A 72,089-nucleotide genomic window follows, 5' to 3' on the forward strand; every position below is an offset into this window, starting at 1 on the left:
ATGCCCAGCATCTTAGGATTGCATGAAGCTTCCAGAACACCCGAGAGCCGCCAGAGGGGGGCCACAGGCCCACCAAACAGTAGGCCGGCGCGGCCAAGGGGGGGCCCGCGCCCCCCTGTTGTGTCGTCGCCTCGTTGACCTTCTGACGCCGCCTCTGCGCCTATATAAAGGTCCCTGACCTAAAACATCGATACAGAGAACCACGATACGGAAAACCTTCCAGAGTTGCCGCCATCGCGAAGCCAAGATCTAGGGGACAGGAGTCTCTGTTCCGGCACGCCGCCGGGACGGGGAAGTGCCCCCGGAAGGCTCCTCCATCGACACCACCACCATCTTCACCAACGCTGCTGTCTCCCATGAGGAGGGAGTAGTTCTCCATCGAGGCTCGGGGCTGTACCGGTAGCTATGTGGTTCATCTCTCTCCTATGTGCTTCAATACAATAATCTCATGAGCTGCCTTACATGATTGAGATTCATATGATGATGCTTGTAATCTAGATGTCATTATGCTAGTCAAGTGGATTTTACTTATGTGATCTCCGGAGACTCCTTGTCCCACGTGTGTAAAGGTGACAGTGTGTGCACCGTGTGGGTCTCTTAGGCTATATTTCACAGAATACTTATTCACTGTTATGAATGGCATAGTGAAGTGCTTATTTATATCTCTTTATGATTGCAATGTGTTTTGTATCACAATTTATCTGTGTGCTACTCTAGTGATGTTATTAAAATAGTTTATTCCTCCTGCACGGTGTAATGGTGACAGTGTGTGCATCGTGTAGTACTTGGCGTAGGCTATGATTGTGATCTCTTGTAGATTATGAAGTTAACTATTGCTATGATAGTATTGATGTGATCTATTCCTCCTTTCGTAGTGTGAAGGTGACAGTGTGCATGCTATGTTAGTACTTGGTTTGGTTATGTTGATCTGTTATGCACTCTAAGGTTATTTAAATATGAACATTGAATATTGTGGAGCTTGTTAACTCCGGCATTGAGGGTTCGTGTAATCCTACACAGTTAGTGGTGTTCATCATCCAACAAGAGGGTGTAGAGTCTAGCATCTATTTATTTATTCTGTTATGTGATCAATGTTGAGAGTGTCCACTAGTGAAAGTATGATCCCTAGGCCTTGTTCTTAAATACTGCTATCGCTGCTTGTTTACTGTTTTAGTGCATTTATACTGCCTGCAATATTACCACCATCAACCACACGCCAGTCCTGGACAGCAAAGCACTTTTCTGGTGCCATTGCTACTGCTCATACTTATTCATACCACCTGTATTTCACTATCTCTTCGCCGAACTAGTGCACCTATTAGGTGTGTTGGGGACACAAGAGACTTCTTGCTTTGTGGTTACAGGGTTGCTTGAGAGGGATATCTTCGACCTCTTCCTCCCTGAGTTCGATAAACCTTGGGTGATCCACTTAAGGGAAACTTGCTGCTGTTCTACAAACCTCTGCTCTTGGAGGCCCAACACTGTCTACAAGAATAGAAGCACCCGTAGACATCAACCATCTCAACCTCCTCCCAAAGTCTCAAACAGATCTCCCATAGCTCCCCGGTCATATCGCCCTGCAGGTCATCTATCCAGTCATTCTCTGTCAAGGCCTCAGCTACCGTACGACGATTTTTACATCTGGTTGGCACCCTCGCAAACACTTCCGGTGCAATCTCCTCAGCTGTATATCCAGTTATCCATCTGTCCCTCCAGAAGAGAGTCTTAAGACCATCCCCCACTACAAACCTGGCTAGACTCTGGAACACTTCTGCTGCCTCTTTGTCATGTAGAACTGGTAGGCCATGCCACGGCCTATCTGGATCCGTACGCCGTAACCACTGCCAGCGGACTCTCAACGCTAGACCTTGCAGCCTGAGGTTTTTAATCCCCAAGCCTCCAAATTCTCCCGGTTTGCATATGCTTCTCCAGGCTACTAAACATTGCCCACCTTGCACCTCCTCTTTTCCTGCCCATAGGAAAGCCCGCATCCATTTGTTGACCTCCTCGAGTAACCATGCCGGCGCTTCTGCTACTATCAATTGGTGGACCGCCCTTGCCGCCACCACTGAGTTAATGAGAACCAGCCGTCCCTCTCTCTGTATGAGCCCTCTCTGCCACGCCGGCACACTCTTAACCACTTGGTCCAGGAGAGGTTGCCACTCTGCCTTGGTGAGAGGCCTCAAAGCGAGCTGGAGTCCCAGATACTTGATAGGAAACTTCGCCAACTCACATCCTAAGATCCTAGTTGTTATCTCCTCCTGCTCCTCCGAGCCTCTGATGATTGTGGCTGTGGTTTTCCTGAGATTCACTTGTAGCCCCGAGGCTTCTCCAAACGTGTTGAGAATATGTCTCACCGCCCACAGCTCCTGGAACTCCGGCTTAACAAAGAGCACCACATCGTCCGCATAAATTGAGATCCTCTGTAATGGCGCGATGGCTGCTAGGTTTCCAAAGAGGTTTGCCTGCACCGCCCTCTTCATAATTGCCGTTAGGGTCTCCATCGCTGCCACAAAAAGCATGGGAGATGTGGGATCTCCTTGTCTCAGCCCACGCCCATGGTAAATCCTGTCTCCTGGCACTCCATTTACCAGCACTTTGGTATTTGCGGTGTGCAATAGAAGTGCAATCCATTTAAGGAATCTCTCTCCAAACCCCATTCTCCTCAGCACCTCAAAGAGGAAACTCCATGAGATCGAGTCAAAGGCCCTTGCCAAATCTAGCTTTATAAGCACTCCCGTGCTTCGCCTCATGTTGATCTTCCTTGCAACTTGTCTCACCAGGACAAAGTTGTCATGTAGGCTCCTCTTTTTGATGAACGCCGATTGGTTCATACTCACTAACTCCCCTAATCTTGGCCTTAACCGATTGGCCACCATCTTGGAGAATAGCTTGGCGAAGCTGTGCACCAGGCTAATGGGTCTGAAATCTTTTGTCTCCTCCGCCTCTGGTCTCTTTGGTATTAACGTAATATATGCACGGTTTAGCCTTGCGAAACCTCTCCCATCTCCAACTCCCAGTTTCATCAGGCCCGCCAGGATATCCGGCTTAATGACCGGCCAGGCTCTCTGGTAGAAGGCTCCCGTAAACCCATCCGGGCCCGGCGCCTTATCTAGGGGCAACTCCCGGATTGTGTTCCAAACTTCCTCCTCAGAGAACATCACCTCTAGCTCCTGAATATCCACTGTCGGGATATCCAAAGCCTCAAGGTTCAAACTGTGTGCCCTATTTTGGATTCTCCCAATCAGATTCATGTAAGCCTCCGTGAACACCTCATTCTTCCTCTCCTGGTTTGTAACCAACTCCCCCTCAACTCGAACCGCTGATATGAAATTCTTGGTTCTTCTTCCGTTCGCCACTGCGTGAAAAAGCTTCGTGTTTGCATCTCCCTCCTGCAGCCACCTCACTCTCGACCTTTGCCTTGCTATAGTGCGCTCAAAGGAGGCAAGCCCTAGCACCACCTGCTTAAGCGTTCTCCTCAGCCAACTTTCTCCGCCGCGCTAAGGATCATGTTAAAATCTCCAAGGAGTAGCCATGGACCTGGGCATAAGCTCCTTCTCTCTCCTAACTCCTGAAGAAAGCTAATTTTGTCATCGCTAGATTGAGGCCCGTACACAGTGGTGATCCACCAACGGTTATCATCTCTAGGGATAACTTCTCCGGTTAGTGCATGTGTATCAAGGCTAATACTCCCGATGTCCACCACGGATTTGTTCCAAGCAAGCAAAATACCACCACGAGTCTCCACCGCCGGCAAGTATGCGAACCCGTCAAAAGACGGCCCCAAACATTGCATAACAACAAAATCATCGATTACATTAAGTCTCGTCTCCTGGAGACACACAATACTCACACTCACGCTCTCTAAGAACACTCGAACGGCATTCCTCTTAGCTAGATCGTTCAAGCCACGAACGTTCCAACATAAAATCTCGAAGATGTAATCCATAAAAACTACAAAGAAAAAACTCCCTCCTAAACACAAACGCTAGTGCGCAAGCACCTCTACTCTCCCCACCTCCTGCCGCTCGAAGCTGCTTGGCATCTCCTTGTCAAAGATCGCCGGCAGCACTTGGACATGTGCCTCCCTCACAGGTGAGTTGAAAAAGTCCTTGAACCTCCTCAAATCCTCATCACTCGCCGAAAGGTTTTCCGGGCATAGCCCCAAAGCTTTGAGGAGCGTGCTCTCCGCAACCGAAGCTTTCTTATCCTTTGTGTTTGCCAAAGCTGCCGAGGACCTCCTAGTCATCCTCTTTGGTGTGAACGGCTCTCCGGCATTTTGAGTCGATTGAGTAGCTAGGTAGCCCGACCTGCTCTCCGGCATTTTGCTCCTTTGCACGTGTCGCTAACGGCCCATGCATCCGGCCAGCCAGTACGTCAATCTTGTGTTCTTCCCTACATCCATCTTCTGTTGTACTACTTGTTAATCAAAGAAAACTTTCAGGCATGGAACAGATTAAGATATGGTCTTGCTTTTTTCCATGAGACAGATGAGATGCTTTGGTCAGTAGTCGGTATAAGCTCGATGATCTAGGACGGCTATCGGAGTGTTCACACTACCATAATACTTAACCCTAGATACTGTGATATACTACGTCTGCTATTGCCCAAGTTGGAACAATAAACTAAACACTAAGCGCGCAAGACCATTGCGTGCTAACAACTCTCTCAGGAAATCGTTAAAGATGATTAATTTAATGGAGCTCTTGATTAGTTATGTCATGGTAGGTTAGATATCTTTAGATTGAATTTTACCATCTTAGCATTGATCCCAAAGAGCAAGAGGCAACTTCAACGAGTTTTTCTTTCTTTTGAAATAGGACAAAAGCTTTGCTTCAATCTATTAATTAAAAAAGAGTTGACAATTAAGTAAAATACTCTATTGTCATTATTTGACTCGCCTTTTTCGCAAGGGCGATGACCCAAAGAAGGTTTTCATCCTATCCAAGACTAGTAAACAGGCACGTGCAATGCACGTCTTTGTTAAAATGAAGACAAAGACGGACTATAATATGAAACATCCAAAAAAATACAAGGCACATGGCTAATAATAAAGTGAAAGGATAATTCAGAACATGGTTATGCATACAACCACCACAGCCGCAATGATTGTTGGACAAGGTATGCTTTGATTGAAAAAAAAACGTTACAAGGATGCCCATATGCTATAAATTATAGTAGCTTGCCAAGCATAAATTTTGAACCTTCTCTCGAACAACCACTTCGTAGATGAAGGAACTTTGCAAAAAAAAATCTCCATGGGCTCAGATAAGTACATGGCCAAACTGTGTTCATTCAGCAAGCACTATTGTCTGTACATGATCTACCAGGAGTGGCACATATCCAGTTTATCAGAAGCAACAATTCATCATTTTATAAATAATAGCGATTTAATGCATGCATGACTCAGAGGGGCCTAGCATCTCTGAACTCTGCACTTGCTCTCGTGTTACGCAGCCTGTGTCTTTTACCTGTGTTCTTGTCGTACTTCCTAAGCAGATAATTATTCTGCGTGGATACCATAGTAGATAAGGTAACCGAGAACTCATGGAAGCATAAAGTGGCCATTTTATCATCATAACCTCACTGAAGCAATAAATGCACATCTGTATCATCTCCATACATCCGACATGAGAAGGAGGGAGCATCATATGTTTGGCAACATGCGTATACTGGTATTGCCGATCATCTATTGCCAAGAGCATGACCTATTTACATGGGGTCAAGTTATAAGTGATGAGTTGAATATCAGCAAAGTATATACACAGAATAAACACAAAGCACTATAAAACTGGGAGCAAAGATATTGGAGATCAAAACCACACAAATCTACATCTTTTATAAATGAATAATGCAAAATGCACATGCCCGCTCCCAAGAACCACCGCAACACAAGTACTGATTGATATAACAACGATTCATGCTTAATATTCAAGGTCATAGTGAAAAATCGCTTGCTCTTGGGGTGACATGATTAACCCACCAAAATTCTCTTGGCTCAACTGATTAAACATATTGTAACTTATTTCTCTACAAGTCTGATCAACATCGAACTAATATTCTCTGTCAAGTGAAACAATATTTCTCTACAACTCTGATCTCCCTTTCTGTACCTACTATATACAGAAATCTTGTTATACATAAAAATATAGGAATGTTTGCGATTTTTGGTTTATCAGTCTTATTCTACCCATTATGCAGGCTTACCGACATTGGTGTTCTAGAAACCCACTGGCTCTCATTTACCCAAGAAACTGACATAGCTAGAAGAGACTAACTCGGGAGAAAAGAAAACCATTCCTAAGAGACCATAGACACATACCACTGATTATGAACATAATCCTGCAAAGAAAAGGAAAAAAGAGAGTAGGGGATTAACAAACTTAGCTACGGATATGATATCATGAATTTGCATGTTATCTTACATAGTGACCAATCTGCAGTAAGTTGTCTTGCTCCTCCTGATACGAATCAAAAGAAAACTACAAACACAACACAACCTGCAGGCAAACAATCAAGAACCCTTTCACACTTGTAAGAAACAAAACCTTAGTGTCACAGATCTAGGAGATAACCATCATAATGAAGGGTGCAATAAAAACAGATAGAACAACCGTGTTTTCAATTCCTTCTGAATAGCAGCAAGCGTTATCCAGTACCATTGCCTGCAAGGAAAAGAATGCCCTCGTAAGCCATATGGTCAGATAAATACGTGTGGAAGAAATTTTTCTGCTAAGTCTCATAATATAAAACCTAAATGGCTTAGATGGCACAAAACCCCATCTGGAGCACTTCTACCAATGGCTAGCTATGCCCAAACTGGATTGGCTACCAAAAAGCCTGAACAGATATTCACTGAATTTCGTCAGCTTTCTGTACCAGTCTACATGTCACATTCCTGTGATTCATAAATCTTATTGAAAATGACAGAAAAAATTGCCCTGAACCAATTAAATCGAACAACTATTTCAAAAACATGGAGATGGAGTTTTAATGTAGATCAGCATGGATGTACATAACTAAACTCGACTATGTAGCAGAGAACCAGGAAGACGTCCAGATGAGGATGGGAGGTCGTTGGGTGCAGGTCACGGCGACGGGCAGGCTGACGTGCACCAGTGCGGCTTCAACGGGTAGGGCACTGGATGGAGCGGAGCCTCTGGAGTCTGGAAGCGGACGTTGACGCGAACAGAGACAAAACCGTGCAAAGAGTGGAGCTCTGGCTCGATCCGGGCGCGGCTAAATGGTCGGACTCCGCGGCGCCCTCCGTCAGGAGGCGAAATTTGTGGCTTCCGCCTGCTTCGCCGGAATAAATTCGAGGAGCGGTGCGCGTCGCCGGAATATATCCGAGGACTGCTGCGCGTAGGACTGCAAGTTCGGATCGTAATCTGTTGTGATATGTGGGTGGGCGGAGTAATTGACGGAATCGGTTGTTTAGGGGTCCGTAGAATTTGGAGCGGGCCTTGTGCCGCTAAACATGGGACTGCAGGCGGTGGGGAGATGAGATGGTACGGGAGAGATGGGTGGGGAGAACAAATCGTTATGGACTGTTTGATGAGAGTGTATGGACGGTTTAGATCTTATTTTCCAACACAACTTCGTGCCTTTATAAGTAGTAGAGATGATATTGGGAGGCCCGTGCTTATTGTGGAAGACTCTTCCATTTCTCTATTTCAAATTTTCCATGTTGTGAGCAAAGTGAGTAACGCCAATGCCTTTTGGTTTAGTGTCGAGTCATTCACCAACTTGAAATGGTATGCGCCCGCCATTGTTGGAAGTTGAGACTATGAAGTGCACCCCAATCTTTGTTGAAACCCCAAAGCCATATAGTGTAACCGCAATTGATAAGAATGTGTGTTATGATTCCCAGGCTCTCTATGTTGGTCGTCGGTGTGACAGATGTTGCTTCTGGCGCATGATCTTGCAGAATGCGGGTCTCTTCACCTCTGCGGGAGCGTCCCAGGTCTACTCTTCTCACAGTAGTCATGACGTCTTATCTCCGACGATGATGGGAGACCGGATTGTTTGGCGGAGCGGGTCATTTTTTTTGTTTTGTTTGTGGGGTTGGTGCCTTTGGCGGACTTTGTCTGGCCTTCGATAAGAATCATCATGGTCATGTTCTTGGTTCTTGAGTGGACTTGGTCCTATGTTGTGAGTGGGTGTGGCCCTATGGTGTTGGTGTATCATTTTCATCTGGCTTTTCGATACTTTGTTGGACACTTTCTTCTTAATTAATGGATAAATGCAAAAAAAATTGCTTTTATTTTTCTAAAAAAGTTAATATGATTTTCATGATATTTTGTTGTAATATACTGAAAAACCTTTTCACACTTCTGTGTTTATGCGTTGCAAAGTTGCAAAGGAACCGGGGAAGAGCTCTATCTTGATCTAGATAAAGGGACCTTTGCCTCCACGCAAAAGATTAGCCTAAGCAACATTACATGCCCATAGCACAACAAATCTTAGAGCATCTCTAGCAGATACCGGAAATAGGCATGGCCTACAAATACTAGCGGTTTTGGCAAGAAATAAGTTCTCTTAAGATGCTGCGTAGGAGCCTGACTCGCTAAAGTTTTGCGGGGAACCCTAAATCCCGTCCCTCGGCCGCTATATATGCCATTTTAGAGGGGAGAAATGTGGTACCCCGCATCGTGTTTCCCTGTCCACCAACGCCTGTCACGACCTATTCTGGTCACCAAAGTTAAATGATCGCCGGATTTGAGCTCCTCTCCTCCCGCTATACCTCCTCCCCCAGATGGAGCTGCCGAACTCCGCACGTGGATGGTGGATTTTTGCACCACGTGGACACTGCGCATCATTGGCGAGGCGGGTGCTGGAGACCTCGCCCGAAGGGTAGGTACGCATCTCGAAGAAATCGCGCCGCCGTGGAGCTCTGTCCTGGCGCAACCCCCAACTCACCCTCATGAGCGGGTATCATACCGCGCGCCAACAACCATGTGGTGGGGCCTCCGTGGGTGAGGCAGCCCGCGGTGTGTGGTCCACCGCTGGTGCCTCCAATTGCCCTCCTGGTGCCAGATCCAAGGATGTGGACAAAGATAAAGCTGCGCGGGAGTGCCGCCACCATGAAATTGCCCGCCGGAACTTGCTCGACACCATTGTCACCGACGTGTGGGACCGTGCAAAACGCTGGCACGTTGCCGCCAAGGAGGAGGAGCGGAACATGGTCAAGGTTCAAAAGTCCTCCATCTAGTCGAAGATCATAAGGAAGGCTTCATCATCGTCGAATATTCCTCCGACTCCGCGTGAAGAGTGGGCGAGCTAGAGAATAAGGCACCAGGGTGCCTACCGGTGTCAAAACAAAGAAAACACATAATTTTCAGGGTGCACAAATGGCAAAAAAAAATACCGTTTTGCAAAGAATTTTTTTCTACCCAGTATCCAGTGAAACTCTCTAGCTCTATGTAGATCTGCCAGTGCGCGTGAAGCTCCAGCGTCGCCCCCAAGTCCCGGTGAAGTACCTGGGCTAGCTAAAATTTAGGTTTAGGAACTACTCCCTTTAATCTCTTTTAGTTGACTCGAATTTAGTATAACTTCGTACTAAATTTGAGTCAATTAAAATAGACCGTGAGTGACTTTCGAAAATCAGACGTGAATTTATTGTTTTCTTAAGTTGCAGTTCTTGTTTTATGTCTTTATCGAAAAAAGCTCTTGTTTTATGTATCTACTCTGATTCGACGTTTTTCTAGCCGAAGAAACGTCTGCAAATGCGTTTTACGATTCGGGCGTTCGCGCTTATGTTGTAGAGATGTTATTTAGAGCATCTCCAGCCGCGTCCCCAAAAGGGTCCCCCAAAGCCATTTGGGGCGCGCCGGACAAAAAATGTGTTCCAGCCGCGTCCCCCAAAGCCCATTTTTGTCCGGCGCGCCTCGATACTGTTGAAAATATAAGCAAATATCCATATGAAATAATCCGTACAAGTAATTGATAAATCATGACTATGAAAATAACAAATAAACTAATCGTGTAAACTAGTAAGATAGATGAACAGATCACGTCTAAACAAGATAAACTGACCGCATCTACCACAGAAACTAGAAGAAGAAACTCTAACAGAAACTGAAAGAGAAACGACAAGATCACATACTTCGCAGCAGCGTCGTAGTCGCCCATGTTGAGGTTGTCGAAGAAGTCGCTGAGGTCCGGGAAGAAGTTGTCGGTGTGGAGGAACTCGTCGTCCGATGACGACGTCGTGATGCCAGTAGTCGCGCCTGAGCGCTCCCCAAAAACCTGATTGCCCCTCGCCCGTACAGGTTCACGAGAGGCAGGGTTCCGGAGGCCTACTGTCCCGGCAGTCGGTGCACGCCGACGGACGGGATGAGGAAGACGAAGGCGGCGGCGCAATGAACTGGAAACAGGTAGTCGCATATGCGTCTAATACAGACTAGGGTTGGCGTCCGCACTTATATAGTGCGGTTCGGGAAGGTCGTGGGACGCAGCCCACGTCCGAGTCGGCACAGCCACGATCCAGAAAAACCGGAAGGCAAAACGGCTGAGTAACGCGTCCGTTAATGACTCGAAATTGATTACACAATTAATTTCCCAAACAGCAAAAAGATAAGCTCGGCTCGGCGAGATTCCCGCAACCCGCGGTGCGTCGTGACGTGTCGTGACGAGGCGGGCGGCGCAGGAGGAGGAGTGCGCGAGGGCTCTCTCTCTTCTCACTCACTTACTAGGACTAGAACAGCCCACCTTATATACCACTCCAACTCTCTTCCAACTAGCAATGTGGGACTAAACTTCAGCTCCCACTAGTGCTGCCACTGATTTTTGCAATGGGCCATGTGAGTTTCAGAATTTAATAATGGGCCATGGACCAAAGGATAAATGCCCAAATTCCAGCAACCCCCCACAGACTTTCATTGGCACATCTCATCAGTAAGTTTCCAGAACATTGTTTTATATACCGGTATGTCGTGGGGACTGTTAAGTTGAACTTCCACTTAAAGCTTCATATTACACTAGATTGCAACTTGGATAGTGGACTATGCCTTGAACTACAAGTTTTCTGCGCACTAGCTTCATACAAAGCCTAGACCGATACTAGGCTGCCACGAGACTTCTTCGCGGTTTGGAGCTTATACGTCATACTCCAGGGCCTTTCATGAGTTTACTAGAGAGCACCCAACTCTCATAGATTGCGGCGTTTAACAATCAGACTCATATAGGTGTGTTCTTCAAAAGATGTTCTGCAGGACAACATCTCTGCTAAAATAAGCCACTTAGAACACATTAAGATAATTATCAACCTGCCATGCAGATTAGGAGAGTATTGCATCTTACGGAGTGGTAAAATTGCTATAGGGATATATACTCTCCTCTCAGCTGACCAACAGCTTGTCTCCCAGTTCTAATTCACGGGATCTCCGATCACATAGAGTGGGTTACCACCGTGGGTAGCTCATAGTGTGGGTCTCATACCCATCTCCCTCAATGCATTTTCTATCACATTTCGTGATAGTCCCTTTGTGAAGGGGTCTGCCAGGTTTCTAGACGTATGGATATAATCCAACTCTATAACTCCGGAGTTTCTCATTTTCCTGACAGTTTTCAGTCTCCTCTTCACATGCCTTGATGACTTCATATTATCCTTAGAACTGTTTACTTTGACGATCACAGTTTGATTATCACAGTTCATAGGAATAGCGGGTATTGGTTTCTCAACCACAGGTAAGTCCATCAAGAGCTCACGAAGCAACTCTGCTTCAACAGTGGCTGTGTCTAATGCTGTAAGTTCTGCTTCCATAGTTGACCTCGTAATGATGGTCTGCTTGCAAGACTTCCAGGAAACAGTGCCACCTCCAAGTGTAAACAAATAACCACTTGTGGCTTTAGTCTCATCAGCATCAGATATCCAATTTGCATCACTATAACCCTCAAGTACCCTTGGATACCCAGTAAAGTGAATGCCATAACTCGCAGTGCCTTTCAAATAGCGCAAAACTCTCTCAAAAGCATGCCAATGAACATCTCCAGGTCTAGACACAAAACGGCTGAGTTTACTTACAGCAAAGGAGATGTCAGGCCTCGTGGCGCTGGCTAAATACATGAGCGAGCCAATGATCTGCGAATATCGCAGTTGATCTCTAGCGACTCTTTTATTCTTACGAATTATCACACTAGGATCATAAGGCGTTGGAGAAGATTTGCAGTCGCTATACCCGAAGCGACTCAGGATCTTTTCCACATAGTGGGACTGAAGCAATGTAATCCCACCATCGTCATCCTTCAGCAGCTTGATGTTTAAGATCACATCAGCTACTCCCAAGTCCTTCATCTCAAAACAACGAGATAGGAACTCCTTGACCTCCTTAATCACAGTAAGGCTGGTCCCGAATATCAATATGTCATCGACATAGAGACAAAGAATAACTCCCTCGCCCCCACCATGGCGATAGTATACACACTTGTCAGCTTCGTTTACAACAAAGCCTTCAGCGGTTAAAGTTCTTTCAAACTTCTCATGCCACTGCTTAGGTGCTTGCTTAAGCCCATACAAAGACTTCAGTAATTTACACACCTTTCCTTCTTGACCATCTACTACAAATCCATCAGGCTGCTCCATATAAATTTCCTCTTCAAGCTCTCCATTTAGGAAAGCAGTCTTAACATCCATTTGATGAACGAGAAGACCATGTGAGGCAGCCAAGGAAAGTAGTACTCGACTAGTGGTCGGTCGAGCTACAGTGAGTATGTATCAAAGAAGTCTTCGCCTTCTTCTCGAGTATAACCCTTGGCCACAAGTCGTGCCTTGTACTTTTCAATAGTACCATCGGGCCTAAGCTTTTTCTTGAACACCCACTTGCATCCTACAGTTTGCACCCATAAGGACGATCGCAACCTCCCAAGTTCCATTAGCTAAGATGGAATCCATCTCGCTACGGACAGCTTCCTTCCAGTAGTCAGCATCCTGAGACGCATAGGCTTCTGAAATAGAAGTGGGAGTATCATCCACGAGGTACACAATGAAATCATGTCCAAAAGACTTTGCAGTCCTCTGTCTCTTGCTCCTTCTGGGAGCTTCATTGTCATCCTCCACAGGATTATCAAAGTGTTCTATAGCCATGATAGGTTCAGGAAATAATTCCTGAGTAGATGAACTGGGCATCTCCTGAATTGATGAGCTAGACGTTTCTTTCATAGGAAAGATGTCCTCAAAGAAAGTCGCATCATTTGACTCCATAATTATACCAACATGCATGTCGGATACCTCAGATTTTACTATCAAAAATCTGTAGCCAATGCTATGAAATGCATATCCCAGAAGAACACAGTCCACGGTTTTTGGTCCAAGCTTGCGCTTCTTGGGTATTGGCACATTTACTTTCGCCATACATCCCCAAGTTCATAGGTAAGAGAGTTTCAACCTTTTCCTTTCCCATTCCTCAAACGGGGTAATGGTTTTGTTCTTTGTGGGGACACAGTTTAGGACATGACATGCAGTCAATATCGCCTCCCCCCACCATGCCTTGGATAGACCCGATGTATCTAACATGGCGTTAACCAAATCAGTTAGAGTACGGTTCTTTCTTTCGGCCACCCCATTTGACTGAGGTGAGTAGGGAGGCGTCCTCTCATGGATAATACCATGTTCCGCACAAAAAGAATCAAACTCGTTGGAAAAATACTCTCCACCACGATCAGACCTTAGCCGCTTGATCTTTCGATCAAGTTGGTTTTCTGCTTCAGCTTTAAAGATTTTGAAGTAATTAAGAGCTTCATCTTTAGATTTCAGGAGGTACACGTAACAATATCGAGTGGAGTCATCAATTAAAGTCATGAAGTATCTTTTACCTCCTTTTGTCAATTCACCATTCATTTCACAAAGATCCGAATGTATAAGCTCCAGCGGTGCCAAGTCTCTTGCCTCCGCAGTCTTGCGAGACTTACGTGGTTGCTTAGCTTGCACGCATACTTGGCACTTGGATTTCTTGACAGTAGCAAATTTCGGAATTATATTCATATTCGCTAGCCGCGTCATGCACCCAAAATTAATATGACAAAGTCGTGAATGCCAAATATCGGACTCACTATCATTGCAAACATGATTAATAATTTGAGTACATAAGTCTGACAGAGATAAGCGGAACAAGCCTCCGCACACATAACCTTTTCCAACAAATTGTCCACACTTGGAAATTACAACTTTATTGGACTCAAAAACCAACTTAAAACCATCTCGACATAAAAGCGATCCGCTAACGAGATTCTTATTAATGGAGGGAACGTGCTGCACATTCTTCAGCTGGATGGTCTTTCCCGAAGTAAACTTCAGATCCACCGTACCAACACCATGAACAGAAGCACGTGAGCCGTTTCCCATCAGCACGGAGCAAGTCCTTGCGACCTGATAAGAAGAAAACATAGAGACATCAGAACATACATGTGTATTGGCTCCGGTGTCTATCCACCAATCAGGAGAATTACATACTGAAAGGACAGTAGGAGAAGTACCGTACCCAACGTCCTTCATCTCAGTATCAACACCAATAACAACATTTGCGGACTTGCCGCTGTTCCCACGCCGATCATGGCATTCTGGGCAATCAGGAGCCCAATGTCCAGGAGCGCCACAAACATGGCAGTTCCCTTTCTTTTTATAAGGAGTCTTCCTCTTGAAGTTGGTTGAGTTAGAGGCTTTGTTCTTCTCGTCAAACTTGCCTTTTCCATTGTTCTTATTCTTAGACTTGTGAGATTGGAAGTTTTTCTTCTGTACCACATTGGCACTAGAACCTCCCTCAAAACTACGAGCGCGCGTGTCCTTTGCTCTCGCCTTCTCTTCCACATGAAGCGAGCCAATGAGATCCGAAACGGAAAACTCTTGTCTCTTATGTTTCAGAGAAGTAGCAAAGTTCCTCCACGAAGGAGGAAGCTTGGCAATAATGCCACCGGCCACAAATTTGTCCGGTAAGGTACACTTAAACTGCTCAAGTTCTTTGGCAAGGGACTGAATCTCATGAGCCTGCTCAACCACGGAGCGCTCATCAGTCATCCTGTAGTCATAGTATTGCTCCATGACATACAGTTCAGTGCCAGCGTCCGAGACCCCAAATTTGGCCTCGAGCGCATCCCACGCATCTTTACCATGGTCGAAAGCCATGTACGGGTCAACAATGTTGTCCCCAAGAATGCTGAACAAGGCCGCCTTAAACATGGCGTCGACCTTCTCAAACTTTTCCTGCTCCTCTACAGAGAGAGGCCCCTCAGGTCTAGCATCTGTGGCGCTAAAACAGCCTAGGTTCGTAAACCATAGGACTGCCTTTGTGCGCCACCTCTTATAATGCATACCATCAAAGAGTGGAGGTCGAGTAGCGGCAACAACGCTGCTTGAATTGATTTGCCTAAGATCAGGTTTTTGGATTGTTGAAAATATAAGCAAATATCCATATGAAATAATCCGTACAAGTAATTGATAAATCATGACTATGAAAATAACAAATAAACTAATCGTGTAAACTAGTAAGATAGATGAACAGATCACGTCTAAACAAGATAAACTGACCGCATCTACCACAGAAACTAGAAGAAGAAACTCTAACAGAAACTGAAAGAGAAACGACAAGATCACATACTTCGCAGCAGCGTCGTTGTCGCCCATGTTGAGGTTGTCGAAGAAGTCGCTGAGGTCTGGGAAGAAGTTGTCGGTGTGGAGGAACTCGTCGTCTGATGACGACGTCGTGATGCCAGTAGTCGCGCCTGAGCGCTCCCCAAAAACCTGATTGCCCCTCACCCGCACAGGTTCACGAGAGGCAGGGTTCCGGAGGCCTACTGTCCCGGCAGTCGGTGCACGCCGACGGACGGGATGAGGAAGACGAAGGCGGCGGCGCAATGAACTGGAAACAGGTAGTCGCATATGCGTCTAATACAGACTAGGGTTGGCGTCCGCACTTATATAGTGCGGTTCGGGAAGGTCGTGGGACGCAGCCCACGTCCGAGTCAGCACAGCCACGATCCAGAAAAACCGGAAGGCAAAACGGCTGAGTAACGCGTCCGTTAATGACTCGAAATTGATTACACAATTAATTTCCCAAACAGCAAAAAGATAAGCTCGGCTCGGCGAGATTCCCGCAACCCGCGGCGCGTCGTGACATGTCGTGACGAGGCGTGGCGAGGCGAGGCGGGCGGCGGAGGAGGAGGAGTGCGCGAGGGCTCTCTCTCTTCTCACTCACTTACTAGGACTAGAACAGCCCACCTTATATACCACTCCAACTCTCTTCCAACTAGCAATGTGGGACTAAACTTCAGCTCCCACTAGTGCTGCCACTGATTTTTGGAATGGGCCATGTGAGTTTCAGAATTTAATAATGGGCCATGGACCAAAGGACAAATGCCCAAATTCCAGCAGATACAGTGTCCGGCGCCCCGAGCCCGTCCCCGTCCCACAGGGGACGCTCCGGGCACGCCGGACACAACGAAAAGCGAGGCGAACCGATGCGGGTCCGACGCGTCAGCGGCTCGGGAGGCTAAAACCCCGTCGCCTACCTTTGGTCAAGCGACGTTAATGGCGTCTCTGTTTTCCCAGGCGACGCAGGGACGTGTCTCATCGTGCATGGCCGCGTGGCCGTCCGCGCCGGCGTTATTGCGTGCAACCACCCGCTGTCGCCGCTGTTTTAAGACGCCCTGCAGTTCTCACCGCTCACAAACCTTCTCGTCGCCACCGCCTCCCCCCTCCCAGATCTTCTCCTCGCCGCTCCAAAAATGTCGAGCTCGTCCTCCCGCAAGATCACCGCGGCGAACGGCTTCAGCCGTGGCAGCCTCACAGTGCCGGAGGCGTGTGCGCTGTACCACACCCGGTATCCAGTCCCGCTGGACATGCGGCTGCCAAGCAGCGGCGGCTGGAAGATGGCCGTGAACGGCATGGGCGTCCCGCCGCCACCGAAGCCGGGCATGGATCAATGGAGGGACGCCATCAAGGCCCGGCGGGCTCACCTCACCGCCGAGGAGCGGTTGGATCCGACGTGGGCGGTCGACAACAACGACGCCTGGTGGACGCCGTATTTCAAAGCGAAGTACGACATCGAGATGTACAGCACTGACGGGCTCGTCGGCGGCCCCAACAGCTGGAACAAGGACGGCCGCGCCCTGTTCTGGGGCGTTCCGGGGCGCACCCTCGAGAACGTCATTCGCGGCATCCGCAACGGCGCTCCAAGGTTGGAGATGCCGTCGTCACCGCCGTCGTCTCCTCAATGGCAGCCGAGGAGGACGTACTCGTCCTCCTCGCACTCTTCTTCCTCAGGACCGGTGCGATCGACGCCGTCCTCGTCGTACCGGTCGGCGCCCTACACCGTCCCCAAACGGGAGGTGAAGGAGGAGCCGGCGACGCCCGTCAACACGAGGTGTGGCGGCAGCGGCAGCCGGCGGCAGCAAGGGAGGCGCGGCGGCGCCCTCCTCATCCCGAAGCCAGAGGTGAAGGAGGAGCCGGAGGAAACGTCGCAGGCGGCGCTGCTGGCGGAGTACGAACGGCAGCAGCGGCTCATCGCCAGCAGCGACGACCCCGAGGACTGCCCAGGGCTGCGGGCGGCGTTCTTGGCGTCCATGAACGACAAGGACGCCTGGATGGGCGACCTCGACGCAGCGATCGCCATGTCCATCCGCGACTCCGGCAAGCCGCTGGTGGACCTCACCGACGACGGCGAGGCAGGACCAAGCGGCTTGGTGAAGGACGAGCCCGTCGACGAGCGCGTCAAGCAGGAGGTCGTCACCGACGACATGTACAACTTCCACCAGTAGTACGACGCCTCCGGCCGCCGCAAGTACTTCTAGATTAGGTTTAGTTTAAATTTAGTCAAATTTCATTCGAATCTATGTAAGTTTGAATGAATCTAATCGAATCTCGTTAAGTTTAAAATTTCCGAAATTTTATTTAAGGGACGCGACTGGGGAGCGACGTCCCTCAAACGCGGCACGAACAAAAACACGTCCCCCAAACGCTCAATCCGGCGTGGTTTGGGAGACGCTTTAGGGGACGCGGCTGGAGATGCTCTTAGCACCTGAGCGTCGAGAGGATGCCCCGATGACCGGCAACAGCTGATTAGAGCATCCCCACTCGTTGGCGCTCCCCACGCCCAAATCCGGCGAAATTTTCGTCCGGATTGGAGGAAGATTTGGCCTGGGGAGCGCCGAAGTTCCAGCCGTCCCCCCGGCAGGAAACCTCCAACCTCGACCATTTGACATATTTCAAACAAATTTAACATAAAATTTAACAAGTTCGGCGACCAAGAGTACGAAAAATGCTGAAACAAATTCGGCGATAATCAGTACAATGTTTAACAAGTGCTGAAACAAATGAAGCACACAATTTCACAATTTTTCAAACAAATTAAGACAGACTAGTTGGCGTCGGCGTTGGCGTTGCCTCGGAGCCTCCATATGTGCTCCACCAGATCATCTTACAGCAGCTGATGCATTGTAGAGTCTCGAATCTCCTGGCGCATAGCAATGAAGGCGGCCCATGATGGAGGCACCTGGTGATTAGGCTGTGCAAGAGGACCCTCTCTCTCATATGGTGCTTCTTGCTCAGCCAGAGGAACCGGATGCTTTCGCTCATTTTCAATAATCATATTGTGTAGGCACACACAGCAGTTCATCACCTCCCACATCTGATCTTTGGACCAAGTCATAGCGGGGAACCGGACGACAGCAAATCTCTGCTGGAGGACACCAAATGCACGCTCGACGTCTTTTCGGCAAGTTTCTTGTTTCTTGACAAACTCGCAAAGTTTGGGGGTGCTAGGGTTGGAGATTGTCTTCACAAATGTTGCCCACTTTGGATAGATACCGTCTGCAAGGTAGTATCCTTTGTTGTAGTGCCGATAATTGATCACATAGTCCACCGGGGGAGCATGACCCTCAACAAGCTTGGAAAAGACCGGGGAGCAGTTTAGGACGTTGATGTCATTGTTGGATCCAGGTATACCAAAGAAAGAGTGCCAAATCCAGAGATCATGGGTAGCCACTGCTTCAAGTATCACAGTGCAGCCTTTTTTGTGACCCTTGTACATTCCCTGCCACGCAAACAGACAGTTCTTCCATTGCCAATGCATGCAGTCAATGCTTCCAAGCATCCCTGGAAAACCCCTAGCTTCATTTGTTGCAAGGATCCTCTGAGTGTCTTCGATAGTGGGTGATCTCAAGTAATAGTCCCCGAACACTGCTATGACGGCCCTGCAGAACCGGTAGAAACAATCAAGGGCGGTGGACTCCGCCATCCGAAGATAGTCATCTGCAGTATCACCGGGAGCTCCATACGCCCGCATCCTCATAGCCACTGTGCACTTCTGCAGTGACGAAAATCCAACCAAACCAGTGCAATCCGCCTTGCATCTGAAGTAGGGATCAAAGTCTCGGATGGCATACACAATTTGCAGAAATAGCTTTCTGCTCATCCTGAAACGACGCCGGAAAACACTCTCACCGTGCAATGGATTGTCGGCGAAGTAGTCGGCGTACAACATGCAGTAGCCTCCATTCGCTGTCTCGGCTTGCACTTCCGGGCGACCTGGTGCCGACCCACCACGTCGACCCGCTTGCCGTCCGGCGTACATGCTTGCCAAGCAACCGAGGATCATCATGTGCTCGTCGTCTTGGGCGGCTGCTGCCATCTCTTCTTGCATAAGCTCGACGAACATCTGCTCCTCCTCTTCGTCCGAGTCCATGGCCGGCGAGGCAAATGGACGAACACCTGACGGGCGTGGTCGAGGCAACCCGAGCCGCGAGCGACAAGGAGCAGGCCAAAGTCGGAAAACAGGCCGGCGGAAGAGCAGCCAGATAGGCCGTCGTCCAAAGACGGCGGAATATTGGCAGGTGGGGAAGGAGGGGCGGCGGAATCTGGGCAACAAGCCGGCGGGGTGGTGCCGGCGGCGAGAGAGATACGAGGGGTGGGGGAGATTTTGAGCGACGTGGCGGTGGGGTTCGTGCGTCGAGTCACCGACAGATCGGGCCCTTCCCCGCTTTTCACTCGTCCGGAGTCCCCGAGCGCGCACCGGGGGGCCGGGGATGGCGTGGGCTCGCCGGATGGATGAAGGGCCAAATCCGGACGAAAACGAGGAACCGGGGGCGCGACTGGACCGAATTTCACCGTTCGGATGGGAAAAACGTCGCTCGGGAGCCTTGTCGGGGGACGAGTGGAGATGCTCTTAGGACCACATGTGCAAAGCAGCCGCTTAACTTTTGATGGGGCCGTAGCTAGAGTGCGACTGGGTACGTACTTAAACAATTGCAGGTAGCGTTAGGTGCTAATCTGACGCACCATGCATCTCCACGGCCGGCCTCCATGATTCAGAGGGGACATCAGCACATGATGCGGCCAGACATGATTCAACGACGCTTTATTTTTATTATCTACCCATGATTGCATATAAATATATTCCTTTTGAGGGGCAACAGGAACAGATATACCGTGTCTCCGTTGGAAAGATTATAGTAAGATTTTGCTGTCACCATGTTACTCGTTTTCCACTCACCAACTGATCACTCTGAAATCTGAAAGTATCTCCAGTCGCGTCCCCCAAGATTTGAAGCGCCGGACATAAAATGTTTTCAGTCGCATCCTCTAAACCCGTTTTTTATCTGGCGCGGTCTGATACCGTGTCCGGCGCCCTGAGCTCATCCTCGTCCCATAGGGGATGCTTCGGGACGTCGGACACAACGAAAAGAGAGGCGAGGCATGGCGGGACCGACGCGTCAGCGGCTCGGAAGTCTAAAACCCCGTCGCCTACCTTTGGTCAAGCGACGTTAATGGCGTGCCAGTTTTCCCAGGCGACGCAGAGACGTGTCTCGTCGTGCATGGCCGCGTGGCCGTCCGCGCCGCCGTTACTGTGTGCAACCACCTACTGCCGCTTCGCCTACCGCCGTTGTACGTTAAGAGGCCCTGCGGTTCATCCCAATCTCTCGCCGCTCCCAAATATTCTCCTCGCCGACCCAGATCTTCTCCCCGCCGTTCCAAGCAATGTCGTCGTCATCCCGCAAGATCACCACGGCAAATGGCTTCGGCCGCGGCAGCCTCACCGTGAAGGAGGCGTGGGCGCTGTACCACGCAGGATATCCCGTCCCGCCGGACATGCGCCTGCCAAGCAGCGGCGGCTGGAAGATGGCCGTGAACGGCATAGGCGTCCCGCTGCCGCGGGCACGGAGCGCTGGAAGGACACCATCAGGGCCCGGCGGGCTGAACTCGACACCGAGGAGCAGGCCGATCCGACCTGGGCGGCCAAAAACAACGAAGCTTGGTGGGGCACCTACTTCCAGGCTAAGTACGACACGGAGATGCGCAGCACCACCGGCCTCGTCGGCGGGCCAAACAGCTGGAACAGGGACGAGCGCGCCTTGTTCTGCGGCGTTCCAGGGCGCATCCTGCAGAACGTCATCCACGACATCCACAACAGCGCTCGAATGTTGGAGGTGTCGTCCTCACCGCCACCGTCTCCCGCAGCGCAATGGCAGCCGAGGAGGACGTACTCGTCCTCCTCCAACTCTTCCTCCTCATGACCGGCCTGATCGATGTCATCCTCGTCGTACCGCTCCGCGCCCTACACCGTCCCCAATCGCGTGGTGAAGGAGGAGCCGGCGATGCCCGTCAATCCGAGGTGCGGCGGCAGCGGTAGCGGCATCGGCAGCCGGCGTCAGCAAGAGAGGCGCGGCGGCGCCCTCCTCATCCCGAAGCCGGAGGTGAAGGAGGAGCAGGACGACGAGGAAGCGGCGAAGGCGGCGCGACTGGCGGAGTACGAGCGGCAGCAGCGGCTCATCGCCAGCAGCGATGACCCTGAGGACTGCCCAGGGCTGTGAGCGGCGTACTTGGCGTCGCTGAACGACAAGGACGCCTGGAGGGGCGACCTCGACACGGCGATCGCCATGTCCATCCGCGTCACCGGCAAGCCGCTCGTGGACCTCACCGACGACGGCGAGGCAGGACCAAGCGGCCTGGTGAAGGACGAGCCCGACAAGCGCGTCAAGCAGGAGGTCGTCACCGACGATATGTACAACTTCCAACAGTACTACGGCGCCTCCGGCCACCGCAACTCCTTGTAGATTAGGTTTAGTTTAAATTTAGTCGAATCTCATTCGAATCTATGTAATATATGCCAAGTTTAGATGAATTTAATCGAATCACGCTCAAGTTTAAAATTTCTGAAATTTTGTTTGGAGGACGCGACTGGGGAGCGATGATGTCTACGGGTGCTTCTATTCTTGTAGACAGTGTTGGGCCTCCAAGAGCAGAGGTTTGTAGAACAGCAGCAAGTTTCCCTTAAGTGGATCACCCAAGGTTTATCGAACTCAGGGAGGAAGAGGTCAAAGATATCCCTCTCATGCAACCCTGCAACCACAAAGCAAAAAGTCTCTTGTGTCCCCAACACACCTAATAGGTGCACTAGTTCGGTGAAGAGATAGTGAAATACAAGTGGTATGAATGAATATGAGCAGTAGTACGGCGCCAGAAAAGTGCTTGCTGGCGTGCAGTTGATGGTAGTAATATTGCAGGAAGTAAAGATGCGATAAAACGATAAACAAGCAGCGATAGCGATATTTAGGAACAAGGCCTAGGGATCATACTTTCACTAGTGGACACTCTCAACATTGATCACATAACAGAATAAATAAATAGATGCTAGACTCTACACCCTCTTGTTGGATGATGAACACCACTAACTGTGTAGGATTACACGAACCCTCAATGCCGGAGTTAACAAGCTACACAATATTCAATGTTCATATTTAAATAACCTTAGAGTGCATAACAGATCAACATAACCAAACCAAGTACTAACATAGCATGCACACTGTCACCTTCACACTACGAAAGGAGGAATAGATCAGATCAATACTATCATAGCAATAGTTAACTTCATAATCTACAAGAGATCATAATCATAGCCTACGCCAAGTACTACACGATGCACACACTGTCACCATTACACCGTGCAGGAGGAATAAACTACTTTAATAACATCACTAGAGTAGCACACAGATAAATTGTGATACAAAACACATTGCAATCATAAAGAGATATAAATAAGCACTTCACTATGCCATTCATAACAGTGAATAAGTATTCTGTGAAATATAGCCTAAGAGACCCACACGGTGCACACACTGTCACCTTTACACACGTGGGACAAGGAGTCTCCGGAGATCACATAAGTAAAATCCACTTGACTAGCATAATGACATCTAGATTACAAGCATCATCATATGAATCTCAATCATGTAAGGCAGCTCATGAGATTATTGTATTGAAGTACATAGGAGAGAGATTAACCACATAGCTACCGGTACAGCCCCGAGCCTTGATGGAGAACTACTCCCTCCTCATGGGAGACATCAGCGTTGATGAAGATGGCGGTGGTGTCGATGGAGAAGCCTTCCGGGGGCACTTCCCCGTCCCGGCGGCGTGCCGGAACAGAGACTCCTGTCCCCCACATCTTGGCTTCGCGATGGCGGCGGCTCTGGATGGTTTCTCGTACCGTGGCTTTTCCGTCTCGTGTTTTAGGTTAGGGACCTTTATATAGGCGAAGAGGCGGCGTCAGAAGGTCAACGAGGCGACGACACAACAGGGGGGCGCGGGCCCCCCCTTGGCCGCGCCGGCCTACTGTTTGGTGGGCCTGTGGCCCCCCTCTGGCGGCTCTCGGGTGTTCTGGAAGCTTCATGCAATCCTAAGATGCTGGGCGTTGATTTCGTCCGATTCCGAGAATATTTCCTTACTAGGATTTCTGAAACCAAAAACAGCAGAAAACAGCAACTGGCCCTTCGGCATCTCGTCAATAGGTTAGTTCCGGAAAACGCATCAAAACGATATAAAGTGTGAACAAAACATGCAGGTATTGTCATAAAACAAGCATGGAACATAAGAAATTATAGATACGTTTGAGACGTATCAAGCATCCCCAAGCTTAGTTCCTACTCGCCCTCGAGTAGGTAAACGATAACAATGATAATTTCTTAAGTGACATGCTACCAACATAATCTTGATCAACATTATTGTAAAGCATATAAGATGAATGCAGCGATTCGAAGCAATGATGAAGACAATGAGTAAACAAATGAATCATATAGCAAAGACTTTTCATGAATAGTACTTTCAAGACAAGCATCAATAAGTCTTGCATAAGAGTTAACTCATAAGCAATAAATTCTTAGTAGAAAGCTTTGAAACAACACAAAGGAAGATATAAGTTTCAGCGGTTGCTTTCAACTTCAACATGTATATCTCATGGATAGTTGTCAACATAAACCAATATAACAAGTGCAATAGGTAAACATGTAAGAATCAATGCACACAGTTGACACAAGTGTTTGCTTCTAAGATAGAAGAAGTAGGTAAACTGACTCAACATAAAGTAAAAGATAGGCCCTTCGCAGAGGGAAGCAGGGATTAAATCATGTGCTAGAGCTTTTTAAGTTTTGAAATCATATAGAGAGTATAAAAGTAAAGTTTTGAGAGGTGTTTGTTGTTGTCAACGAATGGTAGTGGGCACTCTAACTACCTCATCAACCAGACTTTCAAGAGCGGCTCCCATGAAGGACGTTATCTCTACCAGCAAGGTAGATCATCCCTCTTCTCTTTTGTTTACACATGTATTTTAGTTTAGTTTTTATTTATTTATTTATGGATGACACTCCTCCCAACCTTTGCTTTCTCAAGCCATGGCTAACCGAATCCTCGGGTGCCTTCCAACATTGACATACCATGGAGGAGTGTCTATTTGCAAAATTAAGTTGCTTACTGATGAATCAGAGCAAAACATGTGAAGAGAATTATTAATGAAAGTTAATTAATTGGGGCTGGGAACCCCATTGCCAGCTCTTTTTGCAAAGTTATTGGATAAGCGGATGAGGCCACTAGTCCATTGTGAAAGTCTGTCAAAAGTAAATGACAAGATCGAAAGATAAAACACCACATACTTCCTCATGAGCTATAAAATATTGACACAAATAAGAGATAATAGCTTTTGAATTGTTTAAAGGTAGCACATGAAGTATTTGCTTGGAATGGCAGAGAAATACCGTGTGGTAGGTAGATATGGTGGACACAAATGGCATAGTTTTTGGCTCAAGGATTTGGATGCACGAGAAGAATTCCTCTCAATACAAGGCTAGGCTAGCAAGGTTGTTTGAAGCAAACTCAAGTATAAAACGGTGCAGCAAGACTCACATATGAACATATTGTAAGCATTATAATACTTTACATCGTCTTCCTTGTTGTTCAAACACCTCAACCAGAAAATATCTAGACTCTAGAGAACAATCATGCAAACCAAATTTTAACAAGCTCTATGTAGTTATTCATTAATGGGTACAAAGTACATGATGCAAGAGCTTAAACATGATCTATATGAGCACAACAATTGCCAAGTATCAAATTATTCAAGACATTATACCATTTACCACATGCAGCATTTTTTGTTTCCAACCAAATAGCAATGAACGAAGCAGTTTCAACCTTCGCCATGAACATTAAAAGCTAAGAACACATGTGTTCATATGAACCAGCGGAGCGTGTCTCTCTCCCACACAAGCATTTATTCAGAGAATGAAAATAACAAAACGAAAATAAAAGCACACAGACGCTCCAACTAAGTACATAAGATGTGACCGAATAAAAATATAGTTTCAAGAGAAGAAACCTGATAAGTTGTCGATGAAGAAGGGGATGCCTTGGGCATCCCCAAGCTTAGACGCTTGGGTCTTCTTGAAATATGCAGGGATGAACCACCGGGGTATCCCCAAGCTTAGACTTTTCACTCTTCTTGATCTTAGTATATCATCCTCCTCTCTTGACCCTTGAAAACTTCCTCCACACCAAACTCAAAACAAACTCATTAGAGGGTTAGTGCATAATCAAAAATTCACATGTTCAGAGGTGACACAATCATTCTTAACACTTTTGGATATTGCACAAAGCTACTGGAAGTCAATAGAACAAAGAAATCCATCAAACATAGCAAAAGAGGCAATGCGAAATAAAAGGCAGAATCTGTCAAAACAGAACAGTCCGTAAAGACGAATTTTAAAGTGGCACCAGACTTTCTCAGATGAAAATGCCCAAATTGAATGAAAGTTGCGTACATATCTGAGGATCACGCACGTAAATTGGCAGATTTTTCTGAGTTACCTACAGAGAATTCTGCCCAGATTCGTGACAGACAGAAATCTGTTTCTGCGCAGTAATCCAAATCTAGTATCAACCTTGCTATCAAAGACTTTACTTGGCACAACAATGCAATAAAATAAAGATAAGGAGAGGTTGCTACAGTAGTAACAACTTCCAAGACACAAATATAAAACAAAGCTACTGTAGCAAAATAAACACATGGGTTATCTCCCAAGAAGTGCTTTCTTTATAGCCATTAAGATGGGCTCAGTAATTTCAATGATGCACTCACAAGAAATAAGAGTTGAAGCAAAAGAGAGCATCAAAAAGCAAATTCAAAACACATTTATGTCTAACATGCTTCCTATGCATAGGAATCTTGTAAATAAACAAGTTCATGAAGAGCAAAGTAACAAGCATAGGAGGATAAAACCAGTGTAACTTCAAAAATTTCAGCATATAGAGAGGTGTTTTAGTAACATGAAAATTTCTACAACCATATTTTCCTCTCTCATAATAATTTTCAGAGGCATCATGAATAAACTTGACAATATAAGTATCACATAAAGCATTCTTATTCACATGCATAAAAGTATCATTACTCTCCACATAAGCATAATCAATTTTATTAGTTGTAGTGGGAGCAAATTCAACAAAGTAGCTATCATTATTATTCTCATCATCAAATATAGGAGGTATAGTATCATCATAATAAACTTTATCCTCCATAGTAGGCGGCACCAAAAGACCACTATTATTATAATCATCATAAATAGGAGGCATATCATAATCAACATAAACCTTCTCCTCAATACCCGGAGGGCTAAAGAGATCATTTTATCAAAATCGACCTCCCTAAGCTTAAATTCTTCCATAGCATTAGCAACAATGGTGTTCAAAGCATTCATACTAATAACATTCCCATTAGCATGTATAAGTTCCATGGGTTTTTAAATTTTCTCTTCAAACACATCATGTCCTAATTCAAGATAAAGTTCATAAAGATCTCTCATTTTGTTGTTGTCTTCCATTAAGCCTTACTAGTGTAAAACAAGAGACAAAAAGATGCAATTGCAGGATCTAAAGGAAATAGCTTCGAGCACACACACAACGGCAACAGAAAAGTACTTAGTTACCTGGGACTGGAGTATGAGTGCCTTTTACCTTTCCTCCCCGGCAACGGCGCCAGAAAATAGCTTGATGTCTACGGGTGCTTCTATTCTTGTAGACAGTGTTGGGCCTCCAAGAGCAGAGGTTTGTAGAACAGCAAGTTTCCCTTAAGTGGATCACCCAAGGTTTATCGAACTCAGGGAGGAAGAGGTCAAAGATATCCCTCTCATGCAACCCTGCAACCACAAAGCAAGAAGTCTCTTGTGTCCCCAACACACCTAATAGGTGCACTAGTTCGGCGAAGAGATAGTGAAATACAAGTGGTATGAATGAATATGAGCAGCAGTACGGCGCCAGAAAAGTGCTTGCTGGCGTGCAGTTGATGGTAGTAATATTGCAGGAAGTAAAGATGCAAAGAAACAAGAACAAGCAGCGATAGCGATATTTAGGAACAAGGCCTAGGGATCATACTTTCACTAGTGGACACTCTCAACATTGATCACATAACAGAATAAATAAATAGATGCTAGACTCTACACCCTCTTGTTGGATGATGAACACCACTAACTGTGTAGGATTACACGAACCCTCAATGCCGGAGTTAACAAGCTCCACAATATTCAATGTTCATATTTAAATAACCTTAGAGTGCATAACAGATCAACATAACCAAACCAAGTAATAACATAGCATGCACACTGTCACTTTCACACTACGAAAGGAGGAATAGATCACATCAATACTATCATAGCAATAGTTAACTTCATAATCTACAAGAGATCATAATCATAGCCTACGCCAAGTACTACACGATGCACACACTGTCACCATTACACCGTGCAGGAGGAATAAACTACTTTAATAACATCACTAGAGTAGCACACAGATAAATTGTGATACAAAACACATTGCAATCATAAAGAGATATAAATAAGCACTTCACTATGTCATTTATAATAGTGAATAAGTATTCTGTGAAATATAGCCTAAGAGACCCACACGGTGCACACACTGTCACCTTTACACACGTGGGACAAGGAGTCTCCGGAGATCACATAAGTAAAATCCACTTGACTAGCATAATGACATCTAGATTACAAGCATCATCATATGAATCTCAATCATGTAAGGCAGCTCATGAGATTATTGTATTGAAGTACATAGGAGAGAGATTAACCACATAGCTACCGGTACAGCCCCGAGCCTCGATGGAGAACTACTCCCTCCTCATGGGAGACAACAGCGTTGATGAAGATGGCGGTGGTGCCGATGGAGAAGCCTTCCGGGGGCACTTCCCCGTCCCGGCGGCGTGCCGGAACAGAGACTCCTGTCCCCCAGATCTTGGCTTCGCGATGACGGCGGCTCTGGATGGTTTCTCGTACTGTGGCTTTTCCGTCTCGTGTTTTAGGTTAGGGACCTTTATATAGGCGAAGAGGCGGCGTCAGAAGGTCAACGAGGCGACGACACAACAGGGGGGCGCGGGCCCCCCCTTGGCCGCGCCGCCATCGTTTGGTGGGCTGTGGCCCCCTCCCGGCGACTCTCGGGTGTTCCGGAAGCTTCATGCAATCCTAAGATCTTTGGGCGTTGATTTCGTCCGATTCGAGAATATTTCCTTACTAGGATTTACGAAACCAAAAACAGAACAAGAATCGGCACTTCGGCATCTCGTCAATAGGTTAGTTCCGGAAAACGCATCAAAACGATATAAAGTGTGAACAAAACATGCAGGTATTGTCATAAAACAAGCATAGAACATAAGAAATTATAGATACGTTTGAGACGTATCAAGCGACGTCCCCAAAACGCGGCACGAACAAAAAACGTTCCCCAAACGCTTAATCTGACGCTGTTTGGGGACGATTTGGGGACGCGACTGGAGATGCGCTGAACTAGTGCACTTCACTTCCAAGCTCCAAAGTCACAGCTAGTGATGAAATACTTTTGACACAAAATCATGGTCGGAAAATAGTATTTATGAGAATCATTAGGAAATCCAGTTTAGGATACGAAACAAAAACCTCGTGGTATTTAATGGCAGAAGAGGGGAGACCGGCCGGCCGGCCACATGCATGTATTTGTACTCTTCTATACTCCCAAGTGATTAGTATGCCTTTGACGGCTTTCGGCCGCCGGAGCCCACAGACAGCGACATGCGCACGTTGAGCCTCACACTCTGTGCCGCAGTGCATCATAGTTTTGTCAGGCTGACAGGTGGGCCCAGCGTCAATGCTGTCGGTACCACGTGCAAGGTATGGCGATTCTGAATATTTTATGCAAAATTTTGTAGTATTGGTGATTTTCTCTCATCTCTATTGGACCAGAAAAATGGATATTTTGTTGAGACAGATGTTGCATGGACGGATTAATTACATGGGGGAATGACCAACTCCACTGTGGTATGTCACATGTAATATTCACGGCCAAATTAATAATTTTCCATCAAGAATATAAGAGGGAGTGATGATTTAGGTACTTATGCTTTCTTTATTTTGGAATACATCTTTGATATATTTTGCAATGTTGAAAAATTTTAAACGGAAAAATTTATCTCTTATACGAAATACAGTAGAAAAGTCTCGGTCGAACAAACCGGGGTTGTGCTTATCTTATATTTTTGAAAGGTATACTTGTATTTTTTTTATATATTCCACACAAGAGTATTTTTATGATAGTTTCAGCACAGAAAACAAGAGGTAGGGAATAAAGACTTTGCAAGTTGCACGGTTAATTACTCCCTAGAAATGCATGAAACAAACGGTACTGCGCTTGGGTGGAAGAGGCCAAGCAGGGGTGCCGAAGCCTGAAAGCGAGCTGTAGTAAGATAGGAGACGACCCAACGAAGAAGAAGATCAAAAGCCGGGAGAGGTCCAAGATTCCCACTGGACCTTGGTTCCCTTCTCTTTTTCTTGGCTCATTGGAGAAGGTCCTGGCACATCTGGGTTCGTGGCGGCTGGTGCAGAAAGGTGGGGTTTTTGGGACTCTCGCATCAATCATTTGGTTTTGTTTTCTTGGGTGCCTGGATTTTCTGCCTTGCCATTGGCTTATGGGCCAAAAATGCCAAGGTTGTTCGCTGCTCTTCCTTTTTTGTTTCGGTTTGTTGGTTCGTGGTTCATGGTTTTTCTTGTTCATCTTTAGTTCTTCAGATGTTTCGATTGCCGTGCCAGAAGCTGTGTGAATGCTGAAAATTTTCTTCTCCCCTTTGCAGTATCATCAGGTGGTGTGTCCGTGGCCCAAGGCTGTTGATTGGTGGCTACACCCTTCGATTACGAACTCTGTGTGGCTGCAGCACTTGGAGATCTCCGCCGCTAAATCCCAGCGATTGCCACGGTTTTTGTTTTGTCCAAGGCAACCTTCCTATAAATCAAAGAAAGGGGGACTTGGATTTTCGCGATAAAAAATCTCAAGAACACGGTGTTACAAATTGGGGGATTTCTCCAGTCCCGTCTAGTTGATTCTTGGTCTTGGACATGGAGAGGCAAGTCAGTTTCCGTCTGGGCGCGCTGGAGAAGCTGAAGAGCTTCCGGGGGATGGACAATTTCCGAGGGAAGAACAAGGACAGCCCCGGCAAGCGCGGCGACACGGCGCTCCACCTCGCCGCGAGGGCCGGCAGCGTCCCCCATGTCCAGAAGATCCTCGCCGAGTTCGACCGGGAGCTGGTCGGGGAACTGGCGGCGCGGCCGAACCTGGACGGGGAGACGGCGCTGTACGTGGCCGCCGAGAGGGGGCACACCGAGGTGGTGCGCGAGATCCTCAAGGTCTCCGATGTGCAGACGGCGGGGATCAAGGCCAGCAACAGCTTCGACGCTTTCCATATTGCGGCGAAGCAGGGCCATCTGGGTAAGCTGTTTCTCCTTCTCACTGTTATATTGTTCTGAAATTCATTTCAATCCAAGTCCATGAAATGATTCTTAGTGATTAGAATTGAGTGAGTAAATATTGTCGGGTAGAAAAAATATCTGTTCTTATCTGATTGAGTTAGTGGCATACTAGTGCTCATTACAACAACAATGATTTTTATTCATGTTATTCTCATCTGGAACAAGTGCTACCATCTGTTGTTCTGGGGCTATCTTTCTCTCATTAATGGCTGGAAAGAATGCGTGCCTGGTGTACCTGTTTTGATTTAGAATCTAATCTTGACTATTTCATGTGGAGTAGATGTCAACTGACAAATTGGGTATCTTATTAGCAGTAGCAGTCATGATTTTCGAATGGTTCGGAAATTCTAGGTTATTCTGAAAGAAGTTATGTTGTGATGCATATAAAATAGTTGTAGCTCTGTCGTGCACACTTGATATTATACAACCATTAGTTAGGTCTTACCTCACTCTGGTTTATTCTACTGATCTGTTGTGGAGATTGAACTACATTCATAAGCCATAGCTGACTATCTGTAATGACTTGCGTGATATATGATTCAAGGTAAATTTATGGCTTATTCTCTTCCTCCATTTCTTGATTTTGCAGATGTTTTGAAGGAGCTGTTGCAGGCCTTTCCTGCCCTAGCTATGACTACAAATTCTGTAAACGCTACAGCTTTGGAAACTGCTGCCATTCAGGGTCACATTGATATTGTCAACCTCCTACTGGAAACTGATGCCAGCCTTGCCAAAATTGCGAGAAATAATGGGAAAACAGTTTTGCATTCAGCAGCAAGGATGGGCCATGTGGAAGTTGTAAGATCATTGCTGAATAAGGATCCAGGGATTGGTTTAAGAACAGACAAGAAGGGGCAAACAGCACTGCATATGGCGTCGAAAGGAACAAATGCTGAAATTGTGGTCGAATTGTTGAAGCCTGATGTCTCAGTTAGCCATCTAGAAGACAACAAGGGGAACAGGCCACTGCATGTTGCAGCTCGGAAGGGCAATATCATTGTAAGTATTGTGAATTATTTTCCACAGTACCATTTTTCATCTATATTGTTGTTTGTTCATTTGCTATTCTGTCCTGTTACGTACTGAACAGTTCAGCAATTATTTTCCACAGTACCATTTTCAGCTATATTGTTGTTTATTCATTTGCCATTTTTCAGCAATTATTTTGGTAGATAATTTGAGCATACAGCTCAGCAGTTATTTTGCTTTAAAATGTTCTCTGCTTACACTTGCAAATAAAGTAGACTTTAGAACAACAACTGTGTCAACCTGTTAAAACATGAAGCAACTTTGCTTTGCAGGCAAAATAAAATAAATTTACTGGCTCTGAAGAATAGTTTGTATCTGATCTTGTTCAAGACTTTCCAGTTCCTAGGTTTTAGTCTTTTTGCATCTTGGCTGATATATCTGTAATTCCTTGCAGATAGTGCAGACTCTACTATCAGTTGAGGGGATTGATGTCAATGCAGTTAATAGATCTGGAGAGACTGCTCTTGCCATTGCTGAGAAGGAGAACAATGAAGAACTTGTTAACATCTTGAGGGATGCCGGTGGAGTAACCACAAATGAGCGAGTGCATCCAGCAAATCCAGCAAAGCAACTTAAGCAAACCGTGAGCGATATTCGACATGACGTCCAGTCCCAGATCAAGCAAACACGTCAGACCAAGATGCAAGTCCAGAAGATCAAGAGCAGGCTCGAGAAGCTCCACATCGGCGGGCTAAACAACGCCATCAATTCGAACACCGTCGTCGCCGTTCTTATCGCCACCGTAGCCTTCGCTGCCATATTCACTGTTCCTGGCAACTTCGTAGAGGATATGAGCCAAGCGCCCCCGGACATGACCCTGGGGCAGGCGTACGCGGCTAGCAACCCTGCCTTCCTAATGTTCCTGGTGTTCGACTCCCTGGCCCTCTTCATCTCTCTGGCTGTCGTGGTCGTCCAGACCTCCCTCATCGTCGTTGAGCAGAAAGCCAAGAAGAGGATGGTGTTTGTGATGAACAAGCTAATGTGGCTCGCGTGCCTCTTTATCTCTGCAGCCTTCGTCGCTCTGACCTACGTGGTAGTCGGCCGCGGCGACTGGTGGCTGGCCTGGTGCACGATGGCGATCGGCGCAGTGATCATGCTGACCACCCTCGGGTCCATGTGCTATTGCATCGTCGCACACAGGATGGAGGAGAAGAGCATGAGGAAGATCAGGAAGGCGTCTGGGAGCCAGTCCCGCTCATGGTCCATGCCGGTCGACTCAGACATGGACCCAGAGGCGATGATGAACACCGAGTACAAGAAGATGTATGCGCTGTAAAGATGAGTCTAACAACCACATCAACAAGAGGATATGTACATAATTAAGCGCTGTTTTGCTCGAGGTTGTTCGATCGAATGATCAGTAACATTCAGTGGGGATTGTCATGAACTGAATGAAGCATATATGGTGCCTATATTTAGCTGAAGGTACTTTTGCTGCCAAAACAAAATCCCACAGTTGTGCTTGTATTGTGCTGGCCTGTAGGCTTGATTCTCAGCTGAAAGTTAGACATCTTTCAAGTGGCCTTTTGTAAGCATAATTTTGCATGAGTACCTGCAGGTGAAAGTCAGGTAAAAAGAATGTTTTTCTCCTGAACCTGAAACGAACAGTAAGGGTACAGCCTACAGGTGAAAGTCTGCTAAAAAGAATTCTCTCACTGTTATGTTCCTCGTCCTGCCTGGATATCATCCAAGGTGGCGTTTTAACCTAGCACCACCGCCCCAAAAAAGAAGGCCTTCTGTAATTCTGGCGACGTGATCTTAATTCTTTTGCGACAATTTGCTTCGTTCATAGTCCCCACTGCAGAAGCTGGTCAAGGAAGAATGTGGTGAGGGCAGAGTTTGACATTTTCCACCATATATTTATACCAAAGCCCACTTGTCTTTGTAACATTTGCATTTAGCGCATATTCAATACTAATAAACAAAGATTCCTCGAATGAGATCCGGTGTTGTCTGAACAATTCAGAGTGTATTGTAAATTGTAATGGTGTTCGACATTTGGGAAGATTATGGATCAAGGGAGCCTAAAGTCAACGTCCATAACTCTATTGTTATCAATAACTCTACTGCTATTTCATTTAAAGGTATAAAATATAACTTATGTTATCAAAGTATATTGTTATTTGCGTATGCATCTCGTTGTTTATTTTCAAGAAAATAGTATCTTACGAACTAGTACAACTATCCAACTGAACTGGATACCTTACTGCTTTGAAGAAGAGTAATACCATGAGATGTTCCTAAAGGTATACAACTATCCGTCTTCATCGACTCTGTGCACCTAGAGGGAAGCATGCATGAGATGTTCAATTCTTTTCCATTCATCACATTACATTGTTATTGAGCCTACATCTAGGGTTCTCAAGCAAAAGTGGCACATATTGGAAGTTAGGCCAGATTTTTCTCGCCTCGCACATAAGCATGTCATCATTGCTTGTGTGACAGAGAGTTTGGTAAATGTGATACAAATGGGGATTATCTACCTCTAGTGGAAAGACTTGATGACATACTGGAATGACATATTCCACCCGTCTGTTGATTTTGGTGGTAATGATCGATGATTTAGGGGGCTAATAGTTATACTGACGTGGGCACTACCCTTCGGGTAACTGACGTTGCTCTACCCTGTACGGTCCAGCTGGAGGCCCATGAAGGTACTCGATGGCAAGGTGGGCCACTAGGACGGTGCAACGGAAGATTCCTTGAAGTACAAGACACGGAAGGAGCCGAACAAGGAAAGTTTAGAGATAAATCTACTGTAAACCTAGTCGTACTCGATGAGACCTCTTGAGACCTGGCCTCCTATATAAAGGCCAGGAGAGGGGCTGTCGAGGGACACAACCAATCTTAGCGATCTTAGCCAACAGAAGCTTAGAGCTAGGTTACCCTAGTACTTAGCCATCTCGACGAGATCACAGCCGAACTATTCGGCACCCCATTGTAACCCATTATCATCATAATCAAGAACAGACAGGCAGGACGTAAGGGTTTTACCTCATCGAGGGCCCCGAACCTGGGTAAATCGCTCTCCCCGCTTGTCTGTGAACCGATATCTCGTGTCAGCTTGCAGGATTCCATCAACCCTAAGCCCCTATCGGAGGGCATTGCCGAGGAGCACCCTCGACATATACATTGATGGTTATAGCTTGAGTGTGTCAACAAATGTTGGTTCAGTGCAATGGTTATAGCTTGAGTGTGTCAACAAATGTTGGTTCGGTACAATGGATAGCTTGATGGTTGGTGGCCCCACACAAAAGATTACCGTCAAGGTGAGGTCCGCAAATCTTATGGTTGTTTGAAATTCTGTGAGCACTCATAAAGGCCGAAGTAGAACTCTAGGATGTCTAGTTATTTATAGTGGTTGCCCGGTTTCACGCCCCGGACTCTAGAGCTGATCGACGCAAAGCTATGAGTTGGTGATTTAGATCCCCCAAAAAGCCAGGGATATTACGATGCTCCCGGAAGGAAACTCATTTTTGGATCGGTGTCACCCCCATTAGTGACCTAAAAAAGCTTGATTAGTCTCCATCCCTCCATTAAAAGTTTTATCTAAGTGAGGGAAAATAAAGAGGAAACCAAGATCTGTGATTTCGCCAAGCCAAAAGTTGGTTCCTCCTCTGAACTTACTTCTTGCTTGTTACTCTTAGATTTGTGTGGAACCTTAGACATTTATAGTTGCGTTGTGAGCTTCCAAGCTTGTTGATTATCTAAAGGAGTCTGTAAAGGTCCGTGGATTGCCTCGAGATCTACCATAATGGAGGGGCTCATACTTGGTTTGGTGAGCTCATGGAGAAGAAGGTTAGATATGAGGGATCATTGTGGGATAATTTAGCTTCAACCTCTCCAAATGAGATTGGCCAGAGTCCACCCAAGGGCTTGAACTTTCGGATACATCGTTGTGTGTTTGTCTCCTTTCAGATTTTGTTCCTTCTATCCTCTCTGCAATTTGTGATTAGAATGTATCTTGCATGCTATTGTAATCTTTCCATATGCTTGTTCTCCTTGTTACATTTTATAAATCCCTGTTTTTCATTTGCAACTATTCCATAGAATCAATAAATTGATTAGAATTTGTGGTCGCCTATTCACTGTCGCCTCTAGTCGGCATCTTTGATCCTTAATTAGTTTAGACCTAAGTGAAAGGGCATTCTCCCTCCCTAAGTGTTTGGTATTGATGACAACACAATTAGTGGAGTAGCTTAATAGGTACTTTTGAATGATGGCACAAGACAATTCGTTGCCCTCAAAAAATTTAAGGAGCAGACGGAGTTTCTGACGTTTTCTCTATTGAGTCCAAGAAAAACTCATACTATCAAGTGGGGGTCCACTGAGGATGGTATGTTGTGGAATCAAGTACGCATGCACTAACATAAATGTACCCCAAAGCCCTCCGAAAACATGGTCAAGAGTCATTCTCTTTCTAACTTGATCACACATGTTTTGGTTCGTCGGTAGTACCAGTGTTACCAGAAGTAGTATTGCTTCCTTCATAGGAGCGGCCATACCGTTGTCCATGAAATGGTATGTGGGCGCCAGAACAAGATCTGCGGTACTACCGCTACTCCTCTAGGAGCAGGTACCGCTTGTCGTACCGCTCCAGTAACGCTTCGAGGTTGTTGTACCGCTCAGAACACCCTATGGTACTATACCAGAAGTGGTACGGTAGTACCTCTTATATTTCTCTTGGTAATTGTAAGTGGTACTACCACTACCAGGCTGGTAGGGCTTCTCTATTTGTTTCTGTATTTGAAAGGATACGAATGTTCCCTAGAGGGGGTGGGGGTGAATAGTGGTTCAAAACTTTTATGAGATGGGATTAACAAATGCGAAATAAGACTAGCGTTTAATTTGTCATGCACAAAACCTATATAACCTAGGGTTTAATATGTGCACCAACAACTTATGCTAAGCAAGACAAACAACTAAGTGATAGCAAGATATATAGCTTCAAGCATGAATGATATCACAAAGTAAATTACATAAGTAAAAAAGCTCGGTTATAGGAATACTGAGGGAACACGGAGATGACGATGCATTCTGAAGTTCACTTCCAAAAGGAAGCTAGTCTCTGTTGGACCAGTGTAGAAGAACAATGCTCTTCTCAATTACACAATGGATCATCGTAATCTCCTCGTGCTCTTGAATAATGCAAGATGCAACGATCTACTAGGGGACCCTTGAGGGTGGTCACCGACCATGTACAAGCTTGGAGAAATCTCCACAACTTAATTGGGGGCTCCCAAGTAATCACCACCAAGTCACAACACCACAACAGGCCACCAAGCAGTCTAGGGTCTAAGGACCCAAGAGGAACAAGCTCCGGGTACAAGCACCAAAGTAATCAACTCACTAACTTTAACTTCCACATACCACCATGGAGAACTCAAACCGATGCACCAAATGCAATGGCAAGTATGTCACTTCCAAATTCCACCAAAGGTACAAAAGATATTGGGGGAATGAGAGAGAGAGGAAGAACACAAGAGGAGAACACCAAATTTCTCCAAGAACTACATCTAATGGATTACCTCACAAAGAGGGGATTTTGATTGGTAGGATTGTAGATATAAATATCCTCTCTCTTTTCCACAAATAAGAGCAAAAATAATGGGAGGGGGAGTGGGGTAGCAAGCTCCAAGAAGCTCAACAATGGGGGCGAGAATGAGTTGTGCAAGATTGGGTACCTTTGGGGAAGAAACCCCTTAAATAGGTAACCCGAGAATCCAACCGTTATATAAAGAAAATGTAGGGCCATGAGTTTCGGCCATGCAAACAGCTAGCCAATAGCTACCTCGAGTGGAAGATCTAGGCGGAAGTAGGGAAGAACTTTCGGCCTACTTCCAGCCTGCCTGACAGAAAATGTAAAATACTTGCAATAGCCTTTCCATAAGAGAAACTTGATTTCCGGAGGTAGCACCAGAAGTAAGGCGGAACTTCTGGCCCACTAGAGCAAAATTTCTGGTCCAAAATTCCTTTTACGAGAACTGCAATATCTTGAGAAAGGAAGCCCCAACTGAAGTTAAACCAATTTTATTGGAAATATAACGACAAGAACTACCCCACAAAAGTGGGGAAATATTTTCCATGAAATTATAGGTGGAACCTCTTAAGAAACAACCAAGAAAGATGATGCCAAGCATGCAATGGTTTGATCTCTCTCCAAAAGATATGATCAACTTACCCATTCGGGAGACCTCTTGATAGAGCGGATAACGATCCTAATCCTGGTCTCCCAATTAACAACATGAGATCGGTAAAAGAGGATACCTATAAGGAACAAATGTTCGCCTTGTGCATATATTCTACTTGAGCTTGATGATGATGATCTTGTTCGCTTCAAGATTGAACGTCTTTCTTGATTGTGCTTGCTTGGTGAAGTATTGCGAATTGCTCCTCCATAATCCGCTATGGGATAGACTCTCCTTCGGGCATATCTTCACATATTAATGATCACCATATGTATGGTAAGATTCAAGCATATGATCTCTTCGAGATGGCTCATCTTGATCTGGCACTTCATTTTTTCTTCCTTCATTTATGTTGATTTCTTGAAGGTACACATGATATATCACTCCATCTTGTTCTTCAAGACATACTTGACATAGGATAAACTCTCTCATGAACAAGCTTCGTCCCACTCCTTGAATAACACCTTGTCGTCACTTGATCTTTTTAACTTTCTTCTTCTTGCAATCTTGAAGCGAACATATGATTCAATGCATTTTTATCATCGACTTAAGCTAACAGTAACCTGCAATGGTACTACGGTTCTCTAGAGCAGTAGTACTAGACTTATCGAAAATGTGTGTAACTGTTGGATTTACAAGGCACTTACATAAGTGGGTATTCTTCCCCAAGGAGACTTACCTCTTTCCACTCATCCCTCTCCTCCAATGTTGTTGAGCTTCATTTTCTTATACCTCTCTTCGTAACCACACAAACTCCTTGATACTTTAGGGTTTGGGAGAGAAGACCTAGACATCCTCACCAAAGGAAACTTAGTGGGCCGTGTTACTCTTGGGGTTCTTCGACACTCTATACGAAAGAGGTCATCCTACAAGCTCAATCTTGGTGGTGTAAAGCTTATTTATCGTGTTGGGAGCCTTCAATTTCGTTGTGGAGATACAAGTAAGTAAAATTGTGGCCATATGCAATGTCCCCCACTTCAGAATTATGTAGCCTTTACCTGTAGCATGTAGTACTTTTTTGTCGATCCGAATAATGCATTTATTTAGTATATTCATAGAACTTTATTGTAGGAAAGGTGTCTTCTAAATCTGTATGATCTATTTTCGGGGGGAGGGGCGAGGGCACAAGCTTTTTAAAAAAAAAATTGATCATTCCCTCGTATATTTACATTGAAGCCACGATTTACACAGAAATAAAAGAAATGAAAATAACCTAAAAAGAAAGAGTTCTGATGTGAGTCTCAAGCTCTCCTTGTCTGCTATTACAAATCAACATGGAACTAGGAAAAGATAGATCAACTACGAACATACATCACAAACCATCACTAAGCACAAAATCCCAGGAACCAAATGACATAAATATTTTTCATAGACCCCACAACATCATCATCCCATTGATCTTGATGTAGTTATCACCCAACCATGTTTCTTGAGTAAGACTCCTCGATCGGCACCTTGAGCTTCTCCATGCCTTCCTCAAGAATTTTCCTGACTTGGATTTTTTGCAACATTTCCCATGGGTTAATCATATTAAGAAGTCCATGCACAACATTAGCTTGATCATCTGAGAAGAGGCACTTAAAGCATGCATCGTTTCATGTTTTCTAGATTGTCCAGTAGACTGTTGCTCCTCCACAACACCATCTTGCGTTGAGACACATAAAAATAGTTGATCCAATCCTTAGCTAGGTCCATTGCACTATCAGGCGGTGTCACAGGACCAAAACTTCAACACCAGAACAGCAGAACATCTGCCAAACAAGTTTGTCCAGGGCACAATTGAACAAGAGATGACAACATATTCTTATTGGCCACAAACATGGCACTGACCATTCCCTGTCGATCCCATTTTTCAAAAGGTTGACCGTTGTTAAAACATCATTTTTAGCATTAACCACAAGAATATAATTAGTTCCAGGTATGTTTTGATTTTCCACAACATTTGTAACGAACACACTCCATTTGATCCTAGATGGAGATATAAATCCCTCACTTTAAACTTTCTAGAACTACTAGTTCTCCATTTTACTCATTTGGCTCATCATCCACCATATGTTTCAAAATTTCCACTGAGCCACAATACCTCCCCATACATAATTTCAATTGGATTAGATGCAACCCAAACCTTATTCTTTCACTTTTCTCACATTTGTCTTCTTGGAAAAAGGTGATGTTATATAGTCTAGGGAATTGAACGAATAAGGGTGAATCATTCATCCAAGTTTCTTCCCTGATTAGAGTATTATGATCATTTTCACCGCTCTCTTGGAAAATTATTCCTCTCGTAAACACTACTCCTCGTCATCTTCATTTGTCTCCGTGTACATGCCTGGAGTCCATCCGTTACAACGGTTGGTCTTCCGAACACCGCCCGGAACATAAGCCCTCCAATTGGAATGTAGTCTGAATCGGACGAAGTGCCAAGACAGTCATGCCGAAATATCTGGACACTGACTCGTATGTATCCCCAGCAGAATACACACCTCCCTCATTCTCCATCCATGGAGGGTTTCCATCAACTTTGTTGGGGGGATGACCCCCGGTATGCCAAAGGCAGGCCTAACCGGATGGTTTGGCCTTTCAAGATACCGGTTTACAGTTTAATCCGGACTGTGAACCTAAGCTAAGGAACCGATACCGGTATGCCCAAGGAGGGGCATGCCAGAACGAGCTAAGAAGATACCGGATTACCGGTATAAGCAGAGCTGGTCAAAGATTCCCTCGGGAGCTAGAGGACAAGCATGACCTAAGCAAAGTGGCTTTAAACGAAGCCATGACGTAAAAGACAAGGGTGACGCCCAAAGCTTCCGGAGGACATCAGCCTCCCTGATTAAAGAAGATGCCGGCGTCATCTATGATTAAAGTAGCTTTGTAAAGTAGCTTTGTAAAGTAGTTTGTCTGTTCAAAGATGCCACTAGGGTTTCTTCCTTTGTAAGCCACCCTCTCCCCTATATAAGGAGAGGGGGCAGCCCTCTTCACGGGCACGAGAGGACAACAATAATAGACAAGTATGTGTGTATGAAAAACCTCCTGTAACCTTGTTCATGGAATAGAGAAGATCTAGAACAGAGTTCGTCCTTGTGTCTCTCTTCTTCTACCTCTGGCCTTGGCCAAGTTCTTGAGGAAAGCACCCGGAAGTTCATCCTACCTGATCCAAAACCCTCCCCCGAATCCTCTAGCGTCCAACTCGGCCCCATCTTAAGCCATCCCATGGCATCTGTCTGTTCACCACGACGACAGTTGGCGCCCACCGTGGGGCTGAGAGAGGCGCTTGCTGGAGTCCATATTCGGGCGGGCCTCCTCGACGTCGACAGCGAGCGAACGGTGTCCGCGCTCGTACAGAACATCTACGCCATGGACTTCATCAACGACAACGCAGGCTGCTTCGCCAACGGCGGTAAGTTCCCCAAGAACGGCCGCATCATCGAGTTCGGCAGCCACCGCATCTACTTCGGCACCGTCCCCGTGCGCCAGTACCTCTCGCCAGTGCTGGTGGCACCGGATCCGCCAAGGTGGCTATGTGCTGGCCGCACCGCCGGCAGCGTGGAGGTCATGATGGCTGGCGTGGCCGGCGCCGGCAAGGACGCTGTGGAAGAAGGTGCTGGGCATGCGGCATCGACCCGTGCGGCCAAGCCTCCACTGGAGCGCGATGCAGGAGCCGCGGGAACGTCTTCAGCACCACCGGAAACGCCACTCCAAGCGGCGATGAACGTGCTGGCGACGCCCATCGCGCAGAACATTGATCCGGCTGCGGCCCAAGCGCAGCTGGAGGAGACACGCAAGGCGCTGCTTTCCGGTGGCGCAAACATCCTCCAGGCGCAGCGCGAGCTGAACCTGACCCTACGTGAGTACAACGCTGCCCATGGCTTTGCTTCAGTTAGCGCTCATGCCGCTAGGATGCCGAAAAACCGGCTTAAGGCTCGCAATCTAGATCAGGATTTGCGTAAGGAAATTCATGCCGGCAAAAGTACCTCTGCATCTGTGAGCATTGTAGAGAAACCTAAGTACAGTAGTCCGGATAAAACTATAAAAGCTGCTAAGGCCGCTATGGAAATGTGTGATTCGTTATCCGGTGAGGCTCTGGCAAAGCAGCAGGATAGAGTTAGAGAGCTGCTTGATACCATACAGGCACAAAATGATGAGCTTGCTAGAATGAACAAAGCAGCGCTAGAGTCAAAATCGATCCGGTCGACAAAAGTTGCCGGAAGCAAATCCCAAGGGCAGGCTTCGTCCCCTCATCCGGATAAAATAAGAGAAAAAGAAATGAATGCGCAGCAGATGACCGTGTATGATCCGGTTCTTGCCGGAAAACAAAAAGCCGGGCCGCATAATGCCGGAGAAAAAAGCTATGGAGCAGGGCGTGGCTATGCCGGAAATGGCTATGGCTATACCGGAAACAATCATGCCGGTAGACACGAAACCGGGCAAAATTATCGAGCTGCAAGGGCAGCGTATGCTGAAGAAGAAATGCGACCGCCAAGGTACCGGCAGGCAAGAGCCGCGGAACCGGAAAGATATGAAGAAGGAGATTCCGAGGTGGAACGAATCAGAGCCTACCGGAACCCCTTGGGGGAACGCGTGGGGAAAGATGTTTGTCAAGCCGGGATGCGAGGCACAGGCTGGACAGAGTGCATCTTTCCGAGATGATCGAATCTGAGGGTCCCCCTGGACCTAGGTGCTTTGGCCCACGGATCATGGGAGAAGAGCCACCAGTACGCAATTTCCAGTTGCCCCGAGACACAAAAACGTATGATGGTACGACCAAACCGGAAGATTGGCTGGCGGACTATGTCACAGCTGTCTATGTAGCTGGTGGCGGAGTAAACCGGCGTTGGGCGGTAAGAATCATACCGTCCTACTTGGTAGGACCTGCACGCATTTGGCTTAACAACTTGCCGGCAGGAAGCATAAATGGATGGTTGGATTTTGAAGAAGTCTTTGTGAGCAACTTCAGCAGCACTTACAAGAGGCCAAACCGGCCCCAGCAGCTCGCTTTATGCCAGCAGCGTGCAAGTGAAACAGACCGAGACTATCTCACCCGGTGGAACTCAATGAGAAACACGTGTGAAGGAGTGATTGAAGCACAAGCAATTGCTTGGTTCAGTCAAGGATGCCGGAGAGGATCACCACTGTGGCAAAGGCTGCAGAGAAACATGCCAAGCACATTGGTAGAAATGATGCGTGTGGCGGAAAACTACGCGTTGGGAGACCCACTGCAACCGGCTGTGCAAGCTGAACCGGCACAGTCAAACCAACCACGGCAAGATCAACACCGGGACAACCGGCATAACAAAAGAAGGGAAGATTTCCCGGATCGAAGGTATGGTCCGCAGCAAGTAGCTGCGGTGCAGGAAAATTCTGGCCCCAGTGGAAACCAAAGGCAAAAAACCGGATCGCAGCCATGGGCAGGTCCTAAGAAGAAATGGGTCCAAAAAGAAGGATGGGGGCAGAAAAAAGATTGGCAAGAGCATATGAGATACACCATGGAAGCGGTGATGGACATGCCATGCAAGCTTCATACTCCACACCCATCGAAGCCGGCAAACCATTTGACAAAAGATTGTTCGTGGATCAAGCACTTGATGCTGAGAGGAGCGGCAAAAGATGCGCAAGCAGATGGCTGTTCCACAATAATGCCGCCCTCGCATGACATGCTACACCAACACCCATTACCACCACCACCACCTCTTACCGGGGCCAATACCATACCGGTACAACAATACCAACAGGTTAACCGGGTGGAGGAAAATCATGATTAGCCGCCTCCGCCGGCACCTTTAGGCCGGAATGTTTACGAGGACCCACATTTGTGTTGTGTTGTCTTTTTCACTAAGCCAACCGACAGGCAAAGTGTGCATCGCCGCTCTATGGAATTAAACGTCGTGATGCCGGCAGTTCCCAAGTACATGCTGTGGTCAGATCAGGAAATCACCTGGTCATTCAAGGATCACCCCAAAGTCATGCCGAATCCGGGTGGATACGCTCTTGTTGTGGACCCAATCATGCGGGGGCCAGAAACTCGAGTAAAGTTCAGCAAAGTGCTGATAGACAATGGAAGCAGCATAAACATCATGTACAAGCATACAATGCGTACACTGGGCATAACCGAAAATATGCTGCAGCCAACTCACACAACATTCCATGGAATCGTTCCGGGACTGTCCTGTGCACCGGTAGGAAAAGTACGGGTGGATGTGTCTTTCGGAGGACGTGACAATTGCCGGGTGGAAAACATTCTGTTTGAGGTGGTGGACCTGGACAGTCCTTACCATGCGTTGCTAGGGAGACCGGCATTGGCAGCTTTCATGGCCACAACTCATACGGCTTACCTCAAGATGAAGATGCCGGCACCTCGTGGACCCCTAACTGTGGTGGGAAACTACAAAGTCTCACTGGAAACAGCATCTGCCGGATCAAACCTAGCGGAATCGCTGGTGATCGCAGAGGAAAAAAGGAGGATGCAAACCGCGGTTGCGCTGGCTCAATCCTCACAGTTGAGTTTGGCGGCAATGAGTGGAAACTTGGACTCACCGGTGTTCAAACCGAAAAATGAAACAAAGGACATTGTGCTGGATCCGGCTTACCCAGAGCGCACCGTTCGTATCGGTGCCGGCCTCAATCAAGCATAGGAAAGCGCGCTCGTCAGCTTCCTCCGTGAGAATCGGAATATCTTTGCCTGGTCTACTGATGACTTAGTAGGTGTTCCGAGGGAGCTGGCTGAGCACTCTCTAAACGTCCGGAAGGATGCCAAGCCGGTGCGACAACCCCTGCGCCTGTTCGCTGAAGACAGGAGGAAGATTATTGGAGAAGAGGTGACAAAACTGTTGGTTGCCGGTTTCATCGTGGAGGTCACGCATACTGAGTGGCTGGCCAATCCGGTGATGGTTGAAAAGAAGAAAGATGAGAACCTGGAGGCAAAAGCTCCGAAGGTGTGGCGCATGTGCATCGACTACACCAACCTCAGCAAGGCTTGCCCAAGTGATCCTTTCCCTCTGCCCCGGATCGATCAGGTGATTGATTCTACTGCTGGGTGTGAGTTGTTGTCTTTTCTGGATGCGTATTCCGGTTTCCACCAAATCCCCCTGAAAAAGGAAGATCAAATAAAAACTGCGTTCATTACCCCGCACGGGGCTTATTGCTATGTCACTATGCCTTTTGGTTTGCGCAACGCTGGTGCAACGTACCAGCGCTGTATGCAAAAATGCTTGTTTGATCAAATTGGAAAGAATGTGCAAGTCTATGTAGATGATATCGTGATAAAAACTAAGGTAAAAGACACCTTAATCGATGACATCCGGCAAACATTTGATAACCTCAGACGGTTCCGGATGAAACTCAATCCGGCGAAATGTACCTTCGGTGTCCCTTCCGGTAAGCTGCTTGGCTTTCTTGTGTCGAGCCGGGGCATTGAAGTGAATCCGGTAAAAATCCGGGCAATAGAAAGAATGACTGTCCCACGGGAACTAAAAGATGTGCAAAAGTTTACCGGAAGCTTGGCATCGCTGAGCCGGTTCATAAGCAGGCTAGGAGAGAAGGCTTTGCCGCTCTATGCCTTAATGAAAAAATCGGATACTTTTGTCTGGACCCCACAGGCAGACGCGGCGTTCAAAGAGCTGAAAACAATGCTAGCCACCGCTCCGGTATTGGCCTCACCTTTGGAAAGGTAGCACATGTTGTTGTACATAGCAGCAACCAACCGGGTTGTGAGTGTTGTGGTTATGGTGGAGAGAGAGGAAGAAGGAAAAACCGTGCAGAGACCGGTATACTACTTGAGCGAGGTGCTCTCCCTCTCAAAACAAAACTACCCTCACTTCCAAAAGATGACCTATGGCGTATTCATGGCTGCCACTAAGCTCAAGCACTACTTTGAAGAGCACCCCATGAAGGTGGTAAGTGAAGCACCCATCTCAGATATCATGGGCAACAAAGATGCCAGCGGCAGGATTGCAAAATGGGCAATTCAACTATCACCATACGTGCCGGTATACGAAAGAAGAGATGCCATAAAATCACAAGCTTTGGCTGATTTCCTGGTTGATTGGGCGGAGATGCAATACAAGCCGCCGGAACACAAAATAGAATACTGGAAGATGCACTTTGACGGATCCAAGCTAAAGGAGGGTCTAGGTGCCGGTGTGGTACTCACCTCACCAAAGGGAGATCATCTCCGGTATGTTTTGCAAGTGCACTTCAGGGCATCAAACAATGTCGCTGAGTATGAGGCTCTGATACATGGGCTTAAGGTCGCAAAAGAAATCGGTGCACACCGGATCATTTGCTACGGCGATTCAGATCTTGTGGTCCAGCAGTGTTCCGGAGATTGGGACGCAAAAGATGCCAACATGGCCTCATACCGGTTCCATGTGCAAAAGATTGCCGGCTTCTTCGAAGGATGTGAGTTCCACCATGTGCCGCGGGCTGAAAACGATGCCGCGGATGCTTTATCCAAGCTAGGTTCCTCCAGACAAGAAATTCCTCCCGGAATATCCTTGGCACACTTAAGAGTTCCATCAATCAAGCCAAGTCCGGAGTCGGAATCAATTTTCGTACCGGAGTCACATGTGGTACCGATGGATATTGACGAAGGAAACCTGGGGATTGTTCCGGCACACTCGGGGACTGCTCCGGCAAACCCGGGGACTGCTCCGGTAAGCTCGGGGACTGCGACACCCATACCGAAAGAAGCGATGCTTGTGGACAGCATGGACATAGACCTACCGGTGTTTGTGGTTAGAGAAGCACCATCTTGGGTTGAACCTATTAAGGAATTCCTGATCAACGGCACCTTGCCGGTTGACGAAACTGAGTCAAGGAGAATTCAACGGAGAGCCAAAGCTTACACCTTCATCAATGGCGAGGTATACAAAACAAGTGTTACCGGTGTCCTACAAAGATGTGTGGAACCAGAAGAAGGAAAAGAGATGCTCAAGGAGATTCACCCAGGAGAATGTGGGCATCACGCTTCGTCAAGGGCGCTGGTGGCAAAAGTATTCCGGCATGGGTTCTACTGGCCCACTGCCCTGGAAAATGCTGAGGATTTGGTAAGAAGGTGCAATGGTTGCCAGAGGTACGCCAAGCAAAATCATACCCCAGCTTCCGGCTTAAAAACCATACCGTTAACATGGCCATTTGCTGTTTGGTGCCTTGACATGGTTGGACCATTCAAACCCGCAAGAGGAAACATGACTCACATCTTGGTAATGGTGGATAAATTCACCAAGTGGCTGGAAGTGAAGCCTATCGCAAAATGTGATGGCCACACAGCAGTGAAGTTCCTAAAAGATGTCATCCTCCGGTATGGATATCCGCATAGCATCATAACTGACAATGGCTCAAACTTTGCCCAGGGAGAATTCAAACGGTTCTGTGAGAACAACAATATCCGGCTAGATCTGTGCTCAGTGGCACACCCGCAAGGCAACGGCCAAGTTGAAAGAACCAATGCGCTGGTGCTTTCCGGTATAAAACCAAGGCTCATTGAACCACTCGAAAAGACACCGGGCTGTTGGCTTGATGAGCTACCGTCAGTGTTGTGGAGCATAAGAACAACTCCAAACCGGTCTACCGGATACACTCCATTCTTCATGGTTTACGGAGAAGAAGCGGTAATACCAACCGACATTCTCCATGACTCACCAAGGGTGCAACTCTATACCGAAAAAGAGGTAAAAGAGGCCCGAGAAAACGATGTGGACTTGCTAGAAGAAGCAAGGGAACTGGCACTGGCAAGAACAGCCATTTACCAGCAAAACCTCAGACGCTATCACAGCCGGAAGGTTAACCCGAGGGTATTCCGGGAAGGAGACTTGGTGTTACGCTTAGTGCAACGCACTGAAGGCAGGCACAAGCTCTCACCTCCTTGGGAGGGGCCATTCATTGTAAGCAAAGCTTTGCACAATGATGCCTACTACTTGATTGACGCACAGGAATGGAAAGAAGGAAAGGCGGATAGATCCGGAGATGAGACCAAGCGTCCTTGGAACATAGCATTGTTGCGCCCTTTCTACTCATGAAGTTGTACTGTAAGAAGTTCCTTTTTGTACCTTATGCTATGAATAAAAGAATCCGACACCTCGAATGTTTCCCGGGGACTGCCTCTATCAAACTTGCATGTAATCTGTTTGTTTTTTCTGTTTACCGGTTGCTTGAGAACATTTTTTCTTTCCGGTTTAGTAACGTGCTAAACCTACCGGAGTCTTCGACTCTGCTGCTATCCGCAAACCGGCTTCATGGCAAGCAAGATAAACCGGTAGGAATTAAGCACGTGAACTGCGAAAAGAGGAAGTGGGAACGATCAATCCGGAAAAGTTTAACTAACCCCGGTTTTACCGGTTTTTTGTGAAAAAATTCGAATCTTACCTAAGTTCAAGGAAGTGTTCGCTTGGCAAAAGAACTTTGTAACTCATACGCCAAAACACCCAAAAGAGGTAGGCAGAGGCAAAGGGAAAGAACCAAGTGTGCATCAAATTGAATGCGGAAACGATTCCGGAATCTTCAAGGTGCAAGATAAAAGCAAACAACAAAGGCAACATGCTAAGTTAATCAACCGACATGACTCAATAAGTCATCGGTATGCAAGATACCGGCATGAAGTTTTACCACAACCAAAATGATAAGTTTTATGTTACATCATAAGACCCCGGCATACCGGGGTAGAATTTAACAAACATTGTTTCTGAAGCTCAGGTACAACAAAAGCAGATGAGCATATCACAATAAGTGTTCAAACCGCGGGGGCTTCAGGGGGAGCGTCACTAGCTGCTGGAGCTTCCGGGGGCGCATCTTCAGCATCCTCTTCTTCCTCCTCCTCTTCTTCTCCTTCGTCGTTGACCCAGTCTTCGACTCCAGGAGGTGGGGGAATAAAGGCGCGAACCGAGGCGAACTCCGCGATCCGGTAGGCACGGTCCTTCCGCTTCGCGGTGAGGACCGGATCCGTGTCGGTGGGAGCATCCTACCGCAAGGTGTGAAGCGCGTCCAAGTCCAGATCCACGTACCAGGAGCAGGCGACACGTAACGCCGCATCCGCTCCGGCACGAGCCGAAGAGCACTGCCACTCGCGGATCCTCCGCCCGGCATCTTTCAGCCGCTCGGAGGTGAGTGTCAGGTTTGCCGGCAGCGCTTCTCCAGGCCACAGGACCTTGTAAAGCTGGATCGCCACGTCAGGCAGGTCGGCGAGATGCCGGTCCACAGCGCGCATGTGTTGGATGCGGGCAGAAAGAGCAACCAAGTGATCGTAAGGATCCCAAGGCGCAGCAAGATCCCGGAATTGCTGTGCAATCCGGCAATCCGAAACTTTCTTTTCCGCGTGCACCTGCGAGTCCGGAAAGAGTCCTGCAAAATAAAGCAAAGGCATAAGGAAAATGCTACCGGAGCATATAAGCTTATAAGCAAAGCCGGAAAAGAAAGAAGAAACACTTACTGACGGCGAGCGCGTCGGTCCGCGTGACCAGCTCATCGTACTCCTTCTGCTCCGCGGTTAAGCGGGCGACCTGGTCCTCGGCAGCCTTCCGGAACTTGCCCATTTCCTCCAGCTCTGCCCTTAGCACCGCTGTGGAATTCGCGGAATCATCCACGACCTCCGCCAGCCTGGCCTCGGCTGCTGCCTTGGCATCCTTTAGCTCTTGGCTGTGCTGGACAACGGCTTGCATGGCTTGCTCCTTGAGCTCCCTGGAAATAGTTTTCTGGGCGTCCAAGGCCGCCTGGTGGTCCCGGAGGAGCTGCTCCTTTTCAGCTGAAACACGGAGGAAGAAGTTTGAACAAAACCGGTAAAGCACGGAAAGATAATGTAATCGGAGAAAAAACAGTACCTTGGAGATTGACAATCTGAGTCTTGAGGGCCTCAAGGGAGGCTTCCGGGATAGCTGTTAGAGAAAAATTTGTAAGTATTGAGAAGCGAAATCTTTGCATAAGAAAGAAGCCGGATGCCCAAAGAAAACAAACCTTGGCAGTGGCTGTGGGCCTCGGCAAGGTCCCGGTGCTCCCAAAGAAGCTCCTCGAAGAGCTGCTTCCGGGCGTCCGCGGTGCTCTGTTAAAGATGAAGCAACTATGAGAAAGATGTCGGTTTTTTGAAATTTTTAAGGAAAGTTTCGCCCCCTCATCTTCTTCTTTTTCTTCTTCTTCACTCCTGAACTCTCACCTACCTCATAATGAGATGTGTTTGATACCCCCATCTCCAAATCAAACGAAACGGAGTTGGTATCCTTCTCACCCTGCCCGTAGTGTCGGGTACAATACTGTTTAACCTCGCCTCCTTCTTCTTCTGCATCACACGGAATAGGTTCTTCTTCATCTCCAAAGGGTTCCCCGAAACGCCAACCAGTTGAGTTCTCGATTGGTGATTCCGGATTAGCTGGGTTTCCCGAATCGTCTCCCACATATCCTACATCACACGACTCTGACACATATGGTTAATGTGGAACGAAGTTGGGTGTAGGTAGAACTAGTTTTGGCACCTGGTCACTCAAATCTATGAAGTTGTTCAGGCTGAAGTGAGGTGTTGTATCTTGGGGTTGTTTCCTAAGATCGTGCATTCGAACCTGGACTTTCTCAGGGTCCGTGAACTCAGAAAGCATGTGTGTGACTTCCTCCACCATCTTCATGTGAAGTAAGTACAACGTAGTCAGCAAGGACTTGCAGCTGTCCATGTGTTGTGCTGCTACTTCAGGATGTTTCTGTGCCATGAGTAGATGATTCAGAGAAGGATCCTCATCTTCCTCGGCATGAGGCACATGAGAATACTCTGAACACAGGAAATCTAAGGTTTTGTGTTGCCTGAGTTCGAGAATTACCTTAAAGATAGCCATGTGGTACGCCGTTGTGAGTGTTTTGGCTTCTCCATATGGCATAATGGGGCTCATCTCCAGTGTTCTAGGTAGTTGTACTGCAACTCTGCACTTGGCTACTATCTCGCCATCATAGTAGATGTACTTGAGAATAGGAATCTTAGTTTTGCAACCAAGATCTTTCAGCATCCCTCGCAGGAGATCTGTAAGACTTCCCTCATAATCGCCAAGCCAGCCTTCAACCTTCCTTAACGTCCTCTTTGGAAAAGTGTACGCCATTCCGGCTGTATACATGAGTATAATATTAGTAGTGATGATGCATCATAATAGTTATAATAAAGAATTATCGCACTAAAAGATATGATTTTTTTATTCTCAAGTGAATAAACACCATATTTCTAGAGAATTCTTTACTATTCCTACTTGACTCCTACAGGTTTTTCCCTTTACTAGGGTTTTACAACCTAAGGTCGCAACATTTGCTCTGATACCAGCTGCGGTGACCCAGCATATAACTGCATGTTGTAGTATACAAGTCATTGATTTTATCTTCATGAAGGGGCTTCTTCACAAATATCACATCCCTCAGAGTGGTACAAAAGAAACATTGCAGGTCATAACTGAAAGAACATCTCTCACAATATGTTTTGAGTGTTTGATGTCAATGTATGTGATACTCTAATGTTTGATGAAGTGGTGCAGGGTGTATATAGGTACATGAATATGTGTGACTTGTGTGGAAAAACGAGTCAAAATAAAGCTGAAAAAGTTCACCGGGCCGGATATTTGCAAAATATCCGGCCCCCATTTTTTGTCTAAGGACTCGAGGCAATGTGGCTCAGTACTTCCCTGGATAGGGGCCGGATTATTGGCCGGATATTTGGTCGGAATTTCCCCAAGGCCGGATAATCCGGGCCGGATATTATCGAAATATCCGGCCCCCCAAAAATCGACTAAGGACCAGAGGCAACGCGGCTCAGTAAGGCCCTGGACATGGGCCGTACTTTTGGCCGGACATTTGGCCAGATTTTTGGTGGGGGCGGATTATCCGGCCCCTCGAAGACTCCAACGGCTGGATTTTTTTGGGGGGGGGGGGTATTTATACCCCCCTTCTTGTACCTTGCTCCTTGCTCAATCATTGACTAAAATTCTGCCAAGCCTCGCCACCATTAGAGCCACCTCAAGAACACAAGATTTGCAAGATCTCCTCCATCACCCAACCAAAGCTCTTGATCTTTGGAGATTCGAAGGAGAAGACACCGATCTACATCCTCACCGAAGCGATTTACATTTCCCCCTCATATGCTTGAGGGCCCCTTTGCTAGTGTTCCTCTTTGGATCCCTAGTTGTTTGTTGTTGATGTATTGTTGTTGATTGTTGTGTTGTTACAGATTTGGGAGCCTCCAATTTGGTTGTGGATGTGTGCCCCAAGAACTTTGTAAAGGCCAGGCTTCCGCCTCGAGGAAATCCCTTAGTGGAAGTAGGCTAGGCCTTCGTGGCGTTGCTCACAGGAGACCTGAGTGAAGTCTTCGTGACGGTTGGTCTGGCTTTCGTAGCGACCACACTCCTCCAAACGTAGACGTACCTAGCTTCTTGCAAAGGAAGGGAACTACGGGAATCAACTCCGTGTCTCCATGTGCTCCACTCTCGGTTACCTCTATCCTTTATCTCCTCTATATTGCATTGCTATATCTTGCTTAGTCGTTAACCTTTTCATATAGGTATATTCACATAGTTGCATATCTAGAGAATTTACCTTTGTGTCAAGCCTAATTGAAAAAGACCTAAAAATTGGTTAGCACCTATTCACCCCCTCTAGGTGCGGCATACGATCCTTTCAATTGGTATCAGAGCCTCGGCTCTTATTTCGGGCTTAACCGCCTAAGAGTATGCTGAATGACGAGGGCTCGGAAGGGGCCGCGAAGATGGTCACCATGGATGAATTCAAGGCAATGGAAACATCCTTGAGGTCCTCCATGGATGCTCAAATGGAAAGCATGAGAAAAATGATTTCCGAGCTTTTGACTCCGGTTCCCCCCGTAGCTCCCGTCATAGAGGAAAGGGACAAGGGTGCGATAGAAGGGGAGAGGCTTCGACGTCACCCCTCTCTACCAAGCCCTTGAATGGTGATAACTTAAACACTATTATACCCCCCGGTACTTCTCCCATGGGAACTAGTGAAGGTGTGAGCTACAATCGAGTGGCTCCACCTTTCCTATCTCCCGATATCCCGGTTCCCCATCCTCATATAAACATTAGGGGCGACCCACCTAAGTTTAATGTTAAAGATTACGATACATGGCAATTTGAGTTTCGTTCTCATGTTCGCAGTGCCTCCAATGAACTTTGGAGAATCATCGTGGAAGGCTTCAAGCCATACAACCCCGACAAGTTGACTAGAAGAGAAGCGGTTGATAGTCAACTCAATGACACCGTCTTGCACATGATCCAAACTAGTGTGGGGACAAAAGAATTGTCTCGTGTTCGGAATTTCACCACCGCCAAGGAAGCTTGGGATGGTTTGGCCGCTAGTTGCATTGGAAGTGATAGCATGAGAAGGAACAAGTACAATTATCTTCGGAATCAAGCCGAAGGATTCATGAGGCTACCGGATGAAGATCATGAAGCCATGTATGGAAGGCTTCTCACCGTTGCCGATGCTTTCCGGAATGTGGGTGCCACCCACATCAATGACTCTTGGATCAAGGATAAGTACATCGATTGCATGATTCTGTTTGAACCCATTGATGTCAACACTCTTGTTGGGAGAGAATGCTATTCCTCTCTCACTTCTCAACAAGCCGTGCATGAGATGCAAGCCCTCAAGGTGCTCGAGCAAAACTCCCGTGATTCTCGCAATCGTGCCATTGGTATGTCAAAAGGGAACAATCTTGCCTTGACGGTCAATTCCGTAGAAGAAGTGTACCCTCAAGAACAATATAGGGCATCTTGGAGTATGTCCTATCCGGAAGATTTGGAACTCCACTACAATGATCACATGGCCTTCCATGCAAAATCTTTTTGGGTTGATCCCTCCAAGGCCAAGGAAGACAACATCAAGAGAAACAACAAAAGTGGGTTCACTAGCTTGGGTCCAAGAACAAGAGCATGCTACAACTGTGATGACAAGCGCCATTTCATCGCCGAATGCCCCTATGAGCATAGGGAGACTCATGGTGGAAGGCTCATACCCAAGGACAAGAGCAAAGACTCAAAGGGCAAATATTCAAAAGCCCCCAACAAGAAATTCTACAACAACAAGAGCAAGAAGGGCAAGAGGCCCTCAAGAGTTGTGCTAGTGACTAGGGAAGAATATTCTTCCGATGAAGTTGAAAGTTCTAGTGATGACGAAGAAGAAGAAAGCTCAAAGGAAGTGGCCGCCATTGTCACTACCAACATTCCCTCTTCATCTCTCTTTGAATCCCCCAATGAGAATCCTCATATCAAGAATGCACATTGCTTCATGGCAAGGTCCACCTTGGACACATCTATTGTGCTATCAACTCAAGAAGAATATACCTCCGGAGATGATGATGTTGATGATGAATAAGAAGATGCAACCTCTAATGGATTGGTCGCTCTTGCCTCCCTCTCCACTAACTCTTCATCACCAAGTGAATCCCCCAATGAGGTCATTCATGTGGAGGAAGAAAGTTGCCTCATGGCTAAATCCTTCGAGGTATCATCTCCTAGCCCCTCTATGCCTAACATATCAAGTGATCTAGGGGTTGATCATGCTAGTCTAAAAGTGAAACAAGAAATGCTAGAGTTTGATGAATTCATTCTTAACTTACAAGGTAACACTAAAAAGCATGTTTCAAATCTCATGGTTCGTATAGCTCAACAAAATGATACTCTTGAGAAAAATGTCAAATAGAGAGAGAAGACTCTCTTGAAATACATGCTCTTAAAAATGCTCTTGAGGAAAGTCAAGAAACCATAGCTTATCTTGAAGAGAGGCTAGAAACTATTGAAGAGCCTCAAGATAAAATTAACAAGCTCACTAAAGCCAGAGATCTTGCTAGGGCTAAGACTAAAGTGCTTAAAAAGGAAAAGGCCCAATTTGGTGTTGATCATGAGAAACTTGTGAAGGATCTAGATGGACTAGACAAGGCCTACAAAGCCTTGAAGAGTGAATACTCTCTTCTCTCCAAGTCTAATGAGCAACTTCAAATTAGGCTTGCTTCATATGACATACCTAGTACCTCTACCCCTTCATGTGATCATGCAAATATTATTGAGGAAAATGCTAGGTTGAAAGATGAACTTGCTAAGGCCTCCTCTCCCCAAAGTGAACTTTCTTTGGATGATCTTTTGAGTAAGCAAAGATCAAACAATGGGAAGGAGGGCCTTGGTTATAATGCCAAGGCAAAGAAGGCAAACAAGCAAAAGGCCAAGCCCGCACAAGTGAAGAAGAAAGCTATCACTAATGGTGAAGCCCCTAAGGGCAACACCATTAATGATGATAATGCGGGAAATGCTAACCCTCACTATGTTCTATTTAAAGATTATTATGGTGATGTTTATGATAAATATGTTGGCCCATATGATGGTTATGTTGCTTGGTCTATTTGGGTCCCAAAGACCCTTGTTGCTAACAAAAGAGGACCCATTGAGAAATGGGTACCTAAATCCAAGAATTGATCTCATGTAGGACTATGCCGCCGGAGGTTCAAAATGGGTACTTGATAGTGGATGTACAAGTCATATGACCGGCGGCAAGAACCTCGTCAAGGAGTTGAGGCCCAATATAAATAATATCACCGTCTCCTTTGGCGATAATTCTACATCCGAGGTATTGGGTTTTGGCAAGGTTGTGGTTGCACACAACATTACTCTTGTGGATGTCATGCTTGTCAAAACCCTTGGTTACAATTTGCTTTCCGTTTCTGCCCTTGGCAAGATGGGTTTCGCCGTCTTTATTGATAATGATATTGTGGTCCTCTTGTGGAGCAAGACTCTAAAAGTCGCTTTCGTTGGGTATCACGAACATAACTTGTATGTGGTGGACTTTTCGGGGACCACCACTTCAAGTGCGATGTGCCTATTCGGAAAGGCGGATGTGGGTTGGTTGTGGCATCGCCGCTTGGCCCATATCAACATGAGAACTTTGCAAAGTCTTCACAAGGGAAACCATATTGTGGGACTAATGGAAAATGTTTCTTTTGCCAAAGATCGTGTTTGTAGGGCTTGTGTTGAAGGCAAAATGCATGACTCTCCGCACCCAAGCAAGACTATCATCTCTTCCAAGAGGATCTTGGAGCTCCTTCATGTGGATCTCTTTGGTCCTACCACTCATGCAAGCTTTGGTGGGAAGAAATATTGCTTGGTAATTGTTGATGACTATTCAAGATACACTTGGGTCTACTTTCTCAAAACGAAAGATGAGACTCAACAAATCTTCATTGACTTTGCCACCGAGGTGTAGCGCCAACGCAACCTCCTTATTTTGGCAATAAGAAGTGACAACGGCTCCGAGTTCAATAACTACACACTCAATGATTTTCTTGGTGATGAGGGGATAAGACATCAATATTCCGCTGCATACACCCCTCAACAAAATGGTGTTGCAGAGAGGAAGAACCGGACTCTTATGGATATGGCAAGGTATATGATGGCGGAATACAAATCCTGCTATAATTTTTGGGCCGAAGCTATCTCCACCGCTTGCCATTCATCTAACCGGCTCTATGTCCGTAAGGGCTTGAACAAGACTCCATATGAAATACTCACCGGCAACAAGCCTAATATCTCATACTTCAAGGTGTTCGGGTGTAAGTGTTTCTATAAAATCAAAGGAGTTCGTTTGTTTAAATTTGCTCCTAAAGCTTTGGAGGGTATATTTGTTGGTTACGGTGCCGAATCTCACACTTATAGAGTCTTTGATATATCTTCCAAGATTATCATCGAATCTTGTAGTGTGAAGTTCGAAGAAAATGATGGCTCCCAAGTGGGGCAAGTTGATGTATGTGCAGGTGATGAAATACCTCAAGATGCCATAGTAAGAATGGGTGTGGGATTTTTCCGCCCCATTGAGGGACACGGTGTGGCGTCTCGGGAAAGACTATACTCTACCACGGTGGAGCCCTCATCTTCTCAACATCAACAAACCCCATCTCTTGAAGCTAATGATGCACCAACCCAAGAACAAGAAGAAGACCCTCCTTCTCATGTACAAGATCAAGGACAAGATCAATCAAGAATTCATGATGGCTCCGATGAGTTTCCATTCGATGTTTACACTTCACCAAATGTTGTCCAAGATCAAGCACATGAGGTTGAGCACTCTCAAGAAATTTAGGAAGCTCAAATTGAAGGTCAAGACGGGGATCCAAATGATCAAGTTGATCAAGTGATACCTCCGAGGCCAAGAAGGACCAAGGAGGAGATCGAGGCCCGTCGTCTAGCAAGAAGAGAAAGGAACCTTGAAATTCGTGAACACACACATGACAAGGTCCTTGGTGATATTCGAGCAAAGGTTTCCACAAGAAGGCAATATTGGCTAACTTTAGCAATCATCATGCTTATATGTCCTTAGTGGAACCCAAGAAAGTATTTGAAGCCCTTGAAGATTCGGATTGGTTGGAAGCTATGCACGAGGAACTCAACAACTTCAAGCGCAACAAAGTGTGGACCTTAGTAGAGAAGCCAAAGGAGTGCCGCAATGTTATAGGCACTAAATGGATATTCAAGAACAAGCAAGATGAGTTTGGAAATGTTGTGAGGAACAAGGAAAGATTGGTGGCTCAAGGTTTCTCTCAAGTTGAAGGAATTGACTTTGGAGAAACTTATGCTCCCGTGGCTTGCCTTGAGTCCATCCGTATCCTTCTTGCTTATGCATCGCATCATAACTTTAAGTTACAACAAATGGATGTGAAAAGTGCATTTCTTAATGGTCCTTTGCATGAAGAGGTTTATGTTAAGCAACCCCGGGGTTTGAGGATCTCAACTTTCCTAACCATGTCTATAAGCTTGATAAAGCACTTTATGGTCTCAAACAAGCTCCTAGAGCTTGGTATGAGCACCTTAAGGAATTGTTGGTAGACCGTGGGTTTGATGTTGGGCTAATCGATCCCACTCTTTTTACTAAGAGGGTTAATGGGGAGCTTTTCGTTTGCCAATTATATGTTGATGATATTATCTTTGGCTCTACTAACAAAGCTTTCAATGATGAATTTTCAAAGCTTATGACCGATAGGTTTGAGATGTCTATGATGGGAGAGATGAAGTTCTTTCTTGGCTTTGAGATCAAGCAATCAAGTGAAGGGACTTTCATCAACCAAGCAAAATATCTCCAAGACATGCTCAAAAGGTTCAAGATGACCGAGATGAAGGGTGTAGCCACTCCTATGGTTAATAAATGTCATCTTGCACTAGATCCCAATGGTAAAGAGGTGGATCAAAAGGTATATCGCTCCATGATTGGATCCTTGCTTTACCTTTGTGCATCTACACCGGACATAGTGTTGAGTGTTGGTGTGTGTGCAAGGTATCAAGCTTCTCCTAAGGAGAGTCACATGATGGCTCTCAAAAGAATCTTTAGATATTTAGTTGATACCCCAAGATATGGTATTTGGTACCCCAAAGGCTCAAGTTTTATTCTCAATGGATACACCGATGCAGATTGGGCGGGGGACAAGTATGATAGGAAATCAACTTCCGGGGCTTGCCAATTTCTTGGTAGGTCCTTGGCGTGTTGGTCTTCTAAGAAGCAAAATTGTATATCTCTCTCCACCGTCGAAGCTGAATATGTTGCCGCCGCAAGTGGATGCACTCAATTGTTATGGATGAGGCAAACTTTAAAGGAATACGGTGTCATTTGTGACAAAGTGCCTCTATTATGTGACAATGAAAGTGCCATCAAGATTGCCTATAATCCGGTGCAACATTCAAGAACGAAGCACATGTCCGGAATCATTTCATTAGGGATCATGTTGCCCGTGGTGATATTGAGCTTATCTATGTTCCTACCAAAGATCAACTTGCCGATATATTCACGAAGCCTCTTGATGAAGCAAGGTTTTGATATTTGAGGAATGAGCTAAATATCATTGATTCAAGGAGTATAGCTTTACCATCTTGCAAACACACCTCTATCTCAAAACTTTATTTGGTTTAGATGTGGGCATGGAAATAGGGGGAGTGCGGTTTAAATTATTGAGCTATCCCTCCCCCCATAATGCCAACATTAAGAAATCATTCTCTTTATATCAATGTTGATACGTGAGCTTCAATGATGTGTAGTGGTTTGGGCCCAAGATATATCTTCGCGGTGCCATGCCATAACACTCATATATGGTGGCCTAGGCCACCACACTCTTCTTTGTGAAGAGTTGGGGTTATTTGGATTTTCATGTTCTTATTTGACAACTCCTTGTTCTTATGGGAAATCACTCTAGTTTGGCCTTATTCGCTCGTATCTTGCAAACTTGAGTGATTGATGGCGCGTGATGCACACGTCCGTTGGGAACCCCAAGAGGAAGGTGTGATGTGCACAGCAGTAAGTTTTCCCTCAGAAAGAAACCAAGGTTATCGAACCAGTAGGAGTCAAGGGCCACGTGAAGGTCGTTGGTGATGGAGTGTAGTGCGGCGCAACACCAGGGATTCCGGCGCCAACGTGGAACCTGCACAACACAATCAAAATACTTTGCCCCAACGTAACAGTGAGGTTGTCAATCTCACCGGCTTGCTGTAAACAAAGGATTAAATGTATAGTGTGGAAGATGATGTTTGTTTGCGAAGAACAGTAGAGAACAATGATTGCAGTAGATTGTATTCAGATGTAAAAGAATGGACCGGGGTCCACAGTTCACTAGTGTTGTCTCTCCCATAAGATAAATAGCATGTTGGGTGAACAAATTACAGTTGGGTAATTGACAAATAGAGATGCATACATATCATGATGATTACTATGAGATTTAATCAGGGCATTACGACAAAGTACATAGACCGATATCCAGCATGCATCTATGCCTAAAAAGTCCACCTTCGGGTTAGCATCCACACCCCTTCCAGTATTAAGTTGCAAACAACAGACAATTGCATTAAGTATGGTGCGTAATGTAATCAACACAAATATCCTTAGACAAAGCATTGATGTTTTATCCCTAGTGGCAACAGCACATCCACAACCTTAGAACTTTCTCACACCGTCCTGCATTCAATGGAGGCATGAACCCACTATCGAGCATAAATACTCCCTCTTGGAGTCACAAGTATCAACTTGGCCAGAGCCTCTACTAGCAACGGAGAGCATGCAAGAACATAAACAACATATGTATGATAGATTGATAATCAACTTGACATAGTATTCAATATTCATCGGATCCCAACAAACACAACATGTAGCATTACAAATAGATGATCTTGATCATGATAGGCAGCTCACAAGATCTAACATGATAGCACAATGAGGAGAAGACAGCCATCTAGCTACTGCTATGGACCCATAGTCCAAGGATGAACTACTCACACATCTATCCGGAGGCGGGTATGGTGATGTAGAGCCCTCCGGTGATGATTCCCCTCTCCGGCAGGGTGCCGGAGGCGATCTCCTGAATCCCCGAGATGGGATTGGAGGCGGCGGCGTCTCTGGAAGTATTTCCGTATCGTGGCTCTCGGTAATAGGGTTTTCGCGACGGAGAGTTTAAGTAGGCGGAAGGGCAGAGTCGGAGGGCTGACGAGGGGCCCACACCATAGGCCGGCGTGGGCCCCTCCCAGACCGCGCTGCCCTATGGTTACGGGCCCTCGTGGCCCCACTTCGTATGCTCTTCGGTCTTCTGGAAGCTCCGTGGAAAAATAAGACCCTGGGCGTTGATTTCGTCCAATTCCGAGAATATTTCCTTTGTAGGATTTCTGAAACCAAAAACAGCAGAAAACAACAACTGGCGCTTCGGCATCTCGTTAATAGGTTAGTGCCGGAAAATGCATAATAATGATGTAAAGTGTATATAAAACATGTGAGTATTGTCATAAAAGTAGCATGGAACATAAGAAATTATAGATACGTTTGAGACGTATCAAGCATCCCCAAGCTTAGTTCCTACTCGCCCTCGAGTAGGTAAACGATAACAATGATAATTTCTGAAGTGACATGCTATCATAATCTTGATCAATACTATTGTAAAGCATATGAGATGAATGAAGTGATTCGAAGCAATGGTAAAGACAATGATTAAACAACTGAATCATATAACAAAGACTTTTCATGAATAGTACTTTCAAGACAAGCATCAATACGACTTGCATAGGAGTTAACTCATAAAGAAATAAATTCTTAGTAGAAAGTTTTGAAGCAACACAAAGGAAGATATAAGTTTCAGCGGTTGACATAGGCATCCCCAATGTGCCTGCCGAAGATGGTACCCGGGGTTTACTGAAGGCCCACGACCCGAAGGATAAGAAGAATCGGAAGCCCAAATTATTATTAAGGAAAGCTAGAGTTGTATTAGGAAACAATACTTGTAATCTTGCGGGACGGGTCAGAAACCCTCCCGGACTCTGTAAACTTGTGTATTACGAAACCCTCAGCTCCACCTCCTATATAAGGGGGAGTCGAGGGACAAAGAAAGGATCAAATTTACTGTCAACACAACCCTAGTTTCATATTCGTCGAGTACTTTTCGGCTGAAACCTTCGAGATCTACTTGCCCTCTACATCCAACGAAACCCTAGTCTACAATCTGTAGGCATTGACAAGTTGATACCTTGTCAATTGGCGCCGTCTATGGGATCTAGAGGCGACAAGGAGCTGATCTCGATGGCACGTTCAAGATCGTCGACTTCATCGGTAGCAAGCAACATCATGGACAGAGGTAAACAGATCGAAACTGGTCTCGTTGATTTTGTACCTCACCCGCCCTCCCGTTTGGATGCATATGCGTATCTGGAGGAGCCCATCGAGATGACGTTGGTAAAGTTCCACTTCCGCGTCGAGAAGGAAGGATCATATCGTCTCGAAATTCCGATCTCGTCGGGATTATCGGCGGTCGATCCCGATATTTCAAACTCAGCATCGTCAACAGAGTCAAGCGACGGAGAAATTTCGTCGCCACGCTTCATCAGCACCAGGGCAAGTGGAAAGCTCGCCAAAATCTTCAGCGACATATCCTTCGAGTCATCCGCGGACTCCGATATAAGCGATGACTCGAATAGCGTCGACAGCTTCAACTTCATCGACAAATCCACTACTGTGGGCAAGGTCTTCACCAATCTATATGATGGTGTCACCAAACCCAGCAAAGTTCAAAATTCAAAATATCATCAGGTTTATGCCATTGGAGAAACAAGTCGCGATCAGGAGGAGACATCAGAGGCTTTCGACGAATTGGGAAATCCATATGTCGATCCCTCTGACCTAAGGCGAGGTTTGGGCACTAAATATGTCGGGCCTACACCACGTGTCAGAGTTCAACTTCCACAAGCAGCATGGGATAGAGCAGCGAGAGCTATGGATGGTTCTGAACCAATGGAGACAACCGCTACGGTGGAAGAACTGCAAGCATACCAGTATAGGCTCGCCAGAGCGGGAAGAGAATTGGAAAAAGAGACAGCTGCTCTGAACAGAAGAAGGGAGGCAGCTTCCGCATCAAGCAGGCGAAGAGCGGAGTTAAGTCGACATTCAGTAACTTTGGGAGATAGTCATAGAGAAGCTCGTAGGAGAGCAAGATCTCGGCTGCAAAACATACCTGAAGCAGAAAGAGAGACTTTAATTCAAAACCTCGATATGTCCTTTATGTCAATCGACACGAGGGGGAATATTATTCCAAAAACACCGGAAGCAGGATACATGGCAACGCAAGCTTTCATCCTAGCGTCCAGGCCACCTCCCGGAGATCCAAGAGAAGCGTTGTATAACATGGCCATGGCAGGATGTGGAGCCATGGGAGCAGCGTTCGCAGCTACACCTCCCGAAGGAACTGCAAGGCAAAATAGTCCGAGACCCACCGCAGTAGTGCAAGATCCACCAAGAGCAAGTGGAGCTAGAGACACAACGACTCAGGCCAGAGTGGATAGAGCGCGACAAGAAAGAAGGGAACATCGGCATTCACCAGAAGTTGCTGAAGAAGATATGTGTGGACTCCCGTGTTTTACGAGGCGAGTTCGAAAAACTCGAGTCCCGTCAGGATTCAAGTTACCCGATAGTTTCAAGAAATTCGATGGCCTACAAGATCATGAGGATTGGCTAGTCGATTACTGAGAAACGGTGAAATTGATAGGTGGCACCAGGGCAACAGCCATGTAGAGTATTCAAATACACCTGAGCGGAGCCGCAAGATCTTGGATAAAGAAACTTCCTCCGGGATCCATCGACAGCTGGGACAGCTTTGAGGATGTGTTCGTCAAGAATTTCCGATCAACCTGCAAAAAACCGGCATCACTAGAAGAGTTGAGATCGTGTCGACAAAAACATGATGAATCGATGAGAAAGTACATCCAAAGGTGGAACATCATCAAAAACTCGGTAGAGAATATATCTGACGAGAGAGCAATAGATGCGTTTGTGGCAGGAATTCGGCGAGGAGATTTTGTCGAAGACTTGGGGAGAACTAACCCAAGGACAGTGTCAGCATTGATGGAAATAGCAAAGAGATGGGCAGACGGAGAGGATGCTGTTCACAACAAGCGACACAGGTCACCAGAGGAGGACCGTAGCCGAAACTTTCAAAATAGAAGGCGATTTCCTCGGCAATTCTCGAGTTACGATGCTCCTGGCCAAATATCGGCTGGTTTTCGGGGAAACAACGGAGGAAACAATAGAGATGAATATCAAAGAAGTAATGAGAAGCGAGGCGACAGCAGAGATGATTCTCGAAACAACAGGCAAAATAGCGGGTCAAGATTTCAGAGACCTTTCGTAACTCCCGAAGATATGATGAACGGGCCATGCCAGATGCATTTTTATCTCGACAACAATGGAAGAAGGCAGTCAGGACATTTGCAGAAGGACTGCCGTAATTTTCAAGCAATGCTGCGAGTAGCAGGGATAGCCAATGCTCAAGCAGCAAATCGAAACCCCCAAGGGCCTAGGAGTGAGATCCACCTACCACCTCCTCCCGCGGTCACGGACGAAAATCGACACCAGCTCAGAATAGTGGCAGCACCACACCCACCTCCATATGTGGATCCTAACTCCAACGGCGCGGTTTCGATGATTCAGAAAGCTAGGCCATCTAATAGGGCTCAGAAGGTAATCTCGCGGCAAGTGTTCATGGCAGAGAAGATGTCTCCACCAACGATAGAGTACCTAAATTGGTCGGGACAGGACATCGGCTTCACAATTGCGGATCACCCGCAGCAAGTTCCTCGACCAGGGCAGTCAGCACTCATCTTACCAGCGGTGATCGCAGGATTCGACGTATCTCGAGTTTTCATAGACGGAGGCAGCAGTCTAAACCTCATGTATGCAGATACATTGAGGAAGATGAACATATCCCTGGCAAATCTAAAACCAACTGACAAGCGTTTCCACGGAATCACACCAGAGAAGCCGAGATATCCGTTGGGAAGGATTAATCTCGACGTTCAGTTTGGGACCCGAGAAAATTACAGGATAGAAAGGTTGGAGTTTGAAGTCGTGGATTTCCCATCGCAATATCACGCCTTGTTGGGGCGACCAGCATATGCGAGGTTTATGGCGGTACCACATTACACGTATCTACTTTGGAGGTTACCTGGACCTAAGGGACCAATCACAGTCAAAGGAAGCTTCGCGCTAGCCGATAAATGTGACAAGGATTTTCATCGACTATCAGAAACTTTCGGGATGCAAGCAGAGTACGCGGCGTCAAGGCTAACGACTGATTATGATGTGCTGCCAGATGTAGGGAGATTTAACAAGGAACCAACCTTTAACACGACGAAATATTCCAAGGAGGTGCAGATCCACCCGACAGATCCGAAGAAAACGACGTCCATCGCGACAAACATGGACCTCGCATAGGAAAGTGCGCTCGTCGAGTTCCTCCGTGAGCACTGGAAAATCTTCGCATGGTGTCCAGCTGACATGCCAGGAGTACCCAGGGAACTTGCCGAGCACTACCTAAACTTGGATCCAATAGCGAGACCAATCAAGCAACCTCTGAGGCATTTTTCGGAACCAAACCGTAAAGCTATGCTGTCAGAAATTGATCGACTAAGAGAAGCTGGTTTCATTAAGGAGCTACATACAAAAGCCACATGGGTAGCAAATCCAGTGCTGGTCCCGAAGAAAAACACTAAAGTCCTTCGCATGTGTGTCGACTTTACGTGTCTCAACAAACATTGTCCAAAGGATCACTTTCCCCTCCCAAGGATCGATCAAATTATCGACTCCACGGCAGGATGTGAACGTCTTTCCTTCCTGGATGCATACTCTGGTTATAACCAGATCAGATTAAAAGAAGAGGACGAGGTCAAAACAGCGTTCATTACACCTTACGGCGTATTCTGTTATAGAACAATGCCTTTTGGTCTGAAAAACGCGGGAGCAACATATCAGCGGATGATGCAGAAGTGCTTAGCAACACAGATTGGGAAAAATGTACAAGTATACATCGACGATGTCGTCATAACATCAAAAAAGGGGGCAACGTTAATCGAGGACTTGAAGGAAACCTTCGACAACCTCGACAAATTTTGTCTCAAGCTGAATCCGACGAAGTGCTCTTTCGGCGTCCCTGCGGGAGAACTTCTCGGGTTCCTGGTATCAGCAAGAGGGATTGAAGCCAACCCCGAAAAAATCCAAGCTATCGTAACAATGAGGAAGCCAACAAAGTTGAAAGAAATACAGCAATTAACTGGGCGAGTCGCAGCTTTAAGCAGATTCATCGCCAGGCTGGGAGAAAAGGCGCTACCGTTCTACGCCTTAATCAAACAAGGAGAGAAGTTCCAGTGGAACGAAGAGGCAGATAGAGCCTTCGAGGATCTTAAACGCACAATTTCGACACCACCAATCTTGGTGGCGCCAAAACAGAAGGAACCCCTCCTGTTATACGTTGCGGCTACACCCCAGGTGGTCAGCACGGTGCTAGTTGTCGAAAGAGAGGAAGAAGGAAAACTCCACGGAGTGCAGAGACCGGTATACTTCATCAGTGAAGTTTTATCGCCTTCAAAACAGCGGTACCCGCAGTACCAGAAGCTAGCATACGGAGTGTTTACAACCGCAAGAAAATTGCGGCACTATTTTTCGGCGCATCCGATAATAGTGGTCAACGAGGCGCCTCTATCCAATATACTAAATAATCCAGAAGCCACAGGTCGTGTCTCCCTTTGGGGAATATAACTTTCTCCTCGGGACATCACGTATGAAAAAAGAAAAGCAATAAAGTCGCAAATTCTGCCAGATTTCATCGCAGAGTGGATGGAGCTGCAAAATACAGGACCCCCAGATTTATCGAGAACCTGGACTATGAACTTCGATGGATCCAAAAGGTTAGAAGGAGCTGGAGCAGGCGTGATACTAATATCACCTAAAGGCGACAAATTAAAGTATGTCTTACGAATGACGTTCCCAAACGCGTCTAACAACGAGGCAGAATACGAAGCTCTTATACATGGGATGAAGATGGCGAAGGCTTGTGGTGCAACTCGACTGAAAATCTTTGGTGACTCACAATTGGTGGCCCAACAAGTCATGAACCAATGTGATGCAGTCAATGATAGCATGGTGGCATATAAGGAAATGTATAACGAGCTGGAGAAACTGTTTGATGGATGAGAGGTAAACCACATCAGCAGGCTAAGCAATGATGAAATCGATGTTCTCGCAAACATCGGGTCACAGTGCCTCGCGATCCCTCCAAGCGTGTTCTGGGAGGAGATAACAGAGAGATCCACAAAGCCGAAGAAATCAAAAAAGAAGGAGAAGGATGAAAAATCCTCGGGGGCTGTGCAAGAAACACTGGAAGAAGAAGAGGAACAGGATCTAGTACTGATGGTGCAAATCCCATGGATGCAGGCGTACATATCATACATCCTAAGGAAAACAATACCCGACGATCCAGTTGAAGCAAGGCGAGTTATTAGACGTTCCAAAGCCTTCACTGTGGTCAAAGGAGAGTTGTACAAACGAAGTATTTCGGGTGTGTTACAAAGATGCGTTACACCCGAAGAAGGAAGGGTAATTCTGAAGGAAGTACACGAAGGAGTGTGCGGTCATCACGCAAGCAGCCGAGCTATTGCGGCCAAGGTTTTCAGAGCAGGATTTTACTGGTTGACAAGAATTGAGGACGCGAAGGAAATAGTGCGAACTTGCGATGCGTACCAGAGATTTGCCGCAAAACCTCACTCTCCGGCAGCAGAGCTGATGCCAATACCATTGTCTTGGCCCTTTGCTCAATGGGGCCTTGATATGGTGGGAAAGTTACACAAGGCCTCGCCAGGAGGATACGAGTATATGCTCGTCGCTGTCGACAAATTCACCAAGTGGATAGAAGCAAAGCCGATAAATTCACCAGACGCAGCATCAGCAATTAAGTTGGTGAAAAGCATTGTTTTTCGATTTGGAGTACCTCATAGCATCGTCACGGACAATGGCAGTAACTTCACATCCAAGGAATTCAAGGCATACTGTGCAGAGGTGGGCATCAAATTGCACTTCGCGTCAGTTGCGCATCCGCAAACAAACGGCCAAGTCGAGAAAGCCAATGGTATAATTTGCAATGGTATCAAGAAACGCTTGTTAGGACCACTGGAAAAAGCTCGACATACTTGGCCAGAGGAGCTGCCGAGCGTGTTATGGAGTATCCGAACAACACCAAATACAGCGACACAGGAGACTCCGTTTTTTCTGGTCCATGGAGCAGAGGCAGTACTGCCGATAGAAATAGAGCACGATTCTCCGAGAGTCACGGAATACAATGAAAAAGCTTCCAGGAAAGCATTGGAAGACGATGTCGATGCACTCGACGAAGCTCGAGACGAAGTGTTATCACGAGTCGCTAAGTACCAGCAAGATCTGAAAAACTACCACAGTCGACGTTTGCGACCAAGGTCCTTTCAAGTGGGAGACTTAGTTCTGCGGCTCAATCAACAAAGACATGAAAAGCTCGAGTCACCGTGGCTTGGACCTTACATCGTCACAGAAGTAATCGAGGGAGGCGCATACAGGTTAAAGGACAAGAAGTCAGGAGATGTCGAGCCAAATCCTTGGAATGTGGCACACCTCAGGCGTTTTTACGCTTAAAGTCGAAATATAGTCCTCCTTGTAAAGCTACAATGTACTGAAACGCCCGCGAGTTTTCAGACGCACTCTTTTCCTTTTTCGGGGCACCGAGTGGGGCCGGAAAAGGTTTTAATGAGGCGGGCTCGCGGTGCTGCAATATAGTAAAGATAGTGGAGATATACATCTTTTTTTCATCGACAGGCTCGGGGGCTCACAACCCACGACAGCAAAATATATATATACTCTCGCAAAATAGTAAATTCATCGAGACGCAAAAAATAATATAAGTTTCGGCCAAAGGCTCGGGGGCTTCGCAATACAGATTATACTTCACAATATGTACAACTTCATTATCATGAAGAATTCGACAAAAATACAGACATGATTTCTCGCAATATAGTACAACTCAGTTAACGCCTAATATACTATCTATGGATAGACCTTTGTTATTTGCAGCAGTTGTCGTATGTTTAGCATAGCTCCCTTTGATAAATAATTCAGAGTCCATCCGAAGAAGTTCGTCCATCATTTCTTCGGCTACAGGAGTTACAATATCATTGATTTTGTCGATGTTCCTTTTCGTTTCGACTGCTTGGCCAGGCACTTGGAGACAATCGTCGTCAGGTCTAATTTTCGGTAGCAGATTTGTATCATAATCATGGCGAATCTTGCTCCAGCGGACAATTGAGCTCGCACAAAGTTATGGATACGAGGAGCATCCCGAAATTTTTCCATCAGACCAAGAAGAGTATCGGGTGCCTCGTTCCGAGGAAACATTGTCTTGTAAACCAGGGACAAGGTCCTGGTGCAGAAATCAAGGAACTCGCAAACCTGGCAGGCGCGGTCTTGAAACCTGACAATCTGTCGGGTACGTTCTGGAGTGGCCCAAAAAAGAGAACCATGGTCAAGAGAAAGGTTAACAAGGAGATTTGTCCTTGTGTTTACCCTTTCGTCTTCAGCAGCAGCGTCGAGAAAGGAACCTATTTGGCGACAGCACAAGAATTTCAAAAAAAAGAAATAGCGGGAAAATAGAAGGGGTTTTGGTTTGCAAAAGCATACCTGACATATCCGCACTGGCTTCATTCATCAAATCAAGCATAAAATTTTCTCGAGTGGTCGCTTTTGCAGCTTCAGAAACGGCGGCTTCTTTGGCAGCTATGGCATCTTGAGCCCGTTGAAGCGCAATTTTTTCCCTCTCGGATGATTTTCGGGACTGTTCCATTATCATAAGTGATTGTTTCTTCACAGACTGGAGTTGCTGGCGAAGTTCTTTCAAGTCTTCTGCCGAATTTTTACTCGATGAATCTCCAATACGTTCGACAGCAACAGGTGCCTTCTTCAAACGGGATGACGCAGGTAACACATCGGAAGGACGAGCAGTTGCAGTATAGTTGTCAAAAGTCATCTGAAAGAAAAGGCTCGACATCAATCATCAAGCAAGATAGAATTCCATTAATTTTCAGAATATTTACAAGACATTACAATGGAGAAAGCCCTAACAAACTAGTGGGGTAGGCGTCGCCAAAAGATACTTTGGCGACAGCATCAAAAGAAAAAAGAAAAGAAAGAAAGGATGGTCTACTTGACCTCCGGCTTGGATGTGCTTGGAGCAGGGGTTGGTTTAACACCAAGGAAGGAAAGGATTGGTTTTGAGGGAGGCTTGGCACCTCTAATTAGAGATTGCCATTTCTTCGTTTCCATATCCCCTATGTCGCCAACCTTGGTCCAGTCGACGCTTTGTTGGCTATCAGCAATCAGCGCGATGGTGCCTTCAACGCCAATCTTCAGGCCCTCTTGGCGAAGTTTGAGCCCAAGATCTTCCGGCACGTTGAAGCCTTTGGCAAGAGCAACAAAAGTATTGGGCTCCTCTTTCTTCGGGAAGAAGTAGGGGAAAAGCTTTGATAGACCTGCTTCAGCGTCAGCAAGTCCTTCGCGTGCTTCATCCCCATGGATTTCAAGAAGGGTCAGCGCGTCGAGAAGCTCGTCGCCTTCAGGACCATCCACTACGTATTCTTGATGAGTTCTCCCTGAAAACAAGCAAAGGGTAGCTCGTAAATAAAGAATGCTCGGAAAATGTGAAGTAACCCGAGGAAATGCACAAGGATTTGAGCACTTACTAACAAAACGTCGACATTGCGATTCTATGCGGGCAATAATTTCTGTCTCGCGAGCAGACTGCTGAGTTATATGCTCGCTCAACGAAGTTTCCGCGTTGTGAAGTCTTTTCCGAAGATCTTCGACGGCGGCAGCATCTGCTTCAGCTTTCTTGCGAGCCTGTTCGCTCTGCTTTAACTTGGTAGCAAGAGCGTCAGCACGCTTATTGGACTCCGCAAGATCTCCTGGCAAAATAATCGACAATCAAATATCATGACAAAAATAATGGAGTACATGCAACAATGGAGGCGGGTAAAAATAGTACCTTCCAGCTTCTTGGTGTGATCACGATACCCGACGAATTGGGTACCGAGGTGGATAAATTCCTTCATTAAAGGCTGAAGAGAGGAACAAAAGATAAAGAGAAGTCAATATAGCCAGTCTAAATTCGACAACATATCGCAAGAAATAAAGAAGAGATGAAAGTACTGAAAGGCTCGAAACATAAACCAAAAGAGAAGGGAGTGAAAAACTCACGTCATCCAATGAAGGTGTCGAAGAGTTACCAGGGAACATGATTTCCTTGGATGGCTCGACCCTTGCCCTCTTTGGCGAAGGGGTACGGGGGCTTGTAGGTGGAGTTGAACGCTCAATGTTTTGCTGAGGATGCGAAGTTTCACCTCCATCAGGTTGAGCTTCAGATACAACTAACGTACGCGACGTACTCGTTCGAGCAGCCGCGTCAATAGGTTGTTCTTCTTCTTCATCACCACTGCAGCAAAGTAGCAACGATATAAGAATCAAGATAGACAAAAACATCGAGAGCAAAGTAACAAAAGGTAATAGGGAACTTACGATCTGACAAGAGCATCCTCGTAAGGATTGAAAGCCGCCTTCCTATCTGAAGGACCAGCTTCTTCGGCCTTGGAGGTGCCGCAATCTTCGACTTCATCCCTTTTCCTTTTGTTCCTTGGAGAAACAGCAGGAGGAAGGGAGTGTGTCGAGGCAGTGGCCTCAGACTCAACCTCTTTTTCAGAAGAAGCCGCGGATTTGTGAGAACCCGCGACTTCACTTTCAGGGCGCGAGGTATTTTGGTTGTCATCATCGACAACGGTACGATCTTCAACTTCTCCACCCTCAGGAAGAGGAGGAAGAGAAGTGAGAACGGGATGGTTCTGAGAAAAAGAAAGAGTGTTGGTAAAAAGGGAAGTTATGCAAAAAAAGCTAGCAAGACAGTAGTCGACAAATAATAAAACTCGAGGAGACAATATAGCAATTAAAAGGAAAAATTACCTCGGGAAGGGGATTGGCGCCACTATATGGCGGAATGCGGCAAGAGGATGGAATTGGATCCTTCATGTTGAGCGATGAGATTTTGCGGATAAGCTTTTCAAAATCCTTCAAAGAAAGGTCTTTTGAGAGCCTGTCGACATCTTTTTCACCAGCATACTTCCAGAGGGGATTTTTGCGAGCCTGGAGAGGCTGCACTCTAATCCTAAGGAAATAGGCAGTAATCTCAATACCCGAAAGTTCCTTGCCGCGGGTATTCTGTAGCTCGTGGATGCGAGTCATCAGCGCTTCTGTCGCCAACTTCTCAGCTTCGGTAGCTTCAGCATCCCAGGAACGGCGGCGAAGGATTTTGGCTTCTCTGTCAAAAGGGGCGATGTTGTCCTCCACTGGATTGGAGCTTTCTTCATGGATATACAACCACTTCTTCCGCCAACCTTGGACGGAGTCGGGGAATTTGACGTCGAAATATTCGAC

At 46.5% G+C, this 72,089-nt stretch overlaps 1 protein-coding gene and 1 long non-coding RNA gene across 3 annotated transcripts; one reads left to right on the forward strand and one right to left on the reverse strand.

Moving 5' to 3' along the window:
• Window positions 1–5,162: 5,162 nt before the first annotated feature.
• Window positions 5,163–7,430, reverse strand: LOC127312749 (uncharacterized). Its single transcript, XR_007858566.2, has 4 exons — window positions 6,615–7,430; window positions 6,426–6,500; window positions 6,323–6,342; window positions 5,163–5,708 (listed from the first exon to the last, which is right to left on the reverse strand). It is a non-coding gene; the product is annotated as an uncharacterized lncRNA (long non-coding RNA).
• A 22,515-nt stretch (window positions 7,431–29,945) lies between these two features.
• Window positions 29,946–33,636, forward strand: LOC127316489 (uncharacterized). Of its 2 annotated transcripts, none has more exons than XM_051346896.2 (4): window positions 29,946–30,174; window positions 30,417–31,048; window positions 31,679–32,088; window positions 32,513–33,636. In XM_051346896.2, the coding sequence occupies exons 2-4, from the start codon at window positions 30,679–30,681 to the stop codon at window positions 33,392–33,394; spliced, it is 1,662 nt and encodes a 553-aa protein (XP_051202856.1). In that variant the 5' UTR covers window positions 29,946–30,174; window positions 30,417–30,678; the 3' UTR covers window positions 33,395–33,636. The 2 variants fall into 2 exon arrangements, with proteins under 2 accessions (XP_051202856.1, XP_051202858.1); XM_051346898.2 differs by lacking the exon at window positions 29,946–30,174 and adding an exon at window positions 30,250–30,273.
• The last annotated feature ends 38,453 nt before the right edge of the window (window positions 33,637–72,089 follow it).

Source organism: Lolium perenne, chromosome 7 (genome assembly GCF_019359855.2).
Source record: "Lolium perenne isolate Kyuss_39 chromosome 7, Kyuss_2.0, whole genome shotgun sequence".
In the NCBI taxonomy this organism is placed as follows: domain Eukaryota; kingdom Viridiplantae; phylum Streptophyta; class Magnoliopsida; order Poales; family Poaceae; genus Lolium; species Lolium perenne.

Bases quoted from the DNA above. Each gene is read 5' to 3' on its own strand.
- LOC127316489 (XM_051346896.2), top strand. From the start codon at position 30,679: ATGGAGAGGCAAGTCAGTTTCCGTCTGGGCGCGCTGGAGAAGCTGAAG. The intron at 31,049-31,678 runs GTAAGCTGTTTC...TTGATTTTGCAG, and splicing joins GGCGAAGCAGGGCCATCTGG to ATGTTTTGAAGGAGCTGTTG. The intron at 32,089-32,512 runs GTAAGTATTGTG...AATTCCTTGCAG, and splicing joins CTCGGAAGGGCAATATCATT to ATAGTGCAGACTCTACTATC.